The 72,089-nt window shown below is 44.6% G+C and overlaps 1 long non-coding RNA gene across 1 annotated transcript; it reads right to left on the bottom strand.

The window, feature by feature from the left end:
- Window positions 1-19,165: 19,165 nt before the first annotated feature.
- Window positions 19,166-48,725, bottom strand: LOC146829041 (uncharacterized). The gene is made up of 3 exons (XR_014961901.1): window positions 48,629-48,725; window positions 41,534-41,602; window positions 19,166-19,283 (listed from the first exon to the last, which is right to left on the bottom strand). It is a non-coding gene; the product is annotated as an uncharacterized LOC146829041 (long non-coding RNA).
- Between the last annotated feature and the right edge of the window lie 23,364 nt (window positions 48,726-72,089).

The following is a 72,089-nucleotide window of genomic DNA, read 5'->3' as shown; positions in this document are numbered from 1 at the left end:
ATGGACACTAATTATGAAAAAGTAATCACAGGTTAATCATAATCTACATTGTGTATAGGAATCAATTTGTATATACATTAATAACATGATGACTTATTGATACATTGTTGTCCAAAAATATATATGTTGACGAAGAAAATAATTCATTGTAAAAAAAAGATATTGAAAAACGAAAAACAAAAAAAATATATATTTATATTTTGTATTAATTAAAGAGATATATCATACATTTATTAGCCTGTTTGTCTATCCATTTTAAGATTTATATGTGTTAGGCAGATTTTGCTAACTGTTAGTGGAATGTGAGACATTTTTGTTAAATTGGGAGTCAATCTGCAAATAGTATTTACCCGACACTGTGCCCGGTGTTAACCTTTTCCCTTATAAGTTTATTCCCTGCTTGGGCTGTATATCAAGTCAGTAGGGGCCCCGTTGCTTTACCAAACACATTATCTCGCAGCCTGTCTGTGAGGGTTTTTTTTGAATATCATCACTTGAAGTTTTTAGATTACTTATTATTTTGAATTTAGGATCCTACTCCATTAGTCTCTTGGCTTAGACTGATTAATACACCTTGATATTGATCATTACGTTAAGTACACAACAATAACTAAATATGGCCAATCTCCAAACGTTTGGATTTACAGATGAACAGTTTGCCAATATGGTGGGCAGTTCAAGCAATTTTGGACACCAAACTCTCACAGGTACAGATAAAAATGAAGATGTCACATCACTCTTAGCACTCAGGAAAAAGATCAAACGCATCGAACTACATGGCCAATATATGTTGGAATATCTGAAGGCAGGAGTTATACCGCAAGGTCTAAAAGTTAGAAACATACCAGGGCTATTTGTTCAAGTCAAACAATTTCTTGAACGGTGGGCTATGATTTCCAATCGCTGCTCCCGCGACTATATGATGTTGATTGTGGAAACAGCAAAGGAGGTAATTGAACAACTAGCCGCTGAAATCTTAGATCTGGAAAATAAAATCAAAGCCTCTTGTGTAGTAGAGATAGCAAAAAAGAAATTAGAAGAAATAGATAAAGACCTGCACTCCTACACTGAATATCTTAGTAAACGTAAGATAGAGAAACTAAGAAAAGATATAAGGTATTTCAGCAAGGAAGGTACATACCCATACTTAGCTGAACAATTTTACAATTAAGCAGGAGGCATGCAATATGAATCAGCTATGAATAGACCAACATTTGTCAGTAGGAAAGTCACCACATTCTCTGACACAACAGACTCTGATCAGGAAGAACAAGCTCAAGAGTTCAGAGATAACGGATTGAATGCAGGAAGATCACGAGGAAGACAGTCTAATTTTTTAGGGAGGCGTTACACCAGACGTCAAAACTGGAGACCCCGATATCAATCACGCTATCCCACTCCACAATTCCAACCGCGCTTCCAGGGCAATCCAGCGATGGACTACGACCAATATCTGGTAACCCGGAATGCGCAATACTGGAGGGAATAAACACCCTACCTGTATTTAATTTAAGTCATACGCCCTTATCTGACTCAACTGTTGCCTTATTGTCCAAAGGATTGACGTTTGCCCCACATTCAGGCCTCAACAAATTTGAGTTAGTGAGAGATCTTGTAGCTCTTTTCAGAAAAATAAGACTGAAGGTATTTTTTGCAGGCGCAGACCCTCAACAGGCAACCCCAAATTTATCTGGTCTTGCACCAACATCTTTATTTACACCTACCTTAGACCAACTACCACCAGAGGTAGCGGTATTTGAAAAAGTAGTCTACAACAAAGTCCAGAACATCATTAAATATGTTCCTGCAACACCGTTCAATTTGAAAAAAGAGGAATATACAGCAATGCAAACCCTCAAACAGGCATCACATTTAACGGTTAAAGCCTGTGATAAAGGTGGGGGTATAGTCGTATATGACACTCCCACATATGTCATAAAAATGAACCAAATGCTGGGAGATACTAGATACTATCGTATTATTACTAGAGACCCCACAGCTCAAATTGTTAAACAAATACTCAAAATAACAAATAAGGCACTGAAAAATGGAGCCATATGCATTAAGGAATGGACATTCCTTAATAAAGAAAAACCTAAAATGTCTGGCATCTACGGTATACCAAAAGTGCATAAGAACGCTAGCGACCCGCCCCTGAGACCGATAGTCACCACTATTGGATCAGCGACGGAGCCATTAGCCAAGTACGTAGATGCACTACTATGTAAACACATTCCTAAAACTCCAGCTTTTGTAAAGGACACGAGACATATCATTAACCTTTTGGAGAATACACCTTTCTGCCCGGTTAATCAATATATGGTCACTATGGACATAGAGGCCCTATACAGTAATATTCCCATTGGAGGAGCCATCGCGGCCGTGCATTGGTTCATAAAGGCCTACAACATTGAATGTCCTTCCATTTTTGTGTTGGAATGCCTTAAAATTGTGTTAGAGGATAATGTGTTTGAGTTTAATCAACAACTGTACAGACAGAATCAAGGTGTCAGTATGGGGGCGTCTTGTGCCCCAACGGTTGCTAATATTTACATGACCTTTTTTGAAAAAAACTACATCTACAACGAAATAGCACCATTTTATGAATCAGTAACTAAATGGTCGCGATTTATTGATGATGTCTTTTTTATTTGGTCAGACACATATGAGAAATTGCTTGAATTTATTGAGTGGATCAATCTATGTGATGAGAATATTAGCTTCACCAACAACATTAGCTCAGAACAAGTAGAATATCTAGACATCCTCATTAAACACCAGCAGGGAGTACTAACAGTCGTGTTGTTCACTAAAACCACTGCTAGGAACACACTACTGCATTACGACAGTTATCACCCCAAGAGCCAAAAGGACAATATACCGTTTGGGGAATTTTTGCGCCTCAGGCGAAACTGTACGAACATCAGTGACTTCGATGAGAAATCAGAGGTCATGAAGAAAAAATTTCATGCCAGAGGTTATCCGAACAAAATTGTACAGGATGCCTACAAACGGGCACGCTACTATGATAGGCAACACCTACTTACAAATATAAAAACCAAAACAAATCCACCTCTGGTTTTTGCAACACGGCATTCTATGTTGAATGCCAGAATACGTCAAGCAATATGCTCAAGCTGGCATATACTAAATGTAGAAAACTCCAAAGAAGGGGAAATAATACCTAAACTGCTATTTGCATACAGGCTCAACAAAAGCTTGAGAGACCACATAGTACATTCAAGGATGAAAAATGAGACTACCTTTATCCAAACCAATCTGGAAGGCTCTAAAAAAGTGGTGGGGAATTTCAAATGCACCACGTGCAAATCTTGCTCTATGGCCATCGAAGCAGTGACATTCACATTCAATGGCGTCAATATTTCCCCCAAGACATTTAACAACTGCAAATCAACAAATGTCATCTATTTGATCATTTGTCCATGCCACATGGGATATGTGGGAGAAACAGGGAGAGCATTTAATGTCAGACTAACAGAGCATAGATCTGCAATCAGAACGCAGAAAACATCGGCACCTATGGTGCAACACTTTTTAGATCTGGGACATACACCAGATGACATTAAGTGGTACATTTTGAAAAAGATTTGGCCCCGAGTAGGAGAACAGACGGATAAAATCAGAAAAATGAGAGAGGTCTATTGGATGTTTATCCTTAACACAGCTACATCAGGGTTGAACCAAGAAATACCTTGGGATCAAGCTATTAAAAATAATGGATAATTCATACTTATGACAAAAGTCAATCTAGTCAAATTTTAACCTGACCTTATTTCAGGTCGAAGAAACTGAAAAGAAAAGGGAATAGAAATAGAACCTCCGATTATTAAAATACTGATCTTTTATATAGCGGTACACAAGTAGCAAATACAGACGGGGCAATAAAGGATTGAAGTCGAAAAATGATTAAGAACACTATACTATGTGATTTAGGTATTACTTTCCAATCACGCACAGAGGGGTGTATTCTCCAGCGTTGCTGGACTTAATGAATGATAGATCTCATCATTGCACAGAATACACGTCACCGACAGTCAGAGACCATATATAACGATACCCAATTTACCACCTTTCAAGATAAAGAACAAATTGGGGCAATTTTGGAATACTTTAATCTAAATATGTAATAGCGATCATTTGGATATTTACCAAAAATGTTTGGAATAACAAAGAGATAAACCAATCATTCAAATATGGCACAGGTTAAGTAATCTCGACCGGGTTAGCCACCAGTCCTATATCCATGCGAATGACCAAGCACGTTAAGGAAACGCACGTCAACCCGGCGCACGTAAATAGACCACAAATGGCGGCGAGCCTGATCACTGTTGAACCAGATGAGGACGCGGAGCCCAACAGAGAGGAGGTAAATGTAATTTTAGGTTCTTAATATGGCAAGGAAAGATTAGAATTAGAGATAAAACTGTATTTAGACTCAAGTAAATCGGTAAGCTAATTTTACCCTGTAATATAAACCGTGTGGATCGCATCTTTTAAGGAGTGTAAGCCATAATGACACACGCCTTCTAGAAGGCTCATATTCTAAGTAATTGGAGACAGGGATGGTAATTTACAATATCTGGAGTTATTTGAACTATGGAGAGCATTTCTAAATAGACGTTTAATCTGGTGTGGTTACATTTAGTAAGAATTGATAGACACCTATTTATGCCATTTAACAGGAGAACGAAATAAATCGCGAAACGAGGAAGAATAGATATCGCCAAGACAGATGATAACGAAAAAGATTTATCTTGCATAGAACGAAAAGATAAGAGCGACCAAGGTATGTGTATCAAATACATACGCGCGAATTATAAATGCACACACGAAATATTTGGCTAAATAGACATATAGGTTACTGGCAAATAATCGACATAATCTCAGTTAACATCAACCAGTTTACGAATAAGAGCTTCTTTTCAAAAAGAGTCATTAAAAGTAAAACCTCCATAATATACTCGCTCATATATCCAAACCCATAGATCTGATCCCACTTGTGAAGACAGAAAAGAAGGTGCAAACCTCCGTCATATATATGTTTTATTGGAAGTCAGATGGATATCCAGCAGAACACAATTTGAGCAAGTAAGTACTCGAGAAAAATGTATTGTAGATAATACAAAAATATGTCAATAAATAGAGATTAGGACCGCACATGTACTGGCCTTTAGTTCGTGTGACACACATCTATCTTTCTTGTCCTTAGAGTCAAAATATACAACTCGTCTTTCAAAAAAAGAACATAATCTGGGTTCAACTAATTAACTAAAGTCATATACGAGAACAGCCAACTGGAAAAACAAGGGTTAGTATGGATTTGTTTGCATCAGATTAATAGATATAAGTAAGATTAGAGACACAGTCCACATGACGTGTATTTACCTCGCACAGTCCTAGAAAAGCGCCACTAAGATACATCCCATCTAAGAGTAGAGAATTTATTCCTATGTAATAATTAGAAGGGCCTGTTAGTATCCTGTCATATTAGATCCCAGGTGTTTAGTCGATTGGTCATTGTCAGTATAGCTACAGCAGAATGAAAGCGTTCTCTCCTTATCGGTATACTAGGTTTTTGTAAATTAATTCTATGAGGGTTGAGTTCAGTATTGAGCGGAGAGACTTTGGATTGGATCACATAATTCAAATGAATTTATAAACAATTTGTTTATGTTAATGAATAATTATTGCTACATTGACTCCCTAAAATAATTCGTAAAATTGGTTTTTAATTGATACATGTTTTTTTCTGTTGTTATTATTTTCTACATATAGTGTAAAACTCAGAGCGGGTTCCTGACGAAGGCCTAGCCGAAACGCGTTGTGTCAATCGACCGCCTATGTGCTCACTTTACAACAATTGAGTATAAATCTGATAAAAATAAGTTTTCACTGATTTTTGATTATTGTTTCTGTATATTGAATGTGTGAGGAAAAACAATCATAGTAAAAGAAATGAGTAATTAATATGATAACATCAGCAGGCTATGGACACTAATTATGAAAAACTAATCACAGGTTAATCATAATCTACATTGTGTATATAGGAATAAATTTGTATATACATTAATAACATGATGACTTATTGATACATTGTTGTCCAAAAATATATATGTTGACGAAGAAAATAATTCATTGTAAAAAAAAGATATTGAAAAACGAAAAACAAAAAAAATATATATTTATATTTTGTATTAATTAAAGAGATATATCATACATTTATTAGCCTGTTTGTCTATCCATTTTAAGATTTATATGTGTTAGGCATATTTTTCTAACTGTTAGTGGAATGTGAGACATTTTTGTTAAATTGGGAGTCAATCTGCAAATAGTATTTACCCGACACTGTGCCCGGTGTTAACCTTTTCCCTTATAAATCCCTTGCTTACTACGCCACTGGAGTCAAGCTATCCTGGCTGATGATGGCTGATAGCCAGAAACCGGTCCTAGGATGTTTGATTCCGGTCCAGGGAAGACATGGCTTGGCAGTTCGGGCTGGACTGTTCCCATGAGGCACAGGGTTAAGACTGATTTGCATACGGCCATGTCTGAACTGGGGTGGTGTGGTGGGCAAAATAACGATGGATTAAACCCAGATCTGTGACTGGGGGTGAATGTTTTGCCATTGTGCAACATTCCGTCCATCATCTTGTGTGTTTTGCTGTGCAGCGCAGAAGCCTGTACTTTAATAGCGCTGGCATTGGGGCTAACCTTAGCATACAATAGTCACCCCTGCCGCATGTAACGTACCGTTTGTTTAAGGGTTTTGAGTGTGCCATTTATTGCAATTTTTTTTTTACCTCTACGTGTACTGGGCATGCTTTTGCAACCTGCACACGTCTCTTTTCCTTTTGTAACGTATCGTTTGCTACCTTCGGTATTTTGTTTGCTCTTGATACTTGCACAATTGGCACTATTGCCTCATGTAACGTAACGTTTGTTTTAGTGTGCCATTTATTGTATTTTTTTTTTTTTTTACCTTGACATGTTTGTAACCTGCACACGTCACGTTTTCCTTTTGTAAGGTAATGCGTGCTACCTTTTGTTTGCTCTTGATACTTGTATAAGTGTCATTATTGCCTCATGTATCATTACTGTTCCTATTATGTAGCGCTCTGACACCTTCGGGTAACTAACACACACACACACACACACACCTCTCTGATGTGCAAGGCCCACCCCTTCAGTGACTCACTGGTGACATCACTGAAGGGGTGGGTCTTGCACATCAGACCCGGAGGAGAAGCAGGAAGCAGCCATGCCGACGATCCGGAGCCAGCCCCTGAACCCCAGCAAGCGGGCTCGGGGGTTATTTTTGGGGAAAAATAAAACGCTACAACCGGGTCCCTGAGTCCCGCGGACCCCGTGAGCAAGACCCTGAACCCCCGAGCAGCGCCATCAGCAAGCGGGCTCGGGGTATCTTTATTTTTTTTAAAAGCACGGAAATTGGCCGCAGAGAACCACGGACCCTGGAGCCAGCACCAAGGCCCCCGAGCAGCGCCACCAGCAAGCGGGCTCGGGGGTGTATTTTACATAAAAAAAAGCGCGGCAATCGGCCGCAGAGCCCCTCGGACTCTGGAGCCAGCCCCCAAGGTACCCCGAGCAGCCTCCTGAGCCCCAGAACAGCTCCTGCAGCAAGCAGGCTCTGGGGCTTTACAGTTTAACAAAGGAGATCGAACCCCACACCATCATGGGCTCCTGAGCACCCATGAACCTGTAGCATTTTTTTTTTTAACCTGAAGGCTATGACTTCTGAGGCAGTTCACCAGCAGGATAAACAGTTTGGTGAGTACCAAATTGTATTATTTATTTTGAATTTGTAAACATTGTATTTTATTTAACCCTTTCACCGCAGCGGGAATTCCGCCGCGGTGCTGGGGGGTGCGGGGGGGGCAGCGCGGTGGCGCTGTGCTCATGACGGAGCCGCTCCGTCATGAGCCACGGTTGGGCTGTGCTCATGACGGAACGGTTCCGTCATGACTCCGCCCATTTGCGTTGTCCCCCCGCACAGGCGGGGAAACAGCGCCGCGCAGGCGGAGCGGCCGCCAACGGGCGTGTCATGACGGAACCGTTCCGTCATGAGCACACGGCAACCGTGGCTCATGACGGAACGGTTCCGTCATGAGCAGGGAAGGGGTTAAAGGCCCTCTGGTAACCTTGCAATACAAGCGCCTCATAACCTCTAACATTCTTGACACTAAATGTACAGCTGCATGGTAAAATGTTTCTATAAAATTCTTTTAAAATCTTAAGACAACACCCCTGCACCACAACCAAGCCCACCTTTATACAGTTTAACTACAGCTGCATTGTATTTTACGCCTTTTAAAAACTTCAATGGCAACATTATTCACAGTATCCAGCAGATTAAAACACCAAGGGTACAATACTACAAATGCACTGAGCACCATTTAAAATGCATCTATGATCACTTAAATGCAGTGTCCCTAATACTTTAAATAACCCATAAACATACAGCATGGCGTCACCCCTTATTTAACTCCATTACAATGTAGCGGGCGGCGTCAATCTGGCATAAGTGGCTCAGGTCCATTCTTGCTTTAAGTTCCTGGGGTGGCTCTCTGCAGCAGAACAATCCAGGCAAGTTGCTCCCCAAGGGTTTTTGAATGGTTGCTTGGGCAGGAAACCTTAAGGTACAGCAATACAATCCAGGCAGGTCGCTCCCCCGGGGATTTTGAATGGGTGTTTGGGGCATGAATCCTTAAGGAGCCTTTTTATATTTGTCCCGGCATGCTAATTTGAAGACCCCACAACCCTTTATGGCTTGTGGGGGGGTTTAGAACAATGTCATGGTGGTCTTTGGGGTGGGAACCTTTTCTATCCTTGTACAGTATAAACAGTACAACACTTTTATTATTTTGACATCTGGTACAGTCGGGTTAGACATCGGTGCTTGGGTGGCCATTGCAAAAACTCTCTACACCTTCTTGACACTTTTATAAGGGCCCTCAGGTGTTAAAGCTGTTTGGCCCTTCCGCGGGGGTGGGAGGGCTCCATGGATCAGGATCTATCTTCATTCCCAAGCCCCAACACCTGTCATTTTTAAGGCCAGAGTTTTTCCTGCCAGGCCTGTCACTTTTGGGACTAGCCCTACATGTCACCCCTTTTTAAGACCAGGCCTGTCACTTTTGGGACTAGCCCTACATGTCACCCCTTTGTATGACCAGGCCTGTCACTTTTTGCTGCCAGGAATGTCACTTTTTGCGACCAGGAGCTTTGGGATGTGTGAATTACATCCTGCCAGCTGCCACCCTGTTTCAGGTTGTCAGGGGCAGCTCTGGTTCTACAGGACACCTGTCAGGATGTAATTCACACATCCCCCCAAAGCTCCTGGGTGGCTGTGGTTTGTTATAACAGGGCTTGTATTAGCCTATTTTTGAGAATTGCCCAACGGAAGGTTTGTGAGGGACCTGGGCTGGGTTTTTTCACTCGGCCTCCCCCAGATCAGACCTTTTACCCTTTACCACTTTCACGCCTACATGTCCGAGCCTTCACAGGCCTTGGGCTGAGGCCTCAGGACTGCTCCACAGCTGTTCAACCACCAGCTGTCTGCAACCCCCAGTTTTAAACATGCCCAGACATTTCCCTCCTACAGGCACGCACTTTTCTGTGCACTTTTAAACACATACATACACACATACCTCTGTTTTTGCAACCAGACCTGTCACTTTTGGGACTAGCCCTACATGTCACCCCCTTTTAAAACCAGAGTTATTGTGGCCAGTAGTTTGCGGCCAGACCGGTCACTTTTGGGACTAGCAGTTTGCGCCAGACCTGTCACTTTTGGGACTAGCAGTTTCCGCCAGACCTGTCATTTTTGCGACTAGCAGTTTGCAGCCAGACCTGTTACTTTTGGGACCAGGATTTTACGCTTGATGAGTGGTATCCCTACCTACTACTCGTGTGATATCACAGGAAGTGACATCGTCTGCCCATTGGACCCCATGAAATCAGAGGAAGCGACATTGCATCACCTTTGACTTGGTGCTATCACAGGAAGTGATGTATATAACTTTTGGTTACTTACATCACACACAGAGGTTCTAAAAGCTCTACGGATACAAAAGAAGGACACTATAAACAGAAATACTTCAAATCCTATTCACAGGCGTGCAATAAATTAGAAGTGTTGGCAGTGCTTTAATTGGAAAACTAGAAGTTTAGGTACCAGTGCTTAATTTGTAAAAGGATAAATGGCGGGCCCAAGATTTCGCTGAGAAGTTCACAGCCAGTGCTATTGTATGTCTTTGTGCCGAATACCAACTCTTCCTAGTCTTGATTTCACCTCTCAGGCCTCTTTAATTCACCACCAGACACTCCCTGCCCCTTTATCTCACTCTTGTGTGCTCTTTTTCACCCCTGCTTTCTCTCACTGCCACTTTGTTTTGTATCTTTCTCTTCCTGCTTCTTCCCTCCCTTGTGTGAATTTCACCCTGCTGTTCTGGGTCAAAGTGTGATGGAGACAAATGTGTGCTGGCCCCCAAAAATGAGTGGTGGTGGGCCCCGCCTGCAACCAATGGAACAACTTTAGCACTGGCAGTAACAGGACCCCTGTGCCTGAGTGCCTGCTTGTTTCTCAGAAATGAATTACTCTCCAATTAAATATATCACACCTCTGCTTAGGAGTGTAGATACTCTCCCTCTCCAAATAACACTGGGCCATGTAAAGCACAAGTCATCCTCCGTAGTGCAAGACAGAAAATGGCTTCCCGGCTGCTGTTTGAATGAATAAATACAGCAATAATCAGGGTTCAGTGGCTCTAGAATCCATTGGTGCAGCAGGTGCAGTGGCACCAGGGACACGATGTCTGAGGGGCTCACTAAACACTGATTATTGCTGTATTTTTCAAACACTGGCATTGGATTCAAAGGTGTATATTGGTGAGCAATAAACTCGCAGACTCAGGGATGGTTGGATAGTTCAGAGGCTCAGGGGTGTACAAGTTCACAGGCTCAAGATTGGGCAAATAGTCCTGAGACTTGGGAGGGTTGCAAGTAGTACACAGGATTCAGACATGTAGGCAACAGGGTCAAGTGTGGGCAAGGAGAAGACAGGTTTAAGGGTGGTTTGATGGTTTATACGTTTGGGGGGGCAAGCAGTACAGTGGTTCACACTGTGCTATGTAGTACACAATGACAAGTAGCACATAGGCTTGAGGTAAGTAGAAAAGAGGTTTGAGAGGGAGTAAGTAGCACATAGGCTTGAGGATGAGGAAATGGCACAAAGGCTTACATGTGGGTTAGTAGTAGCACACATGCTTGAGACAAGTAGTGTACAGGCTCAAATGTGCGTTAAGGAACCATAGGGCAGATTGACATACTCGAGTACTGAGCCAGTGGGAATCATTCAATATTAGAGCAACAAGCCCTTTCAAATTCTATACCACCAGAAAGCACCTCCTGTTTTTATTTATGAACTGAATGCAGTTAAAAATAGTTCATCCAGCAGTTAATCAAGTAGTAGGCAAACAATAAAGACGAACAGCACTATATGGTGGATTAGCAGTAGGGCCCGCCTTCAGTATGGGTGAGCAGCTGGGCCCATTTTTCTCTGAAGACTTTGAGGAATGTGTGTTAAGGAACCATAGGGCAGATTGACATACTCAAGTGCTGAGCCAGTGGGAATCATTCAATATTAGAGCAACAAGCCCTTTCCAATTGTATACCACCAGAAAGCACCTGCTGTTTTTATTTATGGACTGAATGCAGTTAAAAGTAGTTCATCAAGCAGTAAATCAAGCAATAGGCACACAAAGCCTAACAGCACTTTATGCTGGATTAGAAGTAAGGCCAGCCTTCAGTATGGGCAAGCAGCTGGGCCCATTTCTCTCTGAAGACTTTGAGGAATGCGGGGTGGGTGGAATTTTGTGGATCCACGTAGATTCCAGAAATTTCCACCACAGAAATATAAGTAAAATATGGGGTTTCTTTTATAAAGTTTGAGGTTTGCAAGGGATTCTGGGTAACTTAACCTTGTGAGAGTCAGACAAGTCACCCCATCCTGGATTTCCCTGGGTGTCTAGTTTTCAAAAATGTATAGGTTTGCTAGGTTTCCCTAGGTGCAGGCAGAGCTAGGGTTCAAAATCTACATCTAGGCACTTTGCAAGAAAAGGGTCAGTTTTCACTGTGAAAATGTGGTGTGTCCATGTTGCATTTTGGGCTGTTTCCTGTCGCGGGCACTAGACTTACCCACACAAGTGAGGTACCATTTTTCTTGGCAGACTTTGAGGAATGTGGGGTGGGTGGAAGTTTGTGAATCCACCCAGATTTCAGAACTTTCCACCACAGAAATATAAGGAAAATGTGGGGTTTCTTTTATAATGTTTGAGGTTTGCAAGGGATTCTGGGTTACATAACCTCGTGAGAGCCAGACAAGTCACCCCATAGTGGATTTCCCCGGGTGTCTAGTTTTCAAAAATGTATAGGTTTTCTAGGTTTCCCTAGGTGCAGGCAGAGCTAGGGTTCAAAATCTACAGCTAGGCATTTAGCAAAAAAAAGGCCAGTTTTCACTGTGAAAATTTGATGTGCCCACATTGCATTTTGGGCCGTTTCCTGTCGCAGGCACTAGGCCTACCCACACAAGTGAGGTACCATTTTTCTCGGAAGACTTTAGGGAATGCGGGGTGGGTGAAAGTTTGTGGATCCTCGCAGTTTCCAGAACTTTCCACCACAGAAATATGAGGGAAAAGTGTTTTTTTTGACAAGGTTAGAGGTTTGCAAGAGGTTCTGGCTAACAGAACCTGGGGGTAGATTTACAAGCCCCTTGAACCTCTTTTGTGCCATTTTTAACATGGGAAAAGTGACTCAAAAGTGGTGCATGGGGTTTGTAAATCTGCCCCTTGGTGAGAGCCAGACAAGTCACCCCATCATGGATTTCCCTGGGTGTCTAGTTTTTGAAAATGTATAGGTTTGCTAGGTTTTCATAGGTGCCGGCAGAGCTAGGTTTCAAAATCTACAGCTATGCACTTTGCAAAACAAGGGTCAGTTTTCCCTGTGAAAATGTGGTGTGTCCATGTTGTGTTTTGGGCCATGTCCTGTCGCGGCCACTAGACCTACCCACACAAGTGAGGTACCATTTTTCTCAGAAGACTTTGGGGAATGCAGGGTGGGTGTACATTTGTGGATTGATGCAGATTTCAGAACTTTCCACCACAGAAATGTGGGGACAGTGTGTTTTTTTTAACAAAGTTTGAGGTTTGCAAGGGGTTCTGGGTAACAGAACCTTATAAGAGCCAGACAAGTCACCCCATACTGGTATCCCCTGCGTGCCTAGTTTTAAAAAATGTATAGGTTTTCTAGGTTTCCCTAGGTGCCAGCAGAGCTGGGGTTCAAATCAAAATCTACAGCTTGGCACTTTGCAAAAAAAGGGTCAGTTTTCACTGTACAAATGAAGTGTGTCCACGTTGTGTTATGGGCCGTTTCCTGTCGCGGACAGTGAGCCTACTCTCAAAAGTGAGGTATAATTTTTGTCTGAAGACTTTGGGGAATGCAGGGTGGGTGGACTTTTTTTTGGATCTACGCAGATTCCAGAAATTTCCACCACAGAAATATAAGCAAAATGTGTTTTTTGACAAAGTTTGAGGTTTGCAAGGGATTCTGGGTAACAGAACCTGGTGAGATCCAGACAAGTCACCCCATCCTGGATTCCCCCGGGTGTCTAGTTTTCAAAAATGTATTGGTTTGCTAGGTTTCCCTAAGGGCAGGCAGAGCTAGGTTTCAAAATCAACAGCTAGGCACTTTGCAAAAAACAGGGTCAGTTTTCACAGTGAAAATGTGGTGTGTCCACATTGCGTTTTGGGTCATTTCCAGACGCGAGCACTAGGCCTACCCACACAAGTGAGGTACCATTTTTCTCAGCAGACTTTGAGGAATGTGGGGTGGGTGGAAGTTTGTGGATCCACGCAGATTTCAGAACTTTCCACCACAGAAATGTGAGTAAAATGTGGGGTTTCTTTTATAAAGTTTGACGTTTGCAAGGGATTCTGGGTAACAGAACCTTGTGAGAGCCAGACAAGTCACCCCATCCTGGATTCCCCTGGGTGTCTAGTTTTCAGAAATGTATTGGTTTGCTAGGTTGCCCTAGGTGCAGGCAGAGCTAGGGTTAAAAATATACAGCTAGGCACTTTGCAAAAATAGGGTCAGTTTTCACTTCCAGGCCCCCGAAGTGGTGAGAGAAGGAGGGAGAGTGCTGCTGCACTCCCCGTGCTGGCATCTGTGACTTTCCGCCGGAGCAGGCAGACCAGAACTGCAGGGCCGGCTCCCGCGGCAGCACGCAAGTGTGGTGGCCGAGCAGGGAGCCAGTGGGGGCAGCTGTGGGTGGGCTCCCCAGGCTGCCCTCCAACATGGAGGCATGTGGGTGTCCCAGGTGGGACCGGGACCCCAGCAAGACCACGAAGAGGAGCCAGGGGCCTGAGTGGGACCAGGCCCCCGAAAAATAAGCAGATCGGCCGGGGTTGGGCTCTCTGAACCTTACATTAACCTGGGGGTCCGGGTGGGGCCCCCCACCGAGGATGGAACGAGGCACAAAGCACCAGGAAAAAGCACAGCTCTCCCCAGTGCAGTGGGGGAGCCGCTGCTCTAGCATGCAAAAGTTCCCATAATGCCTTGCACGCCAGGACCGGCCTGCAAGGGTAAACAGCGTTTTCTCTGCTTTTGGTGGCCCCAGGAGAACGGGGTCACCACCACACGTGTGCAAAGGTGCCAGGGGGAGCTGCTGGAGAAACGCAGTCTCCCCCCCAGCATGAAGAGAAGTCCTTCCCTAAGTCTACTGGGGACTTGAGAAGGATAACCCCTCAAGGGCTCAGTCAGCAGTTTAACACACCTCTTGGGCTGGAACTTTTGTTCTGCAGCTGGGGGTGTATGGAAAAGTCCATCAAGAAGTGAAGGGCTGAGCCAGGGATGTCTGGAGAAGGGCATCCCCCGGAGGTGAAGAGGTGTAATTGCACCCTTAGTGCATTTACTAATGTTTTTTCTTTCAGAGGAACTGGAGTTCACATGTGTAATGTGGAGTATCTGTGTAAGGTGATGTCACAAGCAAAGTGGGGTTATGTTGCAAGACATTCCTGCAAGGGTGTCTGGCTATATTTGCGTAATGCTGTGATTTGATCTGTGATGCTTTCAGTGGTTGTAATTGCAATGCATTCTAATGATCCACAAATGTGATGAGTACTATCATTCCAAAGTGATGCTCAAACATGTATTCTTTCTGCTGCGCTTAGGTGAAGAACCCAGACTGCTAGCCCTTAAGATGTAGAGGTGGATACTTCATGGTCAGTAGGAAATGCTCAGTCTGGGTTATGTGTCACCAAGGCAGGGTTAACTATTTTAAATGCTTGTTGAGATAATGGGGTGGGTCACCACTGGGATGGTGCCAGTGCGCAGGGCCCTCGCTGCAGGTTACGTTCAACTAACTGCATTGGGGGCAAGATGATGTGCATACGTGGGAGTGGTGGTACTAGACCCCACTCCCCCTGTGGGAGGGGTGGAGATGTTATGCAATGTCCCAAAGTAATTTCAACAGCTTATGTATATTTGTAAATTGGTGCATAGTATTGAGTAGTGTGTGTGTTTAATAAATGTACTCTTACTTTTATTAATCCAAGTACAGACTGGACAGTCAATTATTGAGTGTTATTTCTACGCACCTGCAAATGATGATTACTAGCCCACACCACCTCCCTTGAGTAAGCCTCAGACTGCTCTGCAATGCTACCCTCTGAGAGTCAGGCGCTACAATTGGTTCCCAGTGAAGGACAAATGTAGTCATGTTATTTGTGCAGGCCTCACAGATGCTGCCTCGTTTTCCAACAGGGGTTAACACCCCATTAACTCTCTTCCTTGCCCTCCCTTCATCCTCAAACACCTGCTGACTTACACAAACAACACCATCATCAGTGTGAGGCAGCAAAGCTGTCAGTGATTTAGGTGAGCTGAGGAGGTCAAGAGATGTTTTTGTTCAGGGGTCAGTTACTGCTCAGCCAGCGACTGACCAGTGAACACAAAAGGGGCCCCTGCTGCCTCATTCAATTAAATAGCAACAGCAAGAGTGCCAGACATTTCTCCACTGAAGTAATCTAAATAGTAATCCCAAGGGCCACACTTACCAGTGGCCTGCAACATCAAGTCAATAATAAGCAGTTGGCAACGTAGAAGGTTCAAGCGTTTATTGGCCACAACAGAACTCTACATAGAGGAGCCTCATCGAACTTCACCCATAAGGTGCGCCGAGGAAGACTGCTGGCACCTTGACAGAGTCACACTTATATACATAACTGATTCAGCATACAAAGCATTGTGAGTAGAAAAACACCAGTCAGCCCTAGAGCTCCTAGATGAGCTCATACCATCTGCACACATAAGGTTACTATCTTCTACAGGGAAGGTCGGCGGGGTGACTCCCTTTCGTCTCGGGCCCAGAGGAATTTCGCTTGATACTCCCTACTGCAGATGTGACCTTGGCCCTCGGCCGTAAATACAATTTCACCCTGTCTCTAGGCTGGTACGAGCTAAATCATACAAACGGTGTTCAGAGAGAACCACGTGATCTGAGGCACGACTGGTCATAATCCAAGATGGCCGTAGTGTGGCTTTTTGGCCCTTTCCATCATACAAAACACAGAGAACTAATGGGCCATCTTATAAAGCAGTTCTCGATATGTATGGAATAGAGATACAGCCCAAGATACTTTATGCTAACTTTACATACTGACTTGAATCCCACAGAACGGCCCTTTTTAGCATAATGTAGCTATCCATTTGAACTACTCTTCAAATATACCCTCGTCTATCTGCATTATGTCATGTATCTCTTTCTGCACTAGTTGAGCGTTTACCTTAGCAGGATTTGTTTTAGGAGTAGGCAAAGCAAGACGAACTTGGGTGCACAGTAGGAGCAACAAGCGGGCCCACATTGAATGCAAACGCAACAAGTGAAAAGGAAACCCCCTATTCCTAGGAGGACCATGAATATTTTCCAACCCCAGGTGGTAAGGAGGTCCCAGAACCACCCCGAAATAGACCAGGTACCTGTCTCCGTATGAATCTCGGATGCTAATCGATGCAACTTCTGAATGGCCAGATGAACCGAAGGGGCGGAATCAGGTATATATACACAGCAGGAGCTGCCGATCACTCTACACGCTCATCCGCGATCAGCTAGGGTCACGTCTAAAACAAGGCGGTTTTGGAGTGTCACGAGTCTGGTCGCTTGAAGCTCAACTGTGATATTAGTCAATATCCCCGCGGTGGTATTCACCACTCCCTCTACTACCCTGGACAACCTTCTAATTTCTTTACTGTTCAAAATGGGTCCCCACATAGGCAGGACTCCTTTTATGATATCGACAAAATGTTGGGCAGGGGTATCAGTCTGATCGGTAGCATCTCTATCAGTGTTTCCTGAGTCTAAACTCCGTCGATTCAACGAGTGGGATCTGTGATAGTCCGAAGGTGCTATATAAACAGGAGGGTACAGGAAGGATAAGTAACATTTACCTGACCAGCCTCTGGGAAGCGTTTTCTCCACACACAAAATATACATTCGGAAGAGTAAGTATAGGGGGGCTGCTAAAAGTTTGTAATCTATAGGTATAGTTACATTTACTAAAACCAACAAATAAGTGTCCAGTACCATGTATGCAAAAGGAGGACGAGCTATTCAACACGGGGACCGGAATAATTCTTTCATTCGACACATTGCGTTCCTGGAAATATCTGAAATACTCAGTAAAATTGAAGGACACAAAATCTGATATTTCGTCCCTTAACCAGGTGTCATTTTTGTGTTCCGTGTACACATTCATACAAGCGGTAGGATCCAGGGTACCATCTGTACCTTCGGCATTTGGAGTGAATCCCTGGTGCCTTTCTATATAGGCCAGAATTAAATCATAATCCTTCTCTGAAAATCGGTGCCCATCAACAGCATAATGTTCATACATCATTGACAATAATCTAAACCAAGCTTCACAACAGCCCAAATATGACAATGGCATTGAAATGAACAGATCGTGTTTGTGCATTACCGAGGGAAGAAGGCCACATACCCAGCAATTTGTGGCATTCGTTGAACTATGGGTCTGATGTAACATTTCAATAAAAGCATTATTCACATAGGTCTGGCGATGCCTCTCTTTATGTGGGGCAAAAGTCTGAAAACGGTGTTCCTCGTGGGCAGGAGTGGTAGCTATCAGGGTGTACACAGGATGGCGGAATTCTAGACAAATGAACATTCCTAAGCATAACACTAATGAAACAACTATTATGACAATAAAAACAATTTTGGCATGCAAACTCCAAGTAGAAAACATTGGCAAATGTGAATACAAAGGGCGGTGTACTATGGGACGTTCCTCTTCAGGGACAAAATGAGCAAAAGGGTACATTCTCACTAAAAGTCCAAGTATAATCTCGGGAAAAGGGAATCTACTAGCAGTCCAATCTGCCGGAGGGTGCTTCTTTCCTGTGTCCGTATTAGAGCCTCACAGGCAGACTCCTATTGTTCCATGACCATAAAAAAGGAAAAAGGCACAAACACTTCTCGCGTCGGAGTTGCACTTGACACAACTCTTGCTGAAAGGAAACTCTACCTGGGCCCCCCACCAACTGATCAATGTCTCTATCTTCTTTCTGAACAGAGCGTTATCAACAAGTTCCAAGCTCTCAACGAGTTCAGTCCAGTGTTTTTACCTTTCCCAGGGTTTTGCTCAGACCTTCACTCTCATTCTCTAGGCTGAACCTGGGATCTCTGCTTTCTGTCGGGGCCGCAGGTTGTAGCGAACATGACCCGGTATTTCGGGATTAATGAAAAGAACAGGCACAGTGGGGTCAGGTAAACTGGGTGTGTGACTTTCCTTGTCACGTATGGCATCCCCAGGTGTCAGATTACCTGTTGCAGAGGTCGCCGATCTCACGACACCCTCCTCTCACCCATCCGTTTCTCCTTGGGCTTCTGAGGAAGGTGACTTTTCGGTATGTCTATCACTTTCGTACCTTAATACTTCGCTCTGATCCTGTTGATCATCTGGCAAGGGAAGTGGAACCTTCTTCAGATGCGAGACGTGGATCCAATGCCGCTTTCCTTCAACTTTCACAGCCGTCCTCGTAACCAAGAGTACTTGAAAGGGCTTGGTCCAGCGTGGGTATAGACTCGATTTCCGTTGATAGTTCCGAACCAGGACCCACTGTCCAGGCTCCAGGCTGTGTCCAGGACCCTCCGGCAGAGGCTGCAGTACTGCTGATATCTGTTGGTGAATAGAACGAAGATCTTTAGTCAGCGCATAAAGGTAGTCTGCCAACATAGGGTACTCAATGTCTCTAAGGGATTTTGGTCGTGGCACACCCCATACATTAGCGGGCCTACCAAATATCACCTCATACGGCGATATCCCACTGCGGGAGTGGGGAGTGGTTCTCACAGACAATAAGGCCAAGGGTAAGAGATCAGGCCATTTCAGTCCTGTGGTAGCCTGTAACTTTGCTAATTTCAATTTCAAGATCCCAGTATATTTTTCCACTAGCCCTGCTGATTGGGGGTGACGGGCAGCATGGAACTTCTGCTGTATTGACAGGCCCTTGTAAACATGTCCAACAAGGTCAGCATTGAAATGTTTCCCATTATCACTCCAGATCACCTGTGGTAACCCATAGTGGGGAAAGAACTCCTTTACTAGGGCCTTCGCGGTGGCTAGGGCAGTATTCTCCTTGGTAGGGTACGTCTCCACCCACTTGCTGAACGTACAAACCACTACCAAGACATATTTGAGATTGTTAACCCGCTCAAACTGAATAAAATCCATTAGTAATACCTCGAAAGGTAGGGTGGGGGGCGCGAAGCTACCTCTCAGAACAGGGATACTCCCTCCTGGATTATGCTGTAGACAAATCATGCAATTCTGGACTAGTTGTTTTGCAGTCCTATGGATGTTGGTATTATACCACACAGGATCTAGTATTGCGTAAATACTCTGAATCCCCACGTGTGTGGGACCGTGTGCCATGGACACGACAGCATTCACAAATGCATTCGACAGCAGCCATCTACATTTTTCTGATAGATCAATCCAACATCCATTGTCGTCTAGTTTCCCTATCTGTTCTTGCCAGTACTTTAGTTCTTCAGGGGTTGCTTCTAATTGCAATTCTCTCACACTGTCTATAGTGTTATTGAATGTCTCTGTTTCTATCATCCCTTTATGCAGACTTGTTACAAACATGGAGGTGGTATTGGATTGGGCAGTTTCTTTAGCGATTCTGTCCGCAAAGGAATTTCCCTTACCTACATCATCAACTACTGCTTTATGGGCACTACATTTAACAACGGCTATGACTTGGGGCAAGGTCAGGGCGGCTAACAACCTCAAAACCAACTGTCCATACCTTGGCCGTCTCAACTACTGTTTGCATGTGGTGATGGCATAAGCAGCGGTCGTGGTGCCGTTGGGTACCTAAAACATGAGCCATCGACATACAATTCCTCTTGAGGGTCAGATAAAGGAATGTCTGTCAAATCTATCCGCCCCTTTGTTTCTTCTTCTGTCCGAAAGATGCAATCATGTATATCTTGACTATGGTCTTCCAAAGGGAGAGGTAGTAACGTAGCAGGATTCAAGGTGACACATCTTTTGATAGTGATATGTGGTGCAAACAGGGTCAATTTGTACCCTGTAAGACGCGCACTCGTTAAGTGCTGGGTCTGCGTCCTGTTCAATAATACGTCCACAGCGTGAGGCACCATCACTGTCAGGTCCGTATTCAGGATGAGCCCTTCCGATTGTCGGATCGCCACTGCAACCGCAGTGCCCTGGCGACATTATCCAATACCGCCGAAAAGTATGCACAAGGTCTTTGCTTACCACCAAATCCTTGTGTTAACACTGAAAGCGAGCAACCGTCCACCCCATGCACATAGAGTACAAAAGGCTTCCGGTAATCAGGGGTGCCAAGCACGGGAGCAGAGCAAAGAGCAGATTTCAAAGAAACAAAAGCATTCTGACATTCAGCTGTCCAAGGTAAAGGCTCATGCACATCTTTAGTCGTTAAATGCAAGAAAGGTTTAGTTAATAGGAAATAGTTAGGGATCCATTGGCGACAGTAAGAAGTTATGCCAAGCAGAGCGCGGACATCACGTTGCGTGCAAGGTACAGGCATGTTAGATATAGTTATGATACGATCAGGAGTCAGTCGTCTTCCCTCCTTCGACAGGAGATGACCAAGATAGGTCACCTCCGGTCGACAATATTGAAATTTTGACAACGAGACTTTGTTACCGTGGTCTGCCAAGTGCTGTAACAATGCAGTCGTCGCTGCTCGGAAACCCTGCTCGGTATCCGAGGCCACAAGGAGATCATCCACGTATTGCACCAGAACGTTACCGTGTGGCAAAGTTAATGTGTCCAGTAATGTTTTGAGCGCTTGGCTGTAAATACTCGGGCTTTCTGTATAGCCCTGGGGGGCGCGACAAAATATGAAGCTGCGGCCTCCTAATGAGAAGCCGAAAAGATAGCGGCTATCTTGATGAATGGGAATGCTAAAGAAAGCATTTTTCAAATCAATGACAGAGAAAAACCTGGCGGTCGGAGGGATCATCGTCAAGATAGTAGTGATGTCAGGCACCAAGGGATATTGGGGTACCACAATCTTGTTTATTTCACTCAGGTCAATCACAAAACGATAGGTGTCAGCATAATCAGGGCTTTGATCTATCGGGGCTCGTTTAAGAATAGGAAGAATAGGGCTGTTGCACGTGTTAGAAGCCGTCTCTTCCACTACCCCAGTGCGGATCAAATCATGAACGATGAACAGTAATGCCCGTTCCCCAGTGGGAGCAATCTTATACTGCGGGACTCTGGGTAACCGGGCATTTTGTTTCAAGGTGATCGAAATGGGTGGTATGCTCAACAAACCCACGTCAGTATCTCCGGTAGCCAAAAGACTCTGGGGAATCTTTGCAAGCTCAGGGGGCAGAGTGTCTGTTTTGGAGAAACATTGTGCTGACGGAGGGAGGGGTTTCTTAATCATCAAATAGACACCGTCTGGAGTGCAATAGATGCGGGCATACAGTCTCTTCAGTATATCCATCCGCAAGAGATTCTCACCACACTGCGAAGTCAGAAGGAAAGGTGAATCAATTGAAATCGGCCCCAAAGTAAGAGAAACAGGTTGGGAGATGGGGCTTACCACTGGAGTTCCAGAGAAACCTACAGACACATTATTCTGGCCAGACAGAGCTGCCCCAGGGACAAGGGCATGTGAAATAGAGCTATTCATAGCCCCTGTGTCAACTAGAAACTTACCTGATGTATCCATCAAACGAGCATGTACATAAGGTCTGTTTTGATCTATCGGAATTGACACACATCCCCCACTCTGTCCTCGGCTCTCCTATGCCTCACAATAGCCAGCCGAGTCGTTGCTCACACATCCTTCATTGTAATATTGTTTCCCCTGACCATGGTCAAAATAATTCTGACTATTCTCACCTTGCTCGACACCTTCCTGTCTCGCACGTCCACCTCGATAACCACCTGCACGGCCTCTCCCTTGGCCCCTCGGAACGCCATTCTGCGCCTGCAACAACGGACACTGAGCACGCCAGTGCCCCTCCTGCTTACAGAATGCACACTGATTTATTCCTAAATCTGTTCGTCCTACACCCTGCCCGGGCCCCGCCCCTCGTGGGGTGAAGTTCTGCGTTCCTCGACCCCTACCTCGGCCTCTTTCAACTTGCTGTAACAGGACCCGAGTCTTCAGCTCCTTCGATCACTTTTCCGTTTTTTCCTTACTCTCGTTCTCCCGATGCTCATAGTATTGAGCCATACTTAGGATAGTCAAAGGGGTAGATGTAGTCCAGGTACTCTCCGCAGCCTGAAGTCGGGCTGATATCTCGGGTAATAGGTTAGTTACAAACCTATTAACAAACAAGTGTATGCCACCCTCCTTAGACAGATCTTGCCCGCTAAAATCAATAAAAACCCCTTCAAACCTCGTAAAGAAATCAGACACATTCTCGTCCTTCTTCGGAGGGATTAGGGAATGCATGTAAGTTATTATTTTCTCCGGCAAAGTCAATATTTCAGTTTTTGGGCTTATCCCCTGGCTTACGATCCCTATCCCAGTCTCTCAATTGCTCCCATGTTCCCCCAAACTCCGTCACGTGGTCTTGGTCATGTACCTGCCGCCATATGTCCACCGGCACTAATAGAGCAAAAAATACCTCGATATCAGCCAGTGGCATCACCGCCGAGGAGGCGGCTTCAGTGAGTTCCTTATAGTATGCTGTATGATTCTTTCTGGGGTCTGGCAACTGAGTTTTCAATGAAAGTACCTCGCTACGTTTCCATGGGGTGTATACCCATTGCTCCTGAAAACGGGCGTCTGCTCTCGGGCGGGTAACCGTCCCCCATGCATCTACTATCTCAGTTACTTCTGGGTGATAAATGGGGTGCACCTCACGCATCGGGAACTGCTGTACCCCTGCAGGACTAGCTGCGTGTAAGCGCATTCTGTAACTAACCAGGGTTTTCACATTCCCATATACCGCTTCTGGGCTCAGCTGAGATTTATGTGCCTGGGTATGAATATCATACAGTATAGCCGGAGCTCTTTCCCCTTTATAAGCTTGCTCCCACAATGAGATGAGGCGGTCAGCCATAGGGGCTAACGCGTGCTGTTGCATCACTGTTTCATAATCCTGCATGGTGCTCCATATGTCAGACATAGTATAAATAGATTGCCGCATCCACTGGGATGCCTGTACGGCAATGGCTCCCTTTTCCTCTGTTCCTAAAGCTGATCGAGTGAACAGCTTCCTGCCATCTAATGAACCGGCCGCATGTACTGGAGTTGAAACAGCTGCAAAAGGAGTCGCACTCGCGGAAAAGGAGGTCAAGGCAGATGGAGAGTGCATAGCCCCTGGCGACAACTGGGGTGCCCCAGCTGTCGTGGCTCACAATAAATTGGGCAATAAGGCCATAATTTCCGAGACAGAGGAAGACAACCGAGAACGATCAGTGACAGGCGTGAGGGAGGGGGGCTGAGGCGCCGATGCAACCGGAGTTGCTGCAGAGGCATCTAGAGCCGGCGTAGGGGCGACTGTCTTTGTCCCAGCCGATACAATAGCTGCCGATTCCTCCGGATATAACCATTGCGGGACATAAGGAGGCGGTGGCCGCATGTCCAGCAAGTCTTATATTTCATCCTCTGCATTAGGTCGAGCCACATAACTTTAGTCTAAAATCCCGATTCATACAATCGATTCCTTTCTCTACCCTAGCTCTGTCATAGGCTACAGCCTTCTGAGTTATGGTCTGCCCAGCCTTAGCTCTCGCTAGCTTCTCCCCCCTCATCCGTCTTTGTTTGGCTTCTTTCTGCCAGGCATTTAAGGCATCAAACATAGATTGCCTACTGTGCCTAGAAAATAGTTGTTCTTGTAGAAAGGCAATTTTCTTTTCATCAAATGAACCAGTCTTTGGCCACTGCAACTCGTCATTACCTTTGGTATACTTATGCCACAAGGTGTTAAACAATATGGGGGCAATTCCATGTTTCACATACATGAAATGGCTAGGGCTGCTCTCTGGAGGAGCGGGCTGACTCTCAGCCAAACGAGAGTCACTAGTAAGGGTGGGCGTAGTGGGCGTAGTGGGGCTACGTGAAGCAGCACGTAGTGTGCCCAAATCTACGCACACTACGTGCTTCGCGTAGCCCCACTACGTGCCACCCACCTCCCGCCCGCCCTCCTTTTAAATAATATCAGCAATGTAAAATAAATGAAAGTAAAGCGACTTACCGTAAGCGCGGCGTCTCCGGGGCTCCCTCTTCTTCGTTTCTAATTTCTTCTGACAAATGCGCATGCGCGGACACCCGCGCATGCGCATTTCTCGCAAGAAATGCGCATGCGCGGGTGTCCGCGCATGCGCATTTGCCAGAAGAAATTAGAAACGAGAAAGAGGGAGCCCCGGAGACGCCGCGCTTACGGTAAGTCGCTTTACTTTAATTTATTTTTTATTGCTGATATTATTAAAAGGAGGGCAGGCGGGAGGTGGGTGGCGGGTGGCAAGCAGCTACGCTTCGCCCTCGGCGTGCGCGTAGCGCTGCCCTGCTTCGCCTACTTCGGAAAGTGCGAAGCAGGCAGCGCTACGTACACTACGTGGGCGAAGCGTAGTGCTACGCCCGGGGTTAGTCACTAGTCCGGCAACAACAACCAAAACAATTCAATTTACTGAAACACGACATGTTGGTTAGTGAACAGACACAAATAACATATAACACACTTTAAATCACAGATAACATATATGTCGACATTATTCTCTGCAGTTCAACCTATACAAACTCGATGCATCCAAACAAACGATCCGAGCACGTCGACTCTCGTTCGTGGAGAATTATTCAAAAGGATCAACAGAATCACAACAGGCTGTCTTCCAACAGACTGGCAAGAGGCCGTCAGACAGGGGTAACCACGAACTGGGCTACAAACCATCCCATGGCCTCCCTGGTTCACCACTGAGACTGTTCTGAAGTAGGGCAAGCCGTACTTCAGATATGTCCCATAGCTACCCAGTTACAGCCACAGGCGTTTCCGAGTGCAATCCGGCCGTGTATTACTCACAGGTAACAACTAGGCATCTGATCAGTATCTCAAAATATATCCCAAAAAGATCCGCGGAGTCTCTACAGTCAGTCCCTACCGGACCACCCTGCAAGACCTCCGTAATTCTCCTAGGGTACTCATGACCCCTCAAATCAAATACAGTTAACTGTACCAAATGCACCGCTTTAACAGCGCGTGCTTCCAACAAATGCACCGCTCAACAGTGCACGCTTCAAACAAACAAATTACTCACCGGGTGCAACCAGGTACGAATGTTCGTTCTCTGCTGCCAACTTCCTACAATCAACACGGTCAGCTCCTGGGTTAAGCCCGTAGGACCTCGGTGAAGGGCCACTAGCAGCAGAGGGTACCCCGATCAGGAGCACGGAGCGGACTTGGGCTCCCCTCCGCCCACCCGGCCAAGACGCCCTCGATCCTCTCACCCGAATACGGGGAAGGAAAGACCCTATCACGGGGTCCCTTCGTGGACGCCAATTGAAGTAATCTAAATAGTAATCCCAAGGGCCACACTTACCAGTGGCCCGCAATATCAAGTCAATAATAAGCAGTTGGCAACGTAGAAGGTTCAAGCGTTTATTGGCCACAACAGAACTCTACATAGAGGAGCCTCATCGAACTTCACCCATCAGGTGCTCCGAGGAAGACTGCTGGCACCTTGACAGAGTCACACTTATATACATAACTGATTCAGCATACAAAGCATTGTGAGTGGAAAAACACCAGTTAGCCCTAGAGCTCCTAGATGAGCTCATACCATCCGCACACATAAGGTTACTATCTTCTACAGGGAAGGTAGGCGGGGTGACTCCCTTTCGTCCCGGGCCCAGAGGAATTTCGCTTGATACTCCCTACTGCAGATGTGACCTTGGGCCTCGGCCGTAAATACAATTTTACCCTGTCTCTAGGCTGGTACGAGCTAAATCATACAAACCGTGTTCAGAGAGAACCACGTGATCTGAGGCACGAGTGGTCATAATCCAAGATGGCCGTAGTGTGGCTTTTCGGCCCTTTCCATCATACAAAACACAGAGAACGAATGGGCCATCTTATAAAGCAGTTCTCGATATGTATGGAATAGAGATACAGCCCAAGATACGTTATGCTAACTTTACATACTGACTTGAATCCCACACCACCGAGGGTGCTATCTTAGCAAAGGCTGGCTCTGATTAGCAGCATGTGTTTGCCATGCAGTCATTTGAGGATGTGGGTAATGGCAAGAGCGGCTGACTTTGAAGCTGAGACACCAGGTTCGCAACTTGGCGAGAGGCTCAATATCCTGTGATTCTGGGTAAATCACTTAACCTCCCTGTGCCCAAAAAATGAATGTGTCCACCTGTAATGCAACTGGTGCTCGTGTAATGTGCTCTGATATCTTCGGGTCGAGTTTGCGCTATATAAAACTCTCCCCAAAAATAGTATTTTGATAAATAACGTAGCCCAAACAAATATCATATAAATGATGGAAAACCTTGCCAAGACCACCAGCTTATAAAGTCTTTCGACCAAGGGCCTCGACCATCCTCCTGAGTATAGAGCTACTTAGGAATTTGCAAAATCTTCATTAACCTAATTTGGAGGCACTTAGCGCAGTTTCCAGGACTACCAACTTGTTGGACAAAGTTTAAACAACAGTGAGCCACGACACCTTGCATTGACGCCGACAGGCACAATTTTAACCCAAGTTTGATACACCCTATACCCGGAGGCTTTCCGACTCAATTAGTTGTTTTCTCCAGACTGGTCTTTAAAAATGAGGATAGAGTTTAAATGTTATTCTCTACGGTTTTCCAAAAATAGTGCATCTGTACATTCTATTGTGTGCATCAAACAATGGTGTGAGTGTATTTTTTCATATCCTTTGCATTGAATATGTTTTGAGGCACAGAACGCTTCAAATGTGAAATGTCTCTTCTAGGAAATTAAATCTGGCATTTCCCTGATTACAATGTACTTAAACATGCACAATTCAACCTATGGAAATTACTTTCTGACCGATCGGTCAACATATCATGTGACAGGGAAACACAGAAGCCTTTGTATTTAGAGAGGTACAAAGGCTACATACCATGCCATAACTTGGTCACCGTTAGTCACTCACTGGAGTCTGACACGCATCGTCACACACGCCCGACTCCAAGAGTGAAACTTGTCAGGGACTGGCCAATAAACCTTGCCAGGTTCGTCATGGGCAGTAACGCTTTCACGTGCTACTAGATTGATGGCCCTGCTAGTGACTGAGGCGGGCCCCAGGCTTGCAGCCTAGCAGATACACAAACAAGTATCTAGAAGTCTAGTACTGCGCATCGGCCGGCTCAGTCTCAACATAGCAATGGTAGAGAGGAAGAGTTCTGCCCAAGCTTGGTCCGTGGGCCCAGCCAGCTTGCCAGCGATCTGCAGTCATTGCGCGGTCACTTAGAGATTCCTTCAGCAGCGAAATTAAAGGCTGCTCACACTGGCTGAGTGATTTACAGCCAGGGGTCACAAGTAATGTGTTAGGGGTCGCAATGGGTGGCCCAGGGGTCGCAGTTGGGACCCCTGGTGACACATACTTGATGTCCATGTACATGTCATTTTTACTCTGTAGGAATGTCTTCTGCTTGCTTCTCCTGAAATCACAGTGTACCCTCTGCAGTCAGCATCCCCAAAACATGAAGCTCGGTTAAATGGGGAGGTCTATTAGTTAATCCACAAGCTAATTTTCCAGCTGAGGTCCTTCCCCAAACACTGAAAATTAAAGGGTGGTGGGAGATTCTGCCTACCCTGGCCCGTGCCTGATAGGCGGTAGAGAATTGAGCCGTTCTGCACCTGGAGCCCAGTTTAAAAGTGTCCCCATTGTGGGGCGTGGCTTGGACGCCGAACAAGATGGCCGCCTGACTCCGGAGCTCCGCTGCGCCGAGACGGACTTCTCTTCCGTTTCTGCTGTTTTTCAGCACGTTCCTGTGGGTTTCTTTCGGCTGCCGCCTACGGACCGTGGTGTGCCTCAGATGTGACCGCCAGACCCGTCCTATATGCGGTAATGCTCCGTTTTTCGTCTGGAACTGTAGGTGCCTCAGCGCGTCCGCCATTTTGAGGCTGGCGCGTCTTTCGCGCGCGGCCAAATCTGTGTAAACTCTCCTCACAGGAGAACAGTTGATAGCGCATGATGGCTCCTCCTATACCTGCCCGCTGCTTCTGATCATCTGCACCTTCCTTTGCCTCTATTTTTTGACAGCTGCTTCCTACTCTCCCTCATGTTATGCTGCAGCTTTTCCTCCTCACCAGCCATTACTCCTGCCTCATGGGTGACTTATGCCTCTCTACCTCAAGTATGAATAAGAAGTTTTAGACTTCCCATTTTCCTTAACAAATAAATATACTCTGCATGGCTCCTGGATGCCCGCAGGTCATTTTTGCTACTCTTTGAAAGTCAACTCATCGTTAGTTGGGACTACCTTTGATACCTGGTGTGCTGCTGCCCCTTAGTAAACGTCTCTGCTGGTTTTCCACACATCTCTATGGACCGTTATTGAGCTTTACCACGCATAGTTGAACACGGTTGCCTCATTTTTTGAACTTTGTTATTTGTGGTACACGACGCTCGCCAGGGTCCTTCTCATTCTGTTTTCTGCTCGTTTGGGCTCTATGGGCAAGCTACGCAATCCAAAGTTCGTCTTTGTGCCCTCGAAGTCTTCTCCTACGCCCTCTTCCTCTTCTTCCTCAACAGCAGATCATTCCTCACTCACAGATACAATGGCGGCAGCGGCTCCCACTCGCCCTTCCCCATCATCATCAGCCTCTAATAAAGCGTCTCCTCCTACTACTTCTTCTAAGCGCTTGAAGCAAGATTCTCCTCCTCCCGATAAACCACCGTCTCCTATCTCTATGGAGCTACTGCTGGAGGAAATTCGCGCTTTACGCCCGTTTGTGGAAGAGACCAATACAAAAATGCAAATGTTTGAGGCAAGATGGGCGACTATGGACACCCGAGTATCCTCTGTGGAGCAGCAGATTACAGATATCCACACTAACTCTCAACGTATTTCCTCGCTGGAAAAGTCTGTTCTCACACTTCAACAGCACACTGAGGACTTGGAAAATAGAAACAGGAGGAATAACCTACGGATTTATGGTCTGCCGGAATCTTTGGAGGGAGATGACCCTGTTGCATTTTTCTCTTCTTTTCTTTTGAAACTTTTGGACATCCCCTCCACTACTTCTCTTAGTATCCAGAGAGCACATAGACTTGGTCCTCGCTCCTCAACCTCAGCTAAACCACGAGGAGTCATCATCCTATTTCTGAAGTTCACTGATCTCCTTCTGGTCCTTTCGGCAGCCCGATCCAAACGCCAAGTCTCCTGGATGGGCCAGAGGGTGTTCCTCTCGCAAGATGTCTCTAATGTTACTGCTGCGAGAAGAAAGGAATTTTTGAGTCTTCGACCTTCTCTACGCTCTCTGGGTGCTAGGTATGGTTTATTCCATCCCTGCCTCTTCAAGGTGACCCATCAGAATCAAACGTGGACTTTTCATGATCCTGCCGAACTTAAAAATTTCATTCATACTCAGACTAATGCTGGCATGGATACCTCCAATGCTGCCAATGGTTGACTATCTTAACCTCTTTTCTTCTCTTGCAGGTTTTCTCGGTTAATGTTTTGGTGTGGGCTTCACTTTGTCGCCTTTGTCATTGTTTTTTATTAGTTGTTGGATTGTGTTTCCGTTTCCTATGTATATTCTCTGCTTTTATATTGTCGTTTTTTAGTCTAATTGTTTGCATTATCTTTTTCCTTCCCTAGATTGGCTGGTGTATTATTATTATTCTCCATCCCATGTGGTTCGTTTTGTTCCTTTCCGTCCTGGTGCAGTTGGCTCTCCTGGCTTTGGGTGGTCATTCTTGTCGAATCCTTCCATAACCCCATTATCTCCCCTTTCTCCCTCTCAGGTATGTCTTTTTCAGTCGTCCTTTTTGGATATGTACTGTCTCTTCTTGTACTTCCTTCCTCCTGTCCTTCCTCTTCTTCCCCTTCCTCTTCGCTTCTTCTGTTATTTATTCCTATCTTTTCTCTGCCTACTCTGTTATTACATCTTTTTTCTCATCCCCTTTTAACTGCACCTTCCATTCTTCTTTTTCCTTCTCCTCTTCATATGTATTTATTGGCATCTTTTTCTTATTTTCTGTTATTGTGGCTTTCTTTCCATGTTCAACATTTACTGTTTTTGCCTTCAAAGTTATTTCATGGAATGTAAAAGGTTTTATTAACCCGATTAAGAGACAGAGAGTCCTTTCCCACCTAGCTTCTTACAACCCCGATGTAGTACTTTTACAAGAAACTCATCTTACTGAAGCGGAATCGCTTAAGTTGAAAAGAAGCTGGGTGGGCACGGTTTTATTCTCTCCCTCTTCTAATAAAAAGAATGGTGTTGCTATTTTATGCCATAAAAGGTTAAAATGTAAAGTTGTTTCTCAAGATACTGACACTGATGGTCGATGGGTATTAGCTAAGTTGTTAATCAATTCTGTATCCCTAACTGTTCTTAATGTTTATGGCCCTACTCACCCTGATTGTAATTTTTGGCCTGTAATTACCTCGAAATGTTTTCAGCATAAAGATACCATGTTTGTTTTAGGAGGTGACTGCAATCAGATTGTTGACCCATTTCTTGACCGCAAATCTTCTGTCCGTTTTAATCCTCACAAATCACACAAACAATTTCTCGACACCATTTCACAGTCACATCTCATTGATTCATGGAGACTTTCACACCCTGACACCCTTGATTACTCCTTCTTCTCGCCTCCTCATGCCTCCCTCTCCCGCCTTGATTACATCTTTCTTTCTCAATCCCTTTCTCAGAATCTTTTATCCTCTTCTATCGAACCCATAGTTATTTCTGATCATGCACCGATTGTCACTACCTTCGATCTTCTCCCTGCATCTCCTAAACCTTCCCGCTGGCGATTTAATAATTCCCTCCTCACAGATCCTCTTTTCTCTTCCTCTTTTCTTTCCTTTACTAATGAATTCTGCTTACTTAATTCCGACCCCTCTTTGGCCCCTCATGTTATTTGGGATTCTTTTAAGGCGACTGCACGGGGCTTTGTTATTGATTTTGTTTCTAAAAAGAAGAAACATTTTCTTAAAAAGCAGAAAAGTGTGTTGGCTCATATTAAATCTTTAGAGCATAAATTCTATACTTCCTCTAGCAAGTCTGTTTTGCCAGATCTTATATGTGCTAAAATGGATTTTAACAAAACCACGACTGACAATGCCTCTTCAATTTTGCTTCGGAGCAGTGCTCGTTACTATGGGGGTCGCAATAAATCAGGTAAGCTTTTAGCTAACTATCTTAAAACCCGCAAAGAGCGTACTTCTATAGACTCCATATACTCTTCGGATAACCTACTTCTTCACAAGGAACAAGAGATTCTTAACCAATTCCAACTTTTTTATCAGTCCCTCTACACACCCGAATCTCCTCCTTCCTCTTCTCTTCTCCAATCCTACTTTGAAAAGCTCCCTACCCCCTCCACCTCCCATCTTAATTTCCCTGATCTTGAGCACGACCTTTCTATCACTGAACTGGATAGTGCCTTAAGGACTCTCACCAAAGGCAAAGCGCCGGGCCCCGATGGCTTCTCTGTTGAGTTTTACAGGCATTTCTCTGATATTTTGCTCCCTAAACTTCTGTCACTTTTTCAATCCTTCTTTCTCTCCGGCTCTGCAGCTGGCTCTTTCCATGAGGCCACGATCTGCCTTATTCCCAAGGAAGGTCGTGATCCTCAACTATGTAAAAATTACCGTCCGATATCTTTAGTCAACGTAGACTATAAATTATTCGCCAAACTCCTTGCCTTACGTCTGGATCCTCTTATGCCCCATCTCATTGGGAAAGAACAGTGTGGTTTTGTCAAGGGTAGACTCACTTCAGACAATTCTCGCCTCTTCCTTAACGTTTTAAATAAAGTCACGTCTCTTTCCATTCCTCTTGCTGCCATCTCTGTTGATGCTGAGAAAGCTTTCGACAGGGTGGACTGGTCCTTTTTGTTCGCTGCTTTACGTTGGCATGGCTTTGGTCCTAAATTTATTTCCCTTATCTCCTTGCTTTACTCAGCCCCTAAGGCATCTGTTCTTGTCAACGGCCATCTCTCTTCGTATTTCCCTCTCCAACGTGGTGTCCGTCAAGGTTGTCCCTTATCCCCACTTCTTTTTGTTCTTGCCCTTGAACCTTTTTTGACGTCTATTCGAAATAATGTCTCTATTTCTGGCTTTCTGTATGGCAAGACACATCTGAAACTCTCTGCATATGCTGATGACATCCTTTTATTTATCTCTGCCCCTGAACAATCTATTCCAGCTCTACTATCTGAGTTTACCTCCTTCTCACAAGTCTCTGGGTATAAGATCAACTCTGATAAAACTGAGATTCTTCCCCTTACAAAATATTGCCTCCCACATCAATTCTCTTCCACTGGTTTTGCATGGAACTCCTCTAAAATTAAATATCTCGGAGTATGGTTCTCAAATTCCATCGCCACGTCCATTCAATTGAATATGTCTATAGTTCTCTCCCGTATTGATAAATTATTATCCTCTTGGAACCCTCTTTATCTTTCATGGTGGGGTCGACTTGACTCGATTAAGATGATGGTATCTCCCATTCTCATATATACTTTATCCATGCTCCCTGTGCACATTCCGGATGTCCATTTTAAACGCATTGATTCCTGCCTTTCTAAGTTTCTGTGGAGGAATAAGAGGTCCAGGATTGCATTAGCCATCCTTCGTAAACCTAAACCGAACGGTGGAGTCAACTTTCCAGATTTCCGTCTCTATCATAAGGCTTTCTCTCTGCGTCAGGCCTCTAGGTGGCTTATCTCACAACCCTCTCCTTTTGATCCTCTTTGGCTTTCTATTGAGCGTTCACTACTCTCTCCGTTTTCTCCTCTTGAAGCCGTACATTTCTCTGTCAAAAACCCATTCACTTCTCTTCCTTTATTCAAACATACCTCCTCCCTTCTGCATTCTCTAGTCTGTTCTACTCCTATCACTCGTGAATCCTTTTTAGAATCCCCTATTTGGTATAACTCACTTATCCTCTTAAATAACAGGCCTATTTATTGGTCTTCTTGGAGGTCAAAGGGTCTCGTATGGGTTAAGCAGCTCTTTGACGGACTTATCCCATGCTCCTTTCCTAGCTTTCGCCTTGTATTTCACTGTCCTCAGTCTTTCTTTCGCAAATTCACTGTTCTCATGACTCTCCTTCTCGATGTTTACTATTCCCTCCCTCCTTCATCATCTCCTATCTCCCAGCCTCCTCTCCTTCAAATTTTGCTCAATCTGCCCAAGGCATCTCTTATTTATAAATCTTTCTCGTCCCCTCCTCTGAATCGTTCTAAATCTAAGCTGGAGAACGCTTGGGAGTTAGATCTAGGTTGTGACTGGTCGACTATTCTTTGGGATAAAATCTGGTCCAGATCATTGAAAATATCTCGCTCTGCTTCCCTGACTCAGTCTTTGTTTTTTCTTTATCACAGATTATATCTCTCCCCGGTTTCGATTTCTCGTTTCTCCCCTACTCATGGTTCTAATTGTTGGACCTGTGGTGCCTCTGATGCTGATCTTCTTCACCTTCTCTTTCTTTGCCCCCCTGTTGCTACTCTGTGGCGTGAGGTTTGGTCTTATGTTTCTCGACTATTTTCCATATCTCTCCCCTACTCTATTCCTCTTCTTTTCTTAGGCAGCCTTTCTGATTCCTTAGGTATCCCCTCAGACTGCTCTGGTCTATTCGACCTTATGCTTGCCCTGGCATTCCAACACATAGCCTTTAACTGGAAATCTCTCACTAATCTATCCATAAAATGCTGGTGGAACTCCCTTTGTCATCATCATAGGCTTGATGTGCGCTTTGCTGCCTCCTCCACTCCCTCTCTTAATAGAGACTTGTTTTGGTTGCCCCTCACATCATACCTTGATCGCATGGCGTCGAGGCGTACTTCACATTGCTCTTCTGAGAATTTCAAACCCCCATGAATGATTGTTTCTGCTCTGTCCTCCTTATCATATCTCCTATACTGTTTATTCTCTCCTTTACTCAACTGACAATCACTTTTTGACTTCTTATCTACTTCTTCTATTTTTTTTTTTTTTTTGCCATGTTTGCTTCCTACCCTCTTCATATTGTTTCCCTCTCTTCTTTTCTTCTGTTCTCCTTCCTCCTCTTTTCTTTTTCTTTTCTTTCTTTCTTTCCCTCTTCGGTTCCCTCCCCTCTCACCCATAAAACCTTATAAAATGCTTTTTGTTTACTTATTAGATAGTATTGGCCTACTGTCTCTTTCATTCATCATTGTTAAGATCATAAGTATTGGTCAGTATTTCTGTATTCTTTCAAGTTATCTCAATAAAGCATTTTAAACTGAAAAAAAAAGTGTCCCCATTGTAGAAGACGATCACCAGGAGTGTAGAAGCCCCGAGATTGCTGATGCCTTTCGCTTCAGGAGCTCCTGTTCCCCACCACCCCCTGTTTCACCTCCAAGACAGAATCGACCCATATATATGCAGAGTGGGATTGTGGGCACATCCCACAACAGACTATGGTGGTCAGTATAGGTCTGGGATGTTTAAAACTTCACTAACCAATAAGGTGCCCTCCTGAACACTCGACACACTGGAGAGGTCTAATTACCCATACCTTTCTTCTGAAGCCTATCACCATAAACATCTCAACAAGCGGTCTACAGAGACGTCGCATTGTGGCCAGACTGCTCAAGAATTCATCCTTGGCTACCAGCCCTTTGGAACCAGCTCACTGCCGTTTGAGCCATCCTCCAGTAGTCACAGTGCAGTCTTACTCTATTTGTTTCTGGATGACACAGAGGCACAAGCCTTACAGCCTGCATGTAATCTCCATACTTTGACAGCCTTCACCCATCACCACCTTGCACCAGTTTGCTTGCCAATAAGCCTCGTTGCAAGAATGCAGCACTATCAGATAATTACGAAAGGACTGTCTTTAAACACTTGAGCACATAGCAGCTAGATGTCTATTTTTGTGCAACCCATTTGTTCAACGACATGATTTAAAGACACGCTGTCTGATATGGGTTCTTGTAGGCCTGGATCTGCGTTATTGAGCATTGTTAATGCCATTGGTTTTGTGTTCGTTTCCCAGCTGTAGTTGCCAGGCTCAAACCCCTATGCAATTGTTTGCGTCTCACAAGAGCATCTCTAAACTCACAGGTCATGTGCCATGACCTGCATGAATTCAGTAAGTACGAGCAGGGAGAGGTCGAAATGGAGGAGAAACACATATGTCACCCCCCTACATTCTTTCTTTCCGCTATGCAGATCAATCTTTCAATTAAAAAAAAAGATTCGTCCTTGGCTGTGCGCTATGGAATTGCTGGGATTTCATTTCTAGTCGAGGTGAGAACGCCTCTGTGGTAAGAGCATTGTTTGATTTTACATATGGGGGGAACTGCATTTCGTCGACTATTTGAAGGCATCGTATGAGCTCGACCTAATTTAGAGGTGTTGGTATGACGTAACACAGCTTGTGTAAGGATTTGGTGGTAGTATGACATCCCAAAAGCCGTTTTACATTTCAAAAAAATAATTTACTTAAATATGTGAGTGAATGGTATATTGCACTTGAGTTTTTGCAATGAAACACGTAGCATGACGACGAAATCATAACCAAATGCATTGAAGGAACAGCAATAGAAATTGTGTTCCAGTTGCATGTTTCTCAAGTCCTCATCTCATATTCCTCTTCAGTAGGAGTCTACCTTGTTGGATCTCTTTGTGCAGGATGATGAGCAGTTATTTCTTCCCACCTTCACTACTGAATTGCAGTGGGAGCCTGGGTGGGGCTACAGGCCAGTAATGGTATCTTACTACACCTGGGCAATGTTTATAGTCACCACCAACATGATTGGGCATAACACACACTGGATCCAACCACAAAACATCAAATACTCTTGCTGGTGCTTTCCATACCACGATGGAAAATGTCATGTGGCAGGAAAATGTACATGCAAATAGTGTTTCTACTGGTATTCCATGACAGAGTATCAGCAGTAATATACTCAGAAGGGACCAGTCCAAGAACCATTAGCTGTGGGTTTTTCTCTTTTTACATTCTAAAATATATTTGGGTGCATAATGTGGTACAGCTGCTCAATGTCATTCTGAGAATAGGGTACAGAGTATATCTTTGCTCTAGCGCTCTTCATAAATATAACCCCAGACTGCTTCTCGGTTGTTCGAGCATTCTGCTAGTGCAATTGGAAAAGAGATCAATGTTTCAGACATTTGGAAAGTACACTTCAACATGGGGATTTGGACCAGTACTTAAAGTTCAAACTGCACTATTGAACCAGTTTAACTCGTCACCGTCTCATCTAGAATTAGATAACACAGGGGGTTGCATCAGAAGTATTTTCTCCCAACAAGCCACTCTGTGCATAAAGATTTTAATGTCAAGACCCAGAAGGAAAGTGATTAATTAAAGAAAGTAAACTATGAGGTAACAAAGTGCTCACAATCATCACCATCATCAATAGATGGATCCGAAGTTAGTGGAGATGAACAATTGAACAAATGTTGTCAATCACACAACATGTGCTTTGATTTTCATATGTTCTCTAGCTTGTGCTGGCTTGTTTCTAAATACTTGCCACTCATCAATGACATGCTGTCTGTGTCAGGCAAGGTCTGTCATACAGATCCAGAAATGCTTTTCAAGGATTTCAGGAGCACCACAAGATGTCACAACACAAGGTAAACATATAAGGGTCCACTCCAGAATTTCATATTGGAATTGCGCCACCAAATATATATGCAAGGGAGGGAGTCTTCTTCTTACACACTCAGCTTAAGTAAGTAAGTAAGTAAATCTTTATTCGGTTATAAAAATTAATAACCATAAAAGTACATAAAAGACATGAGAAAAGAGACAAATACATAAGAATTTTTCCAGAGCGCAAACTGAATCAGGTATGTTTCGTTACATTTCATTGGATTACGTACAGTACTGCGCTAAGCTGGATAAAAGAGAATTAAATTCATCCAAGATTTACTCTGTGCTTAAAAATACACTTTAAAAGGGTGCTAACAGTTTTTGTAATTAAAACATTATTCAGAAATTGTAAGTGGAGCATGGCAGGGCGGCATCTTTTAATGCCAAGGGCTCTCAGCAAAGGTATTAACCATAACTTACGATGTGCAGTGTAATACTTGCAGAACAGAACTGTATGCATTGTTGATTGCTGTGATACTTCGTCACAAGGACACGTCGTTAGGGAGTCATCCCAATTGTGTCTTCTGGGGAAGGCTACGAGCCTATGAAAAGAGTTCAATCTGAAGCGTATCAGAAGAAAACGCTCAAATTGAGGCTCAACATAGGTCAGATATGGTTCAATGTCCAGGGTAGTCATTACTGCCAGGGAATGTTGGACAGAAGATTTATTTATCTCACTGCTTAACCGCAATTCTTCCATGTGGGACAAGGCCTTTTTTTTTAGATCTTTCTTTGAGATCTCGATAATTAATTCAGGGTTTGAATAATATTTGTCTAGTCCCAGGTCTGCCAGGAGATTTTTCACATACGTTAACCACTCAATTTTTTTCGCATGGTCCAGAGACATACAATCTGCTACTATCTCTTTCGTAAGTGAGTTTTTTGTTGCTGTCCAAATACGGCGCCACAGCAAAAGGGGTTGGATTTTTGCCAGGTCCTCAATGTGGGGCATTCCAAGCTCGGCATGACAGGCAAAAGTAGACATACCCTTGGGTGCCATCAGAAGGAATCTCAGAAACATATTTTCTGCTGTCTGTAATGGAGTTATATTTTTGTGGCCCCATAGCCCCGCCCCATAAAGTGCAGTGGAATGGCATTTAGCTCTATAAATACGGAGTAGCTCTACTGGTGGTCTATTTCCCAGCTTTTGAGAGAATTTTATAAGAGCAATTATTGCTCGCAAAAGTTGGTGTTTGTGAGCATCAATCGCCGCTCCCCAGTTAAGTTTATCGTCTATCATTATCCCAAGATAGGAATATTGGGTGGTCAATTCTAGCTTCCCATTATCAAGGGATATGGATCCTCCCTTTTTCTGTCCCTTACCTGCCACCATTACATATGTTTTTTTAATGTTTATTTTGAGATCCAGGCTATCCATAAGGCTAGCATATCTTTTCAATGCTTTTTGTAACTCTCGCGGGGTACGTGCCAAAATCACTGCGTCATCCGCATAAAGGAGTGCGGGGATTTGGCGTTTTTTTACTCGAGGGAGGTCCTGGCACCCCCTCAGCATCTCTACCTCAAGACCATTGGTGTAGAGAGAAAACAAAAAGGGGGCCAGGACACAACCCTGCCTGACACCCCGCTCCACCTTAAAGGATTCTGAGAGTTCCCCCTCTGTTCCAAAGCGAACCCTGGAAGTAGCATCAGAGTATAACGCACGAAGGAGGTTTACAAGATTTAGGTCTATGCCTATGTCCATAAGGACTGTCCAGAGCTTTGAATGAGAAACACAATCGAATGCTGCAGACAAGTCGACATAGACCATGTAGAGCTTTCCTTGCTTTGCGGATACGTATTTTCCCATTATTAATGCTAGGTTCAGTGCCTGCTCAGTGGTTCCAAAGCCCTCTCGGAAACCAAACTGGATGTCGGATAGTATCCTGTGATCATCCGCCCATTCCTGTAAGCGCTGGAGGACCACTCTGCCCAGTACTTTTCCAAGCGAGTCCAGTAATTAAATTGGGCGGTAACAGGACACCTCCTCCCTATTTCCCTTCTTAAAAATAGGGACCATAATCAATTGGGTCCAGGTTTCCACTAGTCTGCACTTCATTGCGGCGTCAAACACCCTCTTTAAAATCGGTGCCCACAAGTCTAAATTGAATTTAAAAAAATCGACTGGGACGCCATCGGGGCCTGGGGCTTTTCCACATTTACTCATTTTTAATGCGATTATAATTTCGATAATTCCGAAGTTTATGGGTATAGGGAATGGGTTACCTTGTAAACTTCGATTGTTCCCCTCTGATATATCAGCATCTGATTGTTTACCAAAGACTTTGGAAAAATGATTTACCCATACTGGACCCTCAATTGCTACTTCTATTATGGGCTGATCACTAGCATCTACCAGAAAGGGGGTCTTTACCACCTTCCAGAACTGCTCGCTGTTTTTGTTCCGGGAACTTTCCAGTAATTGGTCCCAGAGTGCCTTTTTTAATTCCTGTTTTCTTGTTTTACAGGCTAATCTATAGGACCTTCTTAGGTAACGAATCTCCTCTTTATTTCTTATGGGATTAGTCAGGGAATTTTTTAAGGCTTTATGAGCCGAGGTGCAATCCCGGTTAAACCATCCTTTTTTCCCTTCCTTGCTCTGTTTCTTATTGCTTTTTAAATAATCATTTACTTTCTCCAGAATTATGTTGAAGTTTTTCAAGACTTCCTCCTCATCTAACTCATCATCTAAGCAGTTCATTATTGCAGGGAGCACCGCCCGTACAACTTTATTTGTCAAATCTGCTGGGTCTATCTTAGCCCATCCTAAGGCATAGCCGTTCATTTTTGTTAAGGATAAATTGTTCTGAGCAAGTGCAGTCATCAGCAAATGAGGGGTTACTTGGCCCAGGTCCATCGCTAGATCGAAAGTCAGGGCAACATGATCACTTAAAGTATTAGGGATTAATCTGAATCTCTGCGCCTTATCAGCGAGGATCGATGAGACCAAAAAATAGTCAATCGTTGACTCCCAACCCCTGGCTACATACGTTGGCTGTAATTGGCCGCAAGAACTATCAATTTTATTTAATATCAACAAACCCAATTGTGAAAGGAGTTCATTTAAGAAATCACCTACCCTAGAATGGGTGAAGTGAGTAGTATAGGTTCCTGTTTCCTCCGCTATGCCACAAACCTTATTGTTTTTCGCAGTACATGGGTGGTGGTTAAAATCGCCCCCCCAAACGGTTTATAGGGTGTCATGGTTCTTTCAGAAGAAAGCCAAACATGTGAGCCACAACACTATGATGCTTATCAAAACAGTGAAATATAGTTGATGGATATGTACGTCAGAATTAGTTTGAAACAGCGTATAACATATCAGAGCCTAATAGTGACAATGTTCATGAGAACCATGAGTCTTGAAATCTCACACATGCTACATTGCATGTCAATATTCCAAGGCAGACAATGCACAACACTTGCCTCGCTCACATTAACACTGTCTTTGGGTAGAGTTTAATGTATCAACAAGTAGTAGAGTCACTTCCAGCTGGAGAGTCACACACACCAAGTGATTTTTGTGGAAGTCCAGCAAAGAAGAGTTATACAAACAATATTTTTTAGCTGCACCCTGAAAGTGGAAAGCCAAACACACAAAAGTAATAGGCAGAGCTCACAAAGCCAAGTGTTGAATAAGCAACCATTTTTGGCATCTGAATTGTACAAACCAATATTTTTAGTGGCTGCTCTCAAAAGGAAAAGTCACACTGAGAATGATCAAGGGCCCTAAGAAGACATGGTATTAAATGAAGAAATGTGTGAAGTTCTTATTTCAAGTCTGAGCTGTGTACCTTTATGCTGTGACAGGAGCAGCCCGTGCAGGTAAGAACGGTGGGCGGAGTTGGGGGGGGGGGGGGATTAGACACACCACCATGATGGAAAAATGCATATTTTTCCCTCATCGTCCTCGGTCGAAATCCCCCACCCACCCGTCCCACTGCCCCAACGCTCTTACCTGCACGGGCCGCTCCTGTGTTGTGGGGGTCACTGCAAAATATCTTCACATCAAGGGGTAATATAGACACATTGAAGATTCATAGTCACAGACACATTTTTGATAACTAGATATGAGTGACTCTAGAAAGAATGCTCTTAACTTACCGTTAATGTTGACACTGTGCCTGTTGTATTGGACATTGACGCTGAAACCCAATGAATTGGAGATATTGCCTAGCAAAAAGGAAATAGACAATCAACATGTCATGAACTCTAAAAATAAACTACATGCAGAAAACATTAATATAAAAATAACTTAGGTGATAAAAAATACAATGTAAGGCAACAATGTTGCTCCCTTGACAGCGCTGACTTCTAGGAAGCAGCCCCGGAAAGTGATGTGGACTGACACCTGTCAGAAAGCCTTTGAGGCCCTGAAAGCTGCTATGTGCACGGCGCCCCTGCTCTTGGCTCCCAACTTCTCCAAAGAGTTTATCGTTCAGACAGACGCTTCAGAGCATGGTGTGGGGGCTGTTCTTTCACAGATTATTGAAGAAGGCCTAGATCAACCTGTAGCCTTCCTTAGCAGGAGGTTACTTCCATGGGACAGAGATGGAGTGCTATTGAGCGTGAGGCATTTGCTGTGGTCTGGGCGCTGAAGAAGCTAAGACCCTACCTGTTTGGGTCTCACTTCCGGGTTCAGACGGACCACAGGCCCCTCAGATGGTTGAAGCATTTGAGGGGTGGGAATCCAAAGCTGTTGAGGTGGTCCATTTCCCTACAGGGTATGGATTTCACGGTGGAACATCGCCCTGGTACAGATCACGCCAATGCTGACGGTCTGTCCAGATTTGTCCGCCTTAGTGATGAGGAACTCCCTGGGGTAGGGTAGTTCTCCCCACTTTTCAGCTGGAGGGGACACGTGTTAGACCTGGCACCTTGGCGTGAGTCTCCCTTCCACTTTTTGTCGCTGTGCCTCATGTGTTTTGCTGGTGTTAGCTGCTCAGAGCACTGTGCCACTGCCAACCAGTGCCACAGTGCAAGTGCTCCCTATTTAAAATGCATATGTTGGTTGGATTCCATGATTGGCTTATTTGGTTTACTGTCAGACCCCAGTAAAGTGCACCAGGAGTGCCCAGGGCTTATAAAGACAAATCCTGCTGGTGGGCTTGCAGCACTGGTTGTGCCACCCACAGAAGCGGCCTAGTAAAATGTGTCTAAGGTCTGCCATTGCAGAACCTGCGTGCAGTCTGGTACTGTCATGCTGACTGGGCAAGTGCACACACTTCCCAGTCCCTAAACCTTCCCTTAACTTCATATTAGTCACCCCTATGGTAGGCCCAAGGGCAGGGTGCATTGTAAGCATAAGGTAGGACAAGCCCTGATGTGTGTGGCATGTCCTAATAGTTAATTACAGCCATTTTCGTTTTTCACTATTGCAAGGCTACCTGTTCCCATAGGCCAGAATGGGCTGTTAGAATTGTTACATTCTATGATCCTAACAGACCCAGGAAACATGGTAGAAATTCGAATTTGCCTGAACTCAGAATAATAAAATACATCTTATTTTAATATTCTGTGTTTGCAAATACCACTTTTAGAAAGTTGGTATTTGCTTTCCTAACCATTTCAGCCTGCCTCTGCTATGATGTGTATCTGCCTGTCTGGTTTGTGTGAGTGACAGGGCTGGGTAAACCCAGAGGGGCAGGGCTAGGTAGCCTGGTGGTGAATGGAGAGATTGACATCCAGATGGGTGGGAGGAGTGCACCTGGACTCTGAATAGGGCTGTGCTCTGCCAACACAATGCTGGCTCCACCTCCTGTGGAGCGGCTGATGTCTCTGCCCTGCACCCTGAATAGAAAGTCAGAGTCATGTCAACAAAGTGCTCAAGAACTGGTTTGGACTGGGCAAAGGCCCCTCTACCCCAAAGGAACAAAGGAATTAGGGGTATGAGTATTGGGACCCTGCTCCCAAGAAATTAGATCCTGCTTGACAACAAGAACCTCTGCCTGAGGAGAAGGAACTGGGAAAGCTGTAAGGAGGAGTACAGTCCCTGACCTGGGGGATTGGCCTGCAGTGGTTGCCTTGCTGCTGAAAGGAGAGGAGAAAAGACTATAACGACTTTAATTCAACTTGTGCTTGAAAGATCTCCAAGGGCTTGTGCTGAGCTTGCACCCTGAATGAAGTCCCAGGACCAGTGGACTTCACCCCCAGCTCCCCAGAGTCTTTTGGGAGTGCCTGCTGCTGTTGTTGGGCCTTCTGAGGGACTGCGTGTCGCAAGGAGCTGGAAGCGCGACTCAAGAAGGAGAAGCGTGCCGCCGTCGGAGCTGTTGTCGTCGCATCTCGCAAAGGGTGTCGCCGCTGCAGCATCGCATCGAGCGGAAGCGTCTCGCATCATTCCGGAAGTGTCTCGCATGTTGCCATCGCAGCCATCGTAGCTGACGCATTGCACCGCATCAAGAGAAGAGTCTCGCATCGAGGAAGGAGCATGTGGCCATCACAGCCATCGTAGTTGTCGCATTGCACCGCATCAAGAAAAGCGCCTCGCATCCACGGAGAAGCGTGCCTCCGTCGGAGCTGCTGTCGTCGCATCGCGTAAAGGGGTGACACCGCTGCAGCATCGCATCAAGCACAAGCGTCTCGCAAACGTCGGAGAAGAGTGCCGCTGCCAAGGCCGCTGTCGTCGCATCGCGTAAAGGGGTGACGCCGCTGCAGCTGACGCATCGAGACGAGTCTTCTCGCAACATCGGGGAAGCGTAACGCATCTGGAAGATCTTCACGTCTTTATTTCTTTGCACCAAAAACTTCATCGCATCACCATCGTTGCAACACTTTCGTTGCCCTGCGTGTTGCATCGAAGGTACATTGACTTAAAGTGTCGCATTTAAGAACTTAAGAGAACTAAGCAAACTTCTACCATCTAAAGTAACAGTATTGTGTATTTTTGTCGTTTAATGGTCTTGTGGTAACTCTATATAAAGAATCCTTATTTTTAATATAAAAACCTGTGTGGTGTCCATTTGTAGTGTTGTCACTTGTTTACTGTATGTGTTCACAAATGCTTAACCTATAACGCTCTGAGATAAACCTTGTCTGCTCGTGCCAAGCTACCTAGAGGGTGAGCAGGGGTTATTTTAGGAGTGTAACCCCTTACCCTGACTAGAGAAAAGGTCCCCTGCTTGTCACAAGTACCTACCTGTGCCAACCAGAGAACCCGGATTCTAACAGCTTCCAGTACAGATCCTATGCTAGACAGCACACACACAACTGTATCATGGTGCAAAGATTGTATGTGGCACTAGGTAGCCTGTTTGTGTGGCAGCGCAGAAGTAGTGAGCAGCATAAATCCAATTCTCATAAATATGGCTCTGCACTACTTTCTCCCCTTTGGTTGCTTTGCTATGCTGCACTGCACTAGCAAATAATAAATCTTCCCCATAGTGTGGATGCCTGTTTTGCCAAGCCTCAACCCTAACACTTTCAAGCAGTTGGTGGTAAATAAATTGAATAATAATCTTAGTGTCATTTTTCTGCCTTTACTCACCTCATATCTCTTTCCATAATCCTCTCTCACCCTTTTTACCTTTACTTCTCTATGTATCTTCATTGTCCCTCTCTACCTCACCTTTGTCTTCATCACCTCTTTCTCTCTCAATGTACCTAATATACCTCACTCTGTGTCATCTCTCTCTCAACCTCTGTCTCACAATCCTGCCCCATCACTCTCTGTGCCTACATCTATATCTATCACTCTTGTTAACCTCTTTCTACCATATCATCTCTATTTATTCCTCACTGTTAGAAATGGGAGTCTGTAGTTGTCAGAGGTCGGTACCTTTGTTCAAATGGGGACAATTGCTTCTTGGCAGAGTAAGCGGGATACACTTCTAAAATAACCCCTGCTCACTCCCTTGGTAGTCCGGCATGAGCAGACAGGCTTATCTCAGAGGCAGTGTGTAAAGTATTTGTGAAGACATACAGTAATACAGTGAAAACACTACAAATGGACACCACAGCTGTTTAGCAAAATAAGTAATCTTTATCTAAATCAAACAAGACCAAAACAACAAAAATCCACAATACAGTAATGCAAATATGACTTCCAAATGGTAGGAATAGTTCAGTTTAAAGCAAATTGCAGATGCACACAAACAAAAAGGGAAGCAGGGAAAGTAATGCTTCGGTTCCTTATACTGAGGGAAGGTGATGCGTTGGTTCCTTGCTCCGGGGGAGGTGATGCATTGGTTCTTTACTGCTGTGTAGGGAAGGTGATGCGTCGATTCCTTACTGGAGAGGAAGTGATGTGTTGGTTTCTTACTGTGTGGGGAGGTGATATGTCGGTTTCTTTCTGCATCCCCCAACGATGTGACAGATTTGGTGCCTCGATGCAATGCGACGATCCGGGACAATGCGTGGGTTCATGCATCTGCACAGCAAGGCTGGCATCGAAATTGGTGCGGTGATCTTAGACTTCGGAGATCGGTGCACTCGATGCGGCGTGCAGCAATTTCTCAAGCCAAGGGCAGGCGATGCGACGATTCCTTTTGTGATGCGTCAGAAACCGGTGCGGATGTGTCACGCTTCTCGATGTTGCATTGTTTTTCCAGCTCCCAACTGCCAGAATAACCTCCAGAGGCCCAGAACAGCGACTTCAGAACCGGAGGCAAGCTCTTCTTCAAGCCCTTGGAGATGTCCCTCAAGCAGGGGACACAGCAGAAAGTACCCACTGTAGGCCAACCCCAAACAGAAAACAGCACAGGAGCAGTATTCCTCAGTTTATCCAGCTCTTTTCCTTGGCAAGGGTTCCTCTTGATTTCCCAGAAGTGATCTAAAAGTCTGGGGTCTGGGACCCTCGTTTTATTAAGTAAATCTCTTTATTCTCTCCTGGCCTAGGGCTCTGAGCCCAGTCAAAACCATTTCTTAGGGGCACTTTGCAAGTGCACAACAACCTCCATTGTCAGCGTGAGCCCTGGCTCCAGACACACCACAGGGGAGTGGAGCCATCATTGTGGAAGGCAGGCACAGCCCTATTCAGGTGCAGGTGCTACTCCGCCCACCACTCCAAATGCAGACCAGGCTTATTCAGCCTAGCGCTGACTCATCCAGACTCTCTGGAGCCAATGCGCATCCCCAGCCCCTGTCACTCCAAAGCTAGACAGTTAATATACATCCTAGCAGAGGCACACTGGATGGATAAGCAAGAAAATACCTACTTTCTAAAAGTGGCATTTTCAAACACAGAATGTAAAAAGTCACCCTCACTAAAAGATGCATTTTAACATTTTGAGTTCAGACATACTAAACTTTATTTTCCTATCTGGTTCCTAGAGGCACTTATGCTTATAAGATGTTATAAGCAAACTTCCCATTCTATCCTAAGGGAACAGATAACCTTACAATACTGAAAAACAAAATTGGCAGTAATTCACTATCAGGACATGCCACACACATCGGGCATGTCCTACCTTTCACATACACGGCATCCTGCCCACAGGGATACCTTGGGCCTTCCTTAGGAATGACTAACATGTAATAAAAGGGAAGGTTAAGGCCTGGCAAGTGGGTGCACTTGCAAAGTCGACATGGCAGTACTAGACTGCACAGAGACTCTGCAATGGTAGGCCTGAATTACATTTACAGGCTGCTTATGTGGCTGGCACAATCAGTGTTGCAGGCCCACTAGCAGCATTGGATTTACAGGCCCTGGGCACACACAGTGCACTGTACTAGGGACTGACTCGTAAATCAAATCAGCCAATTATGGAAACACCAATCCATACATAAAAAGTTACAGAGAGAGCATATGAACCTTAGCACTGATTAGCAGTGGTAAAGTGCCCAGAGTCAAAAAATCAACAAAAACAGGTCAGAAACAGAAGGCCAAAAAGCAAGAAATCTGGGGATAAACTCACCGTAAAAGCCAGGTGTAGTATCCTGCATTTATATTGTAAGGTATTTTGCCACCCCTGCTCAGGCAGTGCTTGTGCAACTGACTCATTTGAATGTTGGAGTCTGATGATGCCTCAGAATGTTGGGACTCACAGAGGTGAAGTGACAGTTGGCCATGGGCTGAGCAGCTGACAGGCAGCTCCTGGTGGGGCTCTGACTTACAACTTAAGTACTTGATGTTCTGAACTTTGCTACCTGTTAACAACTTGAATAAATCCTACTGAATTACATCTTTCCTGTGTGGACCTTCATCACTACATTTTATGGCGACGAGGTGACGAAGAACCTACAGCTGCAAGCAGATCTCCGGTACTCTACGTACAAGTGGACCTGGAGATGGCGAAATTTACAGAAACTACAGTGGCTTCTACTTCAATTTTTAGAAGAGGAGGTATCCACAGGGAAGGATCAACTACGATCAAGAAACAGGAGTGTTTGACAGGAAAAAGTTTGACATCATCAAAGAAGAAACAAGCCTCTCAAGAAACCAAAGAAGGCAACATGAAACAAGTAAGCATGAAGCACTACGCCTTTAAGCCCCACCAGTGTCCTCACCATCGGACAGACCTAGCCAGGTGTGCTCTGCTCATCCTCTCTACTGGACTTTGGCTTTACCATCTCAGTCTGCTACACTTCCACGCACTTTCTACAACTTACAGACACCTGTTGGCCACATCTTGATTTTCCATCAGCGGTAAGATGTGGCTGCTGAACGATATGCCTTCTTACTACATTATGCTGTGTGTTCCTCAGCATTTGATCCCTGAACTGTGTGATTTTGTGCACATTTTGTTGACTTTCATATGGTGTGCACTAGTGTGGCTGCTGTGATGTTTTTCCACGTATTTCAATTGTGTCATCCTCTACAGAGAAAAGGCTTCCACCTTTGCCACATACCTCATGCTGGAATCACCCCACTTTTACAGTGTTCCGATGATCTTTTAGAGGCAAATTTGATGTATACATGTGAGGATTAATGTTGGCAGTAATGGACACTGTGGTCATGTATTATGTCTCTGACAGAAGAGGAACACCTACAGGTCTTCGTGCTGACCTAAAACGATGCCTACTATTTGCCTGTGCCTGGTAGGTGTTTATCTGATGTTTGCATAATTAAGTTTTCACCAATTGGGACATTGACATTTTGGACACTATTCTGGTTGGTGTCTTAAGAAGATTGTCTTCATGGCACCGCCCTTTCACAAGTTCTTCCTGGTGATTCAAGTAACTTTATTTGCCGTGCGCATTCATGTCTCCTTTGCGCATTTGCACTTCGGCCCTGCCATTCTCCTCAGAATTCAATTGCCTTACCAGTATTGCAGCAGTTATGACAGTTAACTCTGTTGCTCTTCTTGAGTGACTTCAGCGCGTGCTCTTCTCCTCATTTAGCGGACCGCGCGGATTCTCCTCACGAACCCTCTATGATGTCAGGCTCGGAACTCTGCCCTAGCTGCTTTTTGACGCCTGCCTGCACCAACGCGCTGGCAGCCATCCGGCACAGCGCTTTTATACGTCATATCTCTTCGAACAGACATGCGTTCCTGGTCAGTGTACAACGCAATGGTGCCAATGTGAGGCACAGACGTGCCTCTGCTGTTTTCTGTCCATTAAAGGGAGGTTTTCAAAACAACGGCGCAGATGAGCGGCACGGACTTATCTTTGCTGTTTTTTTGCATAGTGAAGAGAAGTCCAAACGAATTCTGACGTTGAGGAGTGCCTCAGCCTCTCGGGTCGGGGCCATCAATGATGCGTCAGTCATCAAATCATATTCCAAATGAAAGCACGTATACAGCAGGACACGTGCGACAGGCCACACCAACGTTGCTTAGTAAATTCTTTTATTGCAGGCAGAGAAAGGGCATGACGCGTTTCGAATCTGAACGATTCTTTATCAAATGCAAAGTTTTTGGGCAGAGTCATTTAGCTCTTTTAAAACAGACATGGCATGAACACTGACAAAGGACTCATTGTCCACATTCATTCACGGAGGCAGTGAATTACGCTGTTTTAAAGTTCAAAGACAATTTTCTGAGCTTGCTGGTGGGTGTACATCATTCTTACAAGGATAAATCCTTCGGAAATAAAATATTTCCCACTGTATTCCTCTCACCTTCGCACTTCATCAGTACATTTGTGTAATCACCAGGACCACAATATCCATAATGCCTCACTGCTGCTCTCTCAATCTTCATCCGTCTTTCAGTGTTCCTTTTTTGTAATCATCTTTGGCAGCCATCCGGCACAGCGCTTTTATACGTCATATCTCTTCGAACAGACATGCGTTCCTGGTCAGTGTACAACGCAATGGTGCCAATGTGAGGCACAGACGTGCCTCTGCTGTTTTCTGTCCATTAAAGGGAGGTTTTCAAAACAACGGCGCAGATGAGCGGCACGGACTTATCTTTGCTGTTTTTTTGCATAGTGAAGAGAAGTGTTCAACACTACGGTGCCGATCAGAGGCACGGTTTCATCTTTACAGCATGCTGAGTCGTGAAACGTTAATGTGATGGTGTTTCTAACACTAGTACATGTAGTGTCGCGGTCTAGTTGACGCGCACTACGTAACGGGAGAAATGCGCGTAGCGGCCATATTGGACGCTACTGCGCATGCGTGAGTCAGCGCGACGCGAGAGAAGCGATCGGAGCCTGTTGCCCGGCGCTCTCTCGGATGTGAGACACATAAGGCTGCAATAAAAGCACTTATATACCAGTCCTGCCTCCAGCATATCATTGGAGGGTACCAGCTTCATTACAGTGGCGACGAGGCTTGGACAGAGCAGACCCTGTTGAACCCCAGTGAGGGAAGAGCCCCCAACCTGCAGGAAAGCCGGAGGGGACGACGTCCCACAAGGAGAGCAGACCAGGGAGGTAGAGGACGGACACCAACATACCGGGAGAGCACGGCAGTGGCAGACGGACACTAGAGGGAGGCACGTGAGAAGTAAGTGTGCCGCCGAGAGGCAGAGCGACGTAAGCGGGCGAACCGTAGCGAGGCGCAGCAGAGACCCTGGCAGAAGCGGGTGGAGACAGCGCAGGCAGCTCCGACGAGAACCCGATGACCCGAAGAAGGGGGGAGAGGACGGAAGCGCCAGGCAGTCTGAGGAAACAGGCGGAAGCCAAGATGAGTGCGCAGGCATCAGCATTAACAACACCAGTCCCGTTCCTACCAAGGCCAGGGGAACCCCAAATGAAATGGGAAGACTGGAGGGAGTACTTCAAAAATTACCTTGAAGCACTGGAAGACGAGAACGAGGAGGCGTTCTCCAGCGCCAGGAGGAAGAGGATACTCTTACATAATCTGGGACCAGAAGGCATACGGGTGTTCCAAAACTTTACACCGGTCACCCGACCGGCAGCGGACACCGATGTGTTCAAACACGCCATTGAAGATTTGGACAACCACTATCGACCTGCAGTTTGCACGTCCATCGACCGCTACAATTTCCAGCAGAGGAAGCAAGAAGCGGGGGAAACGATAGACGACTACGTGGCGGGGCTGAGTAAACTAGCGATAACATTTAAATATGGTGCATTACAGGACGAATTCATTAAGGACCAAATAGTAATGCATACGACAAGCAAGACGGTGCAAGATAAATTGTGGGCGAGTGGAGATGCTACGCTAAAAGACGTGATAGCCATAGTGAAAAGGGCAGAGCTAACTAAGCGCTGCGCAGAAGCAGCAAAGAGAGACCAAGCCCCGAGACTCACGATAAATAAGGTGGACGACGCGGACCAGTATGGAAGAGGAAAACCGGCGCCAGGAGAGTACAAAGGAACAAACAAGGGGAAAGGAAAACCGGGACAACCGTGGAAGCAAGAAAAGGAAGGAACGTCGAGGTGCTACAGGTGCGGAAGCCCGAACCACGCGGCGCACGACAAACGGTGCCCCGCCTATAGAGCCAAGTGCGCATTCTGCGGCCTGGTCGGCCACTACGAGAAGGTGTGTCGAAGGAAAGGGAAACAACACGCGGTGAAATTCGTGGCGCAGGACATAGGAGAGGAAGAAGAAGGTCAGGAGGAAGACGATGAAGTCCTATGTGTGGAAGAGCAAGTACTGGGCATCGACGGAAAAAGAGCGCGCAAGCCCCAGTGCAACATGCACATTGGAGAAATCACCATAGTTGCGGATTCGGGGTCTCCCTACACGATCGTCCAAAGATCCGTGTGGAACATGAGATTCAAACCCACGCTTGGCTCACAGCTGGAACCGCCCGACATAAGACCGGTCACCTATACGGGGGGACCCATTCCAATGGTAGGATTCAGGAGACTGCTGTTCCAGTTCAAAGAACGTAGCGCCCAGTGCAAACTATACGTCGCGGAGAAGGGACCATCAGTCCTCGGGTGGATGGACCAAGGAGAGTTGGGCATACAACTGAATCCAGGAGGAGACACCCAAGTGCTAGTGACGTTGGATGGAGAAGGGTCGACGGCAGCGAGATGGCGGTGCGAACACCCAAAAATATTTGGCGGCAAGATCGGTAAACTAGAGAAATTTACCCACAGAATCGTCCTCAAGGAGAACGTCAGCCCTGTTACACACAAAAAAAAGAAACATACCGATCGCTGTGAGAGAGGCAGTGCAACAGGAGCTACACAGACTGGAGGAAGGAGGAATCATTGAACCGATCGACAGCGCAGAGTGGTTGGTGCCACTGGTAGTGGCCATGAAACCGTCGGGCAAGGTGTGCTTATGTGTGGACCTCCGAGAACTCAACAAGTGCATCGTGGTAGAAAAATTCCCGTTACCACGCATAGAGGAAATGCTGGCCCGCACGAAAGGCGTGAAATGGTTCTCCACCATCGACCTAAAATCGGCATACCACCAGGTAGTTCTGCATCCCACGAGCAAGAAACTGACGTCATTCATAACTCCGTTTGGATGCTATCAGTTCTGCCGCATGCCCTTCGGACTAGCATCCGCAGCGGCAGTGTTCCAAAAGCTAATGGCCCGCCTATTCAAAGGTATAGAGGGGGTGCAATACTTCCAAGATGATATCCTAGTAATGGGGAAGGAGCTAGAAGACCACAATGAGAAGCTGGAAGCGGTATTAAAGATCTTGGAGGAAAACGGACTGACGGCAGAGTGGGAGAAATGCCATTTCGGAATGACATCAGTCACATACCTGGGGCATGAGATTGGAGAACACGGGATAACACTGAAGAAAGGGAACGTGAAGGCTATCTGTGACGCACCCCCGCCTACCTCCAAAGAAGAAGTAAGGTCCTTTCTAGGGATGGCGGAATACTATAGTAAGTTTGTCCACCACTTCGCCATGAAAACACACAACATGAGACAACTCACGAGGGACAAGACGGCGTTTGCATGGACGGAAGAGGCGCAAGAAGAGTTTGACACAGTGAAACGAGAAATCAGCCAGGCGATCCTGCTGCATGGGTACGATCCCCTGGGTAGATCGATATTGATGACGGACGCAAGCGAAAAAGGGTTAGGAGCGGTGCTCATGCAAGAGAGACAAGGAGGCGTGACGGAGACGATCAGCTTCGCGTCCAGGACACTGACGACATCGGAACAAAAGTTCAGTGTGATCGAGAAAGAGATGTTGGCCGTGGTATGGGCCATGGGAAAGTATCGCCAGTTCCTGTGGGGCACGCGATTTCAAGTGAAAACGGACCACAAACCCCTAGTGAAGGTCTTGACGTCAAGTGGCCATGCCAGCGCAACACCCCGGATAGCGAAGATGACGCTAAAACTCTTGGAGTATCGGTACGATGTGGACTACATACCTGGCTCCAGAAACAAGATAGCGGATTACCTCAGCAGGGCTTCAGCAATGGAAAGCGCCACCAGCGGCACCGATGAAGAAGACGAGATGGTAGCCCTGACAGACGATCGGGAAAAGGCCATCAGTAGACAGGAGTGGAAGGATGCGTATGCAGCTGATAGAGACCTGGAAGAAATCAAGAAGTACATCGTACGAGGGTGGCCGGAGAGGAGACAACAGACGTCCAAGGTTCGACAGTTCTACGAGGTTAGGGAGGAGCTGTCGGTGGGGAACGACAGGATGTTCGTATACAGAGGTAATAGAGTGGTTCCACCGGAGAACATAATACCGGATCTGCTGTCTATAATACACGAAGGATACCTGGGAATCGTGAAACAAAAGCCAGAACCAAACAAACATATTGGTGGCCGGGGATGGATCTGCAGGTGGAGAGGCACGTGAGAGACTGCGTGCAGTACCAAGGAGCTGACAAGATACTAAAACCGATGAGGCCTGCTCTAGGAAAGTTCACGAATCCCAGTAACCCATGGGAAGAAGTGGCAGTGGACATCTTGGGACCGGTACTTGACCATCAGGGGATACCCAAATACCTATGCGTGTTGGTGGACAAATACTCAAAGTGGCCAGAGGTACACATCCAAGAGGTAATGGACACTGACACAATACTGCGTTTTCTCAAGGCGGTATTCCTCAGGGAGGGCATCCCCAGAACCATAATCAGTGACAATGGTCCCCAATTTACCTCGGACAAATGGTCCAGATTTGCAGAAAGGAACGGCATTCTACTCAGACACACGTCGATATATCACCCGGCCAGTAATGCACAAGTAGAAAGGTTCAACAGGGTGCTCATGGGCTCCATACAGGCTGCCATCACTAGGGGCAAAGACTGGGAAAAAGAAGTACAAAGCACGGTCTGGGCATATCGTATCACCCCCACCTGCACGGGGTACAGCCCCTTCCAAATCCTACGAGGAAGGCATCCCTTCACCAGAGACAATGTTGCTTGGCAAGAGAAGACCATCACCAGCAAGTGGTCTCCAGCGGTGGTACAACACAACCTGGAGAAGGCACAGCGTATTTACACCGAATACTACAACCGCAACAGAAAGGTGAAGGAGACAGCGTTGGAAAAAGGGGAGTGGGTCAGAGTGAAGCTGGCTGTTCTAAAGCGAAAGGGAGAAAGCAAATACTCCCCACCCCTAAGAGTGGAAGAAGGGTATGACCGAGCAGCATTGCTCAGCCATGGAAACGTGTGGTCCCACGACCGTATGGCCAAATGCAACAAAATCTTACAATGGCCCCGGGAGGACATGGAAGGGGCAACACCACCAGAAGAGGTGACAAGGGAAGCAGGAGCTCCAAAGGGAGAGTGCAGAGAGAACATTCATGAAGAGCAAAACTGTGAGAGAGATGTACATGAAGGACCGGCCGCGGAGGAAAGGACCCGGGAAGGGGGTGAGAACGGAGAGAGAGAAGGTCATGGCACTCCGGAAGGAAGAAGGGGAAGCCCTGTCGCAGAAGGAGGTCAAGAAGGACATACTACCCCGGTAAGACACACCCGGGTTGGGCGAGTGGTGGTGAGACCATCCAAGTTTAGAGACTATGAAATGGACTAACCATCCAGTCAGGTACATTGTGTTGTGTGGTATAAAAGGGGAGATATGTAGTGTTGCGGTCTAGTTGACGCGCACTACGTAACGGGAGAAATGCGCGTAGCGGCCATATTGGACGCTACTGCGCATGCGCGAGTCAGCGCGACGCGAGAGAAGCGATCGGAGCCTGTTGCCCGGCGCTCTCTCGGATGTGAGACACATAAGGCTGCAGTAAAAGCACTTCTATACCAGTCCTGCCTCCAGCATATCATTGGGGGGTACCAGCTTCATTACAGTACATATCGCAAAATGACAGTATTTTGCATGCCTTTTGTATTGTTTGGCTATGTTTATGCTGTTTCACTCATGTTTTGCCTCTTTGTACTTTTCATACAGCTACTGTCTGTATCTTTCATGTAATGTTCATTGAAATAGTGAAATATTGTGGCACATTATTTTACATTGGCACAGTATCTTAAATTTTTGACCTAGGATTCACACCTTTATGTATTCTTTCGCATGTGTTCACCACATACTTTATCTCTTCCCCACATTGGGAGGGCAATGGGTTCCGCCCCCATTTGCTCGCACTCTTGCCTACATGGAATACACCTTACGCTTATGGACCCTGGATACATATCTGCTTGGGTTCATTTTACTTGCTTATGTGTAACGCAATATTTTTCCCTACACAGGGATGGCATTGGGTCTAGCCCCTTTTGCCCACATACATTTGCCTACAGGGGTCACAAACGGTTTTTACCCTTACACAGGGCACCGTAACATGGGTCACAGTCCCATTTACTTTGACACTAGTACCCTCACACAGGGCACCGTCTTATGGGTTACATTCCCATTTACTTTTACGTTGCTACCCTCACACAGGGTGTGTCTTATGGGTTTTTGACCCATTTCTACTCTGCACTGTACCTCTACGCGGGGATTGTCTTTTCACAGGCTTTCAAATTATGGGTCACAGTCCCATTAACAGTGCTCCTCACACTCTTGCATAGGAGTAGAGGACGGTCTTGGGTTTCATTCCCATTGGCTGATATTTTCTTTCTACATTCAGTTACTTTGCTGTTTTGTATAACGCAATGTTACTCTTATATCGCATTGTTATTGTCTAATTGAAAATGGGGGGAAGTATTAGTTATACTGTATGTATCTACTTGGCTTCTTCTCTGTTTTCTCTTTTGTCCAGCTTTCCTCGTGATGTCATACATCATTTTCATGCTTGGCTTCTGGATTTACATTGCTTGCTGTCGTCCTTTGTCTCCAGCCTTCCCTATTTTGTATTTTCATTCTATTTCTTCCCTTTCAGTAGGAGATCCGTTATTCCCTCTTCCTTGTGTTTGTGTAGGCCGGTGTCCGGTTTGCGTCATGTCTTATTCTTCCTTCCTTCTTGCCTGCCTGGCCAGTGGGTATGTTTGGGGGTTGTCTTTGGCACATCTGTCCTTCCTCTATTTTGTATTTCCTCCCTTTCTTCTCTCTGTCTCCTTCTTTCTATTTCGTTGTTGTTGAGGTTGGGTTTTCCATTTTCTTACTGACACCTTATCTTTACCTCCTTCTTCTCCCAAATATTCCCTCGATTTGCTTTGCTTTGCTTGCTCTTTTCCTTGATGTTCTCTTTGTCACTCCGTTGTTCCTTCCTTGCTATCTGTTCTTTGCTCACTCTCGTTATCTTTTATCATATTTTGCATTTGTTCTTCTGTTGGAAGAAAAAGGGATATATGTTGTATCCTGCATTTATATTGTAAGGTATTTTGCCACCCCTGCTCAGCCAGTGCTTGTGCTCTGACTCATTAGAATGTTGGAGTCTGATGATGCCTCTGAATGTTGAGACTCACAGAGGTGAAGTGGCAGTTGGCCATGGGCTGAGCAGCTGACAGGCAGCTCCTGGTGGGGCTCTGACTTACAACTTAAGTACTTGATGTTCTGAACTTTGCTACCTGTTAACAACTTGAATAAATCCTACTGAATTACATCCTTCCTGTGTGGACCTTCATCACTACACCAGGTCTAACACTCTCCTTTTTATATATCTCTCCATGTCCCTACTACCATACCTGTCTCTCAGCCCTTCCTCTACCTCACCACTTCTCCCACCTCTCTACCTCATTTTCTCCCTCACATCTCCCTCACTGTCTCACTTTACTCTAACCCACCTTTCCCCCTCTCTTTCTCATTCTCTCTCTCTCTCTCTCTCTCTCTCTCACACACACACACACTACCTAACCTCTCAATGTACTTTATCATTAGTTCAGCCTCTCACATCTTCACCTCCTGTTTTTCTCATTCTATCTGAGTTCCCATTCCTCTATCTCTACAAATATCGTAGTTCTTTCTGTCTTCCTTAATTACTCTACATCTACACCTTTTTTTGTCTATCATCAACTCCTCTACCCATTTCTCTCTGTCTCTCTCACACAAACACATATCTCTCTCAGGTTCGCTTTCTTGATTTCAACACACCCCTTCCACCTCAACTATCTCAGCCTCTTTCATCATAAATATCCTTCCCTTAGGCTCTCTTCCTGTTTTTTTCTCACCACTTTAAACCTCTGTTGTGTGTGTCTTCATTTCTAAAGGTTTAACATATAGTTCAGTACTATTCAGTATCACAAGGACTTGAATGAGCCGAAAAGGGGTACTAAATTCAAAGTTGCTTCAAACAGGGGGCCACAACATATATCTTGTCCAGGGCCTCACAAATCCTTAAGAAGTCACTAAGTAGGCTTGACAGTCAGGTCCTTCCATTCCACTGCTAGCTACACAAAAGTGGCCAAAGGGCCAATTACTTTATATGAACAAGTAAAACTGAAACTCTGAATGTAGAGCTTTAAAAAAGTAACTAAAATGCTTGTGCAATTTAGACTAAATTGCATCAAATGATTCAAAGTGCTTTGTTGTCTCATCTCTGGATGCTGAATGTATTTAGGCTGTTAATGTATTTATTAACTTAATAATTGGAGCAATAAATACATATTGACAAGAAATTCTGTAACTAGCAACAGTGGCATTCCATATAAGTAGTTGGCAGTTTGGATGGTAGTATTTAGAGGAGATTATAATATTGATTGGAGGTGGATGTTTGATACAGACATTCCATTAGAACCAATACCTTATATATCTATATGTGTAGTGTCACATCAGTGAAATCAGATGATAGGGTGTAGCTGATAATAATGAATGTCCTATCACGAACTTGTAAATATACTCAGTATGTGTATTTTGAAAGGTCTGAGAGACTGCATGCATTTGTGTCTATTGCAGGCAATGCATGAGGCAACATTAGGGAAAGCAACAGTAAAAAACGACCCACCTGGCTATAGAACAGGCCCACAAACTACTAAGAAAATGACCCACACACTGACCTGTGTGACATTGGGCACTGCCTGATTGCTCCAGAGACCAGTCCGGCCCTGGCATTTGCCAGAAAATAGTTTGTTGCTATAGGAAATGATCAACGAGGTTTTAATTTGCTAAATCTCTACATTGTTCATGGAGCAGCACTTGTTGGAATAGTGGTGAAAAAACGTGGTTCTCTTTGTATCTACCACGGCAGTCACTAGGATTTTCATAACCTTTCTTGCTGCTCTATTTATTGCATGTTCTGTACCTTTGATGCATTTCAAGAGGCAGTTTTGATATCTGTTTGCTGGATATTGGAAGTGGCCATCCTCTGACAATAGTTCACTTTCTGGATTTTATGCTATACCTAAGTGCAGTAAAATGTGGTGAGAAGAAGAAAGAGAGGGACTCTGGCTCTTGAAAACTCACTCAGATCTCCATGTGAACCGCTGGAGAGTCTAAGGGCCACAGTTAGAAAGGTTTATCTGCTGATAGAATTAGTGACGGACTCATGGACAGCTCAATACCTTGTGAAAAGGCGGTTACTTAGTTACTAAGTGTGAGAAGTTGGCCTAGTATATGCTGTCCACTAGTTATAGTGGGCACCCTGTACCAGTCCAAACAACCCCTTATTGGTTATAGGTTAAAGACAACCTTTATTGAAAGCTATCCTACTGGTAGCTACGGAGAGCAGCCTTCAGGCTAAGTCTTGAAGGAATGTAAAGCAGCTTGTTTTACCAGTCTATAATCTCTTGAGTGCCTAAATGAAAGATAACCACACTAGGTATATATATAAAATATATGTATTTATTTCTAAACACACCCTCCTAGACTTTTTATGAGACTAGAGGTCAAAACACATTAGTTACACTTCAAATATCACAGTAATAAGCACAAATACACGTCAGGCCCTAGGGGGAGCCAAACCATATACTAAAATAGTGGTATAAGAACCACGACTTAACTAGACACAAGGCCTAGAGCCTGTAGAATCACTGGGACCCCAAGGAACCACCCAAGGTAGTGACACAGGGGACCCACGGGGGCTGTGTGCAGTGTGTGAACACAGCCGCGAGCTCCCGTTAGCTTCTATGGGGAAAGTCGCGGTTAGATTTTTAAAGATTAGGGACACTTAGAATTGAGTCAGGAACAAACCCTTTGGGACTTAGGAAGTTTTAGGGTCAACACGGGATCACCAGAGTACTCGTGTTACCTCACCCAGGGAAGCCGGGTGCATAGGTGTCTTTTGGTGTAGAGTTGCGTCGTCGATTTCAATGGGAGCTGGCGAAGAAGTGCTGCTGCTGGGAAGATGCAAAGTGTTCGAGGAGATCCAAGCCTGGATCAAAGATGAGAAGAACCTGAAAGCAGAGGGGACAGAGTCTGGGTCACTAGCCAGTGACCAGGAAGGCGATAGGCAGATGCCCACCGATGTCGGGTGATTTCAGGTGAAGAAGGTGAAGCTTGACTCTTCAGCCGCGAGGACCAGGAGGTGTCGAGGTCAATCAGGAGCTGGATTCAAGCTGCCCACAAAGGATGTTGAGTGCTGCAGCGTCGGTGCCCGGATTGGACACAACAAGCCTTGGCAACAGCAATCCACACAGAAACGAGAAAGATGCTTCGGTGCAGACCAGCAAGGTCTGTGGGACTCACCACTTGGTAGGGAGTCGGGGCACATCTGGAGCAACCAGGAAAACCCAAGGAAATTCAAAGTTACCCCCTCAGGGACCCACCAGTCGACAGACCAGGGATCGCAAAGGGGCCTCAAGACAAAACACAAATTGGCGGCCCACGGGTCACTTAGAGTGACTAGGCCAACAATCTTCAGTGGATTCTGTGCTCGAGATGGGGGCTACAAGTCAGCGAAAGCACGACTCCAGGAGATGTTGAGAAGTCAATGCACTTGCAAAAGTGCACAGTGACCAGGAGTTCCGGTTCCACGCTACTCACGGGGGCTGCGGGTCTCAGCTTTGCTGGGGACTCGGATCGGCCTGTGAGTTGTCTGGAAATTTTCTTCCTGGGCTGCAAATACTCCGGAGTCCGGCGGGAGCTTCAGAAATGCAGACCAGCAAAATGCTTTGTTGGTGCCTGCCAAGCAGGGGAGTCACTCCTTGACCCCAAGGGAGAATTCTTCAGTCCTCTAGTCTTGAGTAGAGCGTCAAAGTTCCAGGATTCAGCTTCAGAGTTTCGTCCCGGAATATCCAAAGTTCTGGTTACAGAGGTTCCTCACTTATACCTAAGGAAGGCGTTGGTCTAGCTCTGGGGACCCACCTATGGGAGGGTTTGGAAAGAGGGGTGGCTACACCCATTTCCTTTGTCCAGTAGTGCACCAGAGCAGGAGTGGAAGCCCCATAACCGGTCTGAGCTGGACTATGCACAGGGACACCAAATGTGCCCCCAGTGCAGGACTTCAAAGCACTCAGAGAGTGCTCCCACCCAGCACCAATAAACATAAGCCTGTCTGCGAGGTGGTTACACCTCCCTGTGTCATGAAACCTATTGTCCAGGCCTCCCCTGCTGGAGTTTCAGTCAGCAGCAGGAGGCCAGACCCATGTCTGTGGCTGCAGCATCCATTTTGTGATGCCAGGGCTCTATCAAGTTTCTACCGGGTATACCAGTGGGGACATGTCTCTTCCTCTAGAAGAGTGGAAATCTACCCCTGCCACCAGAACTGGTGGGGGGGGGGGGTAGGATTCCAAAGTGTTTGACACCAAACATGACATGTTTCCGTGCAGCCATCCCAATTTTAGCATTTACCGCGAGGTTATAATGCACATAAGAGTGTATGGACAGGCTGCACTACAAACAGCATCAGAGAAGGGTCTCCGAACGCTGCAGAGGGGCTCTACTCATGCAGGGGCACCCTCTCATATAAGAACCAAGCGCTCTGCCTTCAGGATTGATAAGGCCTGCCATAGGAGTGACTTATAGGTTTATATGTGTCTACATATGTAGTGATGTACGTAACCTATATCACAGTAAGGGGTGCATGCACCACCTTACCCAGGCTGCAGGAGCAGGTCTGTGGTATCATTTTGGGTGGCTTTCCAGGGGTGGCATAATACATGCTTCAGCTCCTGGTAGGCCTCCAGGGTACCTATGCCCTGGGTACATAGTGTATAGTGTACCATATACTAGGGACTCACACGGGTACCTCAGGATCCAATCTGTGGTGTACCTAAAGTACATGCAATCAATTTAGAGAGGAAGCAGCTAGGCTGGGGCCCTGGATAACAGGGTTCCAACCAGACTAAAGTCGAGAAACAGTGAAACACCAACAAAAAGTGGGGGTAAACATGTGAAGCAGATCCTACTCTCCTAGACTAAGGTGTTTGTTTTCTAACCCTGAGAAAATAGTTCTAATCCGTGCTTAGAAGCTTGACCAAAGAATTTGTGTAATTCGGCACAAATTAATGTAAGTGTGCTTCTCAAAAGATGAAGCTTCCACACCCATCACAACATGGTTTACAGTAATCAGATCTTACACTTACTACACACACTAGATTGGTTTATGTAAAACCCATGAAGCATGAGTTAGAGAAGGATGGCAATGTACAGTTGTCTGAAAAAATAATTACTTGGGTGTGTTCCTGCATCACTTAGTGAACACCAACAAACCTAGGGCCTCATTGATAAAATGTGACGCATCGCTGCGGGAAAACAGCAATGCATCACTTTTCATTGCGCCCTCCTTGCGACACCAATGATGCGTCATATTTACAGAATGACGCATCATGTCGCTAGGGGTTACAGATACGTCAGTATTTCTGCCGTATCTGTAACCTCAAAAATGACGCATTGCTGAAGTGTGTCACAAAAGTGATGCAACTCCAGCAATGGGTCATTACACATGGGCAAGTTCCATGTGAAATATGCCTGCGTCAGTCTTACGCTTGTCATGTGGCAGGCGTAAGATATTGACGCATTTGTGTCCTAGAAGTGGCACAGGTCACTTCTATGACCCTTTCTTGCGTCGGAACGCCCCCCCTGCATACATTATACCTGGCGCAGGTATAATGTGGCACAGGGGTTTACAAAGTGATGCATCTAAATAGATGCATCACTTTGTAAATATGGTGCAACAAGGCTAATTTTTTACGCCGCTGGGGCGTCACAAAAAGTGACGCACCGGCAGCGCAAAGTGACACAGGGGCTCGTGAATAAGCCCCCTAAAGTTTTGTCAGGTGCTCACAAACTGTACATGAAGCTGATACATACTACCTTTTATCTCAAAGGCAGATGTAAGTGTTGCTTCATGTTTTAAAAGTAAGGTAACACTCCAACATGTCATTTTGTTAAAATCAAGGAGGTTCCACTAGAGGGTAGAATGTTTTTCCTTTGGAGAATAAAAGTTATATATACAAATTCGCATTTCTGCCTGATTTACACATGCACATTTTGCACATGGTGGAAATGTTATTTCGATAAATTGTGCCCAGTAGAAGTACACCTGGAAATCTATTATTGTAGATCTCCAAGAGCATTGCTGGTCTAAGTTTTGAATTCATAAAATGTCAGAAAAATACTCCGTAGTGGATTAGGACAAAAATGTATGTAAACTGTCAAATAAGCAATTCCAGTCACTGAATCTGAATTTTGAAGCAATGTGCGTTTTTTAATATACCTCATCAAGCGAGTGTCATGTTTTCTCGCTGCTTAATTAATGTGAATATGCCCTGAAAACGTACACATATAATACAGGGCTTTAGTGGCTCAAATTGTATGACCGGTTAGGAAATTGATGAAGTTATATATGTGTCATCACATTGCTCAGTATGGTTGTACTGCTGATTAATAAATCAATAGTGCAATGATAGTAATTAGGTCCCTTTCACGGTACTGATACTCTTATAATAGGAATATTAGATTTGCTTCACTACATGAGATCTAATTATGGCGATTTTTTTTTAAACTATATTACTTACTACATTACACAAATCCCAATCATTAGACATCAAATGAGTTTAATACTCAATTTCTTCACAGTGCTCAAAACCCAATTTATTTTGGTCACACTCAATTTCAATTCCATCCTGTCTTTTTCTATCCATTTTAATATATGTCGACTCCACCATTTATTATATCTTCCCTCTCTATTCACTGTTTCATTCCTTAACTAGTTCCTTCCTTCCTTCCTTCCTTCCTTCCTTCCTTCCTTCCTTCCTTCCTTCCTTCCTTCCTTCCTTCCTTCCTTCCCTCCTCTTTACTTCAATCCTTCTTTTGTTTCTTTCATTGCTACTTCCTTTCTTGCTTTCTTCCCTTTTCATCATTCCTTTGTCCTACCCCTTTTCTCCATCTATTGTAAAGATCTCCACTTCATTTTTTTTAGATGAAAAATTACTGGTTGCTCTGAAAATATTTCACTGATCAATATTAGTCAGTTCAAATTTGATTATGTCGGAGATGATCATTTGGAAGGTAGCACTTCAGCGATTATCTTCCATTACATGGATTCAATATGATCTCAAGTTATTATTTTATAAATATTTAGGATATGAGGAGTGAGTGGTGTTTCGTTGCTAACGAAAAATAAATTGCGAACAAAATAGAAGAAGAATCTTCCAGGAAAGGTATCAATCATTAAATTGCATGTATGTTTAATAAAAATCGTTTATTTGGAACCAAATAGATGAAGAATAGACATGGAATATATGTTTTATTTTTAAGCTAATGAAATCCATTAAAAAAATTAATACAGCTTCTCTAAAAAATTATATAAATACAATGTATTGATAGCGACACCATAAGTATTATTAATAGTACATAAGAAAGAGAGATAAAGTGTAACAATCAGCTGTAAACATCGTCAAGTGATTTTTTTTCTTTTAAAGACCATCTCCATCGGATGCTGATAAATAATACTATTTAAGTTTACCACAGGTAACTAATTTGGGCAGGCAAAACCTGAAGGGAGAATCCCTCACATTCCCAGAAAGGATTTGTGTACCATTCACAGCAAGGTGCAAATGGAAAACTTAACATATAACACAAATGGAATTTGAAACTATAAGAAAAAGTCTGGAATTTGACCCTGGTGTATGCAAAAGACATTAAAAAGCAATTTAAAAAACGGTGGACCATTCAAAATCTAAATTACATAGGAGACAGACTAGACCCTTTGGGCCATATTTATGACCTGGTGTGTGTCGATCTTGCACCACACAACGTGGTTCACGAGCGGCGCAACCCTTAAGTCAGATTTTGTAAGCCACTCCAAGACACTTTGCGTGGTCTTGAGTGACTCTGAAAATCTGGAGTAAAGCAACGCAGCGCAAATAGCTGTGTTTTGTTACTCTGCCCTGGGAAGACATGCCATGGATTATGCATAGGTGTTCCCACGCTACTCCCATGGTTTTTTATGCATTACCAGATTTACAAAACCTTGTAAACCTGGGCCTGTACCAAAAAGGTGTGCCTCCCCAGGAGAGGTGTAATGAGGAGAAATATCTTCATTTCTACTCGTTACTTCCTCTTTCTATGTGTGCTGCATTCTGCAGCACACATAGAGAAATATGCCTCTCAGGATTGTTTTTTGCAGGAAGGTGTCCCTTCCTGCACAAAACTATTCTGCATGCAATGCAGGCACACTTGCACCAAGGTGCAAGGGTGCCTGCATTGGCTCTAGGCAGCCCATTATGCATCAGTGCAGGGGGAATAGTCAGAGATGCACCCCTCAGTGCAGCACAGCAAGGTGACTTGCTCTACTGCACCACTAATTCATGAATATGTTCCTTAGTTAAAGCAGTGGACTTTCATAAAAAGTAAATGGTTAAAGGCTGGTTGGTTAATTGCCCTGCACCATTATCCATAGAGTATAATCCATAAATGTCACCATTTTAAAGATTCAATTTGGTGGCTCTCACCATTTAAGCACTGAATTACTGCTGTTGGGATTATGGTGTTTGCAGAAAATTAAAAGTGAGGTCTGAGTAGTTTCTTCATCTCTGTATCACATAATTACTATTACACTGGTAGAAATGACTGTATTAGTTGTGCATCCTCTTCGTGTGTGGCATTTGTAGAATTCTAGGTAAGAAATGCGGTGATCTGAACAAACCAGAACTCCACTTTTCAGGGCCTTTTCTAGGATTTTGGGGACCATTCTAATATAAAAACAAAATGTTTGGAGCACATTTTCAGACAGTTAGAAATAAATAATAAGCGGTGTCATGGGTTTGCAGCGGAGTCCAAAAAATCTTGATTGTTTTTTTTCAAAGTAATTACGATTGTGTAGTTATTAAGTGATGAAAAGCTGATTAATTCAGCCAATCGAGACAGCCGACATGTATTTCATCCTTTCAGACTTTATCAAGACTATGAACAACGAGTAAAATGGGTATCCAACAAATGTCCTGGTCCTAGGCAGCTTTTCGATAAGAAGACCCGATTTCAATTTAATGTTTTCCAAAAATCATAAGGGTCTTCTAGGGATATTCTCAATGAAGTGGCGGTGAGAGGCGTCAGCCTCTTTGGTTTAACGCTTCTCATCGCCACTTTGTAAACGCAAGGCTGCACCCTATTCTCAAGAATGTGGTGCAGACTGGCGTTTCCCCCTGTGATGGCGCTAAGTTTCACGACTTAGCGCCAACGCAGGGACCCTTGCAACAGATTGCAAGGGTGTCTGTGTGCAGAGGAGGGTTGTTCATGTACAGGAAGGTGCCCCTTTCTGCACATGAACATTCCTGAAGTACCATTTTGCTTTTTCCATGTGTGCTGCCCAAGGCAGCACACATGGAAAAACAAAAACAAGGAGAAATGAAGCATTTCTCCTCGTTTTCCCCAACGTAAGACCAGGATTTTTCTGGTCTTAAGTTCGGCGCTGCTACCTAATGTTGCCGCCCTTGATAATAGGTGGCAGCGTCGATCACAGTGGGTGTTGCAGTAGAACGCCCACCGCAACACCCACTGCATGCCCCTTTCATGGTAAATTTAGCCTGAAAGGGGCCTTATTCTCAAGGCAGAGTTAAATTACTTAACGTAGCTTAAAGCCACGTTAAGTGGGTTAACGCTGCCTTGAGAATAAGGAGCTGACCCTATCGCCACGGGAACGTCAGAAAAAGTGACTTTTTCGTGGTGATAGGGGCTTGAGAATATGCCTCTTTGTGCCTTGACATGTTGCAAAGTTTCTGTAAATCACCACAACAAAATGCCAAGTTCTGTTCGGCCCTCAAACACTAATTGGCATTTAATTGAACCACAGAAACTTTACTTTGGATTTCTTATCATGGTTTCATCCTATACTATACTTAATACATAGGAGCTTTTATCATCAAATGTTAAGCCTTTACTGTTAGGCCTTTATCTCTCTTCAACCACTTCTGCCACACAAGTTTTGTTCTCATACATGAAGATCAGTATAATTCAGTGGGTCACCAGAACATGGGGGGGTTTCTGCCTCTGATCACTTTTGTGGAGTTACATATTCCGCTACTCCAAGTTGTAGTGATGCATCAGTTATGTCTGCAATTTGTGTATGGGCATTGAAAGATTCTTTTGTATTCTAGCCCTATTTCGTGTCACTGCCCACATTTCATTTTCAGTTGGAAGGGTACGAAGATCAGAGAGGTGGTTTTCTAAAGTGCTCTCCACTGTTACAGCTGAATTTGTACTGGTTTGATTGCTTATTAAGTTCACACTCAATGGCGAAGGTGAGGATTTACATAAATACATATAAAGTATAGTGGAAGCCTGGGAAGAAGTTGGTGTTCTCTCTCCCTTTGTTTTATACTGGTCAAAGCGGAACCGAAAGTTTTTCTTCTGTTTGTTCTTTTGTTTAGTGTTTTGCCATAGGGGCCTGTTTTGTTCATATGTGCCAGGACCACATGGTAGTAGATATTTAAGAGTTTATAGTAATCTACTGATGACTGACTAGAAATAATAATACATGTTTCTGCCCTGAGGGGGGTATTTAGCATACATTTCATAAGAGCATAATGAGTCACACAGTGATCAACTAAAAAACCCAATTTGGTTCCACCTGTATCTTCAGTGACATCCCGGCCGCCTCCGTTTGTTCACTATAATGGTAAGGGACGGTCTATGTCTTTACCAATAGCCTTTATGGCTGATGTTGTTCAAAGGTGATACTAAAGCTCCCCAATGAGTCTTAGAGGCTCTACTTGAATTCATCTGGCTTTTGATGCTTAAGGCTTCTTTGGTCATGTCTGTGTCTCACTGCTTAGTACATCCTGTGAGATGCACTTGAAATGCTCCAGACACTAGGCACAGGCCAAAAGCTGCACTGGTGTCCCTTCTTGGCTCCAAATCCCTTGGATTGCAAAGTCTCAAAGACTTTGTAAGCTTTTAAAATATTTCCTGAAAAAACAATTTGGAGCTTATATGCGCTTGTTGGAGCTTGTTTGAGGTATATGCATAACATACGTGGGGAGCTGCCACACCCACGGTCTTCTCCTAAGTATATGCCAGCTGTTGCTGCCATTACCATTGCCATAGTTTCCACCTCATCTCCATTAATCCTATCAACCATCCTAGTGGTAGCTGCTACTTAAAAGGGGTGGAGGGGAAGGAATGAAAAAAATGAATTTACCTGCAGGGTGGCCAATGCTTCTCGGTCCTCTTCAGTCGCCTCCAGAAGTAGGAAGCACACATGCTCCCAGACTTCCCTAACCAAGTATGGTGTTGCTGTTGCCAGCATGAGAGCAGCATTGTGATTTGTCTGAGTGTCGTGGTTCAGCACTCAGACAGGGACTGGGAACCTGTGCATGTTCTCCACCCAGGCTGTGCAATGCAGCAGGGTAGAGAAAATGCTAAGTGTGCATGACTGTTTGGCCAGCCAAAGACAGCTGGCCAAACCTCTGTTCATACTTACGAGAGTGCCCACCACTCCGCCGTTACAGCCCAGCCCCGCCCTGCACCCAAAATGTAAACCAGCTTAGTCAGGACAGAAAAATAAAATGATAAAGAAATTGTGTTCTTATCATTTTATTTTTCCTTTTTGAACTGCTCACAGAGCAGTGGAGTGATACTCCCCCACAGTAGCGAAGGAGCTGCAGCGGAACCTTCCTAAAGTCCAATATTTTAGGTTGAGCCTAGCAGCACGAATGCACTGCTCTGAGAGGCATGCTGTATTCACTTCTACGGGTTTTGGCCATGTCCTCACTGCTGATTGGTTAAAGTGTGTGTCGTTCCAAAAAGCTTTCTTCTCTATGGTTTCTTGTGGGTATATTTCCCACGTACTTATGTCTTACTCCTCCCCTGGAGTATTGACCTATTACGGTATCTTTTCCCTGAAGGATTTTTCCGTAGTGTTTATGTACTCTTTACATCTTGTTCTCAACATCTGCAGTGCTCTTCACATATGCAAATGCTCGATCCCTCTCATTGAGCTGCAGCTGCCTCATTCTCCCTCCTGCTTGTTGTTTTGTGCTTTACAACTACACTGCACACCGCACTTATGTGGTGGCATTTGCTCAGCTTCAGCGCTCGTCACTGCTCACAGTGCGGTGTGAAGCTATTTTGCACAGAATCATAGGATACTGAGTTAACATTGAGAGCTTTCCTAATCCCTGAGTGAATGTGTGTTCTTTGGTGCCAGTGCATATCCCTTATTCAGCGTATTGACCCCCTTTAGTTGCGATTTCTTTATTCCTTTTGCTTTCCCTCGGCTCGTGTATCAGCATGCAGCCCACTTCACAGACACTGAGCTTCATGTTTTGGACAAGCAAGAATGTATTATTTATTTGTATGTTTGGTCACAATGCATGTCTTTGGTCCACTCACAATAAATGAACCATTTCTACAGGTACTGCAATACCTGGTCGTTGTGTAAATAGCAACTATTTAATGTCAACTTTATCAACTGTTTTCCTTATTTTAGTTTATAAAATGTGTACTGTGGCTCTTTATTCAAGGATTTGGTCTTCCTAAACCATACTGCTTACATTTTGTAAGGATATAAGCAATGGACATTGAAACAGGTAACTTTTGGGCCCTCTAGTCATGTACTTAACTTTTCAGGCAAAAATACTCATTGCTTTCTGAATAATAAGTGTAAAAGCGTTAATGTAACCATGTTGTTCCTGCTTACATTTCACATGCTTTAGTTAATCCTGCATTCCCTATTGTCCTGGTTCTTGATATACCTCCGTAAAACAATTGTTGTCCAGAGAGTTTAATTTTTGATTTGTGTTTTTGTATCATTAGAGACATACTTTAGCTTGTGTAGACATTGCTAATCTGAGCTGAATTTTTCGGGACGAGATTTTTACTAATGTCAGATGTGTTGCAGTGATGATGTAACATTTCAGAACACTGAGACCTATATACTTCATTGTTATGTCAAAACTTTGGTTTTGGGGGTCAAGTAGTACAGAAAATAACTAATCAGAGAGCAAGCCTTCTGCCATTTTCCAAAATGGTAGCTCTATAATAATGTGTTTTAGCTGCCATATTGGTCATTTATTGTAATATTATTTTAGTTTCAGTTTCTCTGTTGGTTCAAATTCGTAAACATGAGCAAAGCAGGTGGTAGCAGAAAAACTTTACCTCCTGACAGAGTGTTGCTAACTACAAAATCTGAGGACTCCCTCAACTAAGGAAAATATGTTATATGCTAAATAAATCCAAAAGAAAAGCTAACATTAACTGAGGCTGGACAGAAGAGAATTTGAGATGCTACAGAAATACAGCAAAACGAAGTTCACAAAAGACTGAAACTGATAGGTGAAGAGGATCAAATATTTTACCATTGTAAAAACAAGTGCTACAAGTCATATACAATGGAAAAAGTGCTGGAAAAATCTTGTAATAAAGTAGCAGAAACCAGTGAATCACAACAAGAATCCGAGTCTTCTGAGATGGCAATGACAACCAAACCTAATGCCCATCCACTTAGAAGATCGATGGCTACCCCTCATCCACCTCCAACAACTGATCAGAAAGCAGAGGATCTTCAATGTTTTACTTGTGGCTTAGTCAGAATACGGGTCAAAGGGACTGATGAAAGAACAAAGTATGGAGTGTGAGTCTCAAAGGGCAGACCTGTTTTTATCTGCAGCTAGTTTCTTCCAAGAAGACGTTTTCAGCTGAGTAGATAATCTAATCATCGAGGTAAATGTATTTGTTGTGGATTTGTGGGCCCACTCATACTGCATGCATGCATACATTCAAAAGTAAGAATGTGCAATGAGCTCCCAGAAGCAACGTAAATGCAAGCCTTCTGTTTAGTTTGCACTCTTTGAAAAAGCAAATTAAGTTTCAAAGCCACTCTTGGGTGCTGTCTACGAGTTCACATTCAGTGAGATCAGACAAATAATGTTCAACATTGATGAAGCTGTATTGATCCATAATAATTAAATGAGATTTTTCTGGTGAGAATGTACAATGACAGAATGATCCACTTATTATGTTCTCAGCTAATTTGACTCCTGAAGTTCTGGCTGCAAAAAATAACATCACAGGATGCTGTAAAATCGGCAGAAACTATTTTAAGAACTGTCTTGGAAAAAGTAAGATTTTGGACTTAATAGCAGATTTTGGGATGCTCTGCAAATCATGGAAGTCAAAATGAATGCCTAATGTTGTCTTAACATTTTTTGCATCACTGTTTATATCAGCAAAGCAAAATTGTTAAAAACTAATGTTCTAGAGTTCGGAACAGAAGCCGACAACATAGATGATGGCTTTGAAAATATAAGTGAAGGAATGGAAGACAATCCCATGAACTGACAGACTGATGCTGTGCAAATGTACTGTCTTTTCCAAATCTTGTTTTATAAATTACATCGTGGCAAAAAGAAAACTCCGCTACACATGATGACTGCCCATACAATCTATGACAAGTACAAAAAGAGAGAGCTAATAACTTCCCTGAATAGGATTGGTGTATCAACAAATTATAATTACATAGTACGGAACAGGAATTTGTAAGCAGCTCATACTGTAAATTCTTCTGAATCCGACAGCACACCTCTTCCATTTCACTTTACCAGGAAAGGATTGACAATTGCTGCTCTTGATAATTTTTCTTTTGAAGACAGCTCTTCTTTATCTGAAACAGCGAGCACACATGATACTGCCATGGTGCTCTTTCAAGGCTGTATCAATAAAGTAGCTGCTGGAAAACAAGCTGTGTCAGCTTGAGGCATAAACAAATGCAGCTGCAAAATTATAACCTAACTGCCTTGCCAACGCATGCAAAATAACTACAAGCCATCAACACGTCACAGTCTACCAGAAAGTTACAAAATGAATGAGGACATGGATCTTCTTCTACCTAATGCTGCGGTCCGCATAGCTAATTTCACAGAAGTTATCATATCACTTACTCGGTGCAGATTGAATGATGAAGAAAAAGGCAGTTCCTCCGTGGGCTGGCATTCATGCTCTGATGTCTCCGAATACCATCCCACTGAAGAAGGTTGGGTTTTTACCTATAACACCATCTTCAGTCACAAACTATGCAATAGTATACGCAGTTCAGTGGATGTGGATTAGACAATGCACTTATTGAGGCTAAAATCTATGGAGGCAAAACTGTCCAGTCAGTATTGAGCAGAACTCATTATGTTTGTTTATAATGAGGCATCATATCTGAGGCTATAGAAACATTGTGCTGGAATGCTTTCTGGAACAAGAAGGACAAATTAGGTTTTGCATATCTTATCTCAGAAGTGAACAGGGCATAGGGTGCACTTCATTCAAAATCAGAAAACATGAAAAACAAGTTTGTAGAGTGTGAGAATGTGAACAAAAGTCAGAACTTTGCAATTACTGGGAAAATGTTTTACACATGATAACTCTAGTGAAAACTTGGTACATGCTGATTGGGAAGGTGATCAGGAGCTGCAAGTGAAGAATGTAAGAGTCACAGATTACGTTGATTAAATTTTATTTGCATGCATTAATTAAAACCATTGCATTGCAGTAAAATATTAATATAAAAAGAAGCAGTATAATAGATCTTTAGCATACCCTAACTTGAATCTTAGAGTATGTCAAAAAAGGCCAAAATTCTGCAGTCCAAAAAAGATTTTTTTATATTGCACGTTGTAGTGGGCCCTGCAACGAGGTTTGTAGATGGTGAAGCAACTTAGGATTGCATGCAGTGACTGCATC

Source organism: Triturus cristatus, chromosome 5_2 (assembly GCF_964204655.1).
Source record: "Triturus cristatus chromosome 5_2, aTriCri1.1, whole genome shotgun sequence".
In the NCBI taxonomy this organism is placed as follows: domain Eukaryota; kingdom Metazoa; phylum Chordata; class Amphibia; order Caudata; family Salamandridae; genus Triturus; species Triturus cristatus.
The sequence above is the reverse complement of the archived record's forward strand: the minus strand, read 5'-3'. Positions and strand labels throughout refer to the sequence as shown.